Raw genomic sequence first — 72,089 nt, forward strand, 5'->3', positions numbered from 1 at the left:
ACTGTAACACGTTACACCACTAGAAATACCGCATAACACGAAAATCATCACCGGTTCATAGAAACCATCAAAAACAAGCACAACAATCAATGGAGATCACCGAAACAAATAATAAACAACTAGGAAACACCATCCAACATGTTAGAATCATCAATAATAGATGAACCAACACCACTTATCAAATCTTCATCAATCAACATCTAAAACTCAAGAATACAACTAATTAGTAGTTCTCACAAAGAAAGAAAACTTATGGAGCACCAAATCATGAACCATTTGAATCAAAGATACACAAGACCATCCCAAGCAATATCAGCACAAGATCTGATCATACCAGAATATATTGGAGGAAATACCAAACTCTGCAAAATGGTGATAAGCAAAACAACAATGCAAACCACATCATAAGATCTTCCCAATCAGAAATCACCAAACAAAATCATAGGAATATGTTGACATTAATGAAAATAATATATCCTAGTAGCAACAATAACAAATAATATCCAACATTCTCCCCCTTTGGCATTGATAGCAACATATGAATGTGAAAAATAGTCAATGCAATGAAATAAAGATATCCCTAGCACACTCCCCCTAAGATCAAGACATATAAAGAATTTTCTCACGTGATCTCTCTCCCCCTTTGACAATAATGCCAAATATCTCAAAATAGAGAACCAAAATCTCTCTCCCAAAATAGAAACATGAATCTTAGGAATCTCTCCCCCTAAAACATAGACTAGTCCACTAGAGGAGCAACACCAACTCACCAATCCGAATAAAAGGATATGGCTCTGTAGTCCACTGGATTGATGCAACCCAATGCATCTAGTTCTCATAAGGAGGGGTAGATACCCCTAACTTGTCTCTCAAATAAAGAAATGTAATTGTAGGCAAATGCTTAGTGAAAATATTAGCTATTTGTTTCTTTGTAGATACATACTTTAGCTTCACCTTCTCTTCACTGACTTTCTCTTTCAAGTAATGATATTTGATTGACACATGCTTAGTATTTTAATGTTGCACTAGATTCTTTGACATGTTAAAAGCACTAGAATTATCATAATATATAACAGTAGGCTCATCATAAATGACTTTGATATCCTTCAATATTTGCTTCATCCAAACTACCCGAGTGCAATTACTAGATAACAACAATGTACTCGACTTCAGCAGTAGATAAGGACACTGAATCTTGTTTCTCACTAGCCCATGAAACCAATTTCTTTCCGAAAAAGAATGCTCCATTGATAGTTCTCTTTCAGTCATCAACATCACTAGCCCAATCTGCATCGGTTTAAGCTCATTACATGAAATCATCATTCATCGGATACCATAGACCATAATCCACAGTTCCCTTTAGGTATCTGAATATCCTCTTAATAAAAATGACATGACTCTCTTTAGGATCAGCTTGATATCTAGCAGCCATGCACACAACAAGCATAATGTTCAATCTAGTTTAAGTAAGATATAGCAGTCCACCAAGCACAGATCTGTACAAACTCTAATTAGATTTTGGAGATTCATCATCCTTAGATAATTTACAACCACTGACCATAGGAGTTCCAAATGGTTTGGAGTCATCCAACCCAAACTTCTTCATCAACTCTTTCATATATTTAGTCTAAGATATAAATATACCTTTTCCAGTTTGTGAAATCTGCAGACCTAAGAAAATTTTCATTTCTCTTATCATAGTCATCTCAAATTGTTTCTAGATATCACCAAAAAAATTCATTCTCAAGTCACCATCACCTTCAAAGATAATATCATCCACAAAAACTTCAACAATCAAGATATTATCATTCGTTATCTTAAAGTATAGATTACTATCAGCAACACATTTGCTAAATCCCAATTTTAATGAATACTTATCTATTCTAGCATACCAAGATCTAGGGGCTTTCTTTAATCCATAAAGAGATTTCTTCAGCTTACATACCATTTCTCCATCATACGATAATGAAAATCCATTTGGTTGCTTAATGTAGACTTCTTCCTCAAGATTACCATTCAAAAAGGTAGATTTGACATCCATCTAATATACCTTGAAATATTTATAAGAAGAATATGCAAGCAACAGTCTAACAACTTCAAGTCTGGTCACCGAAGCAAAAGTCTCCTCATAATCAATTCCTTCTTTCTATGAATACCCTTTGCAAACCAGTCTAGCTTTATTTCTGTCAATTTCACCAACTTCATTCAATTTATTTCTGAATACCCATTTAATACCAATAACATTCTTATCCTTAGGTCTAGGAACAAGTTCCCATGTATTATTCTTTTCAATCTGATCTAATTCTTCTTCCATATCCCTCATCCAATTTTCATCTTTACAACTTCTTCAACAACTAACCTTATTCAAGTCATTACACCTTTGTTCTTATCACCAATAATCTGATTTTTCAGAATGATTCAATCTTACATACCTCAGAGTCTTATGATTATTCTAATTCTCAGGTTCCTACACATCTTCACTGGCAACAACAACATTCAGATTATTTGTCTTTACCAAATCATCCTTCTTAGGTTCTTCAGTCTGAATAGGGGCTAAAATAACATGTTGTCCATCATCGTATCCACATGCTCTGATCTCTTTCCCAAGGTTCTCATCCACCTTCACATTTGAACTTTCCACTATTTTTCTTGGTCTCTTATTGTAGCACCGGTAGGATTTTCTCTTTGTATAATATCCCAAGAAAATACCTTCATCACTTCTTGCATCAAACTTTCCTATATCCTCATCTCTCTTGATATAAAATTTGCTACCAAATGCTCTGAAATATCTCATAGTAGGAACATGACCAAACCATAATGTCGTGCCCAAACTTTTGGGCACAAAAACGGAACAACAAATTTTTTTTTGACCACAAGAACTCGCAATATATCCTACAATTATAATAACTTTATTAGAGTTTTGTCTTATCTAGGGTGAAAATAAAATTGTTTACTAAGGTTGGGTTAATTAACCAACTCGAATGAGCGACTTTATTTGGTGGGGATTAATCAGTGTCATGGATTAGTTAGCAAGCTCAATTACCTTAACTAAGTTGTCGTAAATTGAAATGAGGGATAAATGGGTTATCTCAATGTATTAAATCATTTCCGACCATAAAATGATAATGTTATAAAATAATTGATGCACGCGTGAATTCATTATTTAAATCCAACCGATAGGGGTTCAAATTCATAATTAATGCCATTTGCCCACTAAAACCGATAATAAGCTAAAGCCAATTCTAATTTTCCCTAAACCCTTAATTTTAATCCGGCCAAAACCGGTCTCAAGGGCTTAAGGTTCATGAAATTAATTTTACAATTTCTCCTTTTTAAATTTTTCCCCATTTACAATATAACCTACTGTCCACAATTAAATTGAGGATAATCTATTGACTAATTAAATAAATTAATTTGGTTTAGGGTATAGTTTGCCAAATGTATTAACTTTTCATTTTTAAACCCCTTTAAATTAACTATATTAAAATTTAAATTCTCTAAGGAAATAAAAAAAACATATAATAATTCAATTATTAAAATAACCCTATTTATTAATTAAAACCAAATTTTAAAGCTCCCATTTAAAACTCCCATATATATATATATATATATAATTCCTAAAATGCTAACCCTAACCCGAAATTGGGTTAGGGTTGCATTTCTATATATTCCCACTTTGTTTTATTTTCTTATTATTTTATGCCCTAACCCGAAATGGGTTAGGGTTTATTAAACCCCTTTTTTTTTATTGTTTTTGGAGTGTGTGAGATTGTAGGTACGGCGGATTAGGGCATGACGGAGGGATTTCGTAGAGGGAAGAGCTGAGAGTTAGGTGTGGGGTTCTCTCGGGCGCCGCTGTGCATACACACAGTGGCGGAAGTGCCGCCCACTATGTGCACACACAGTGGTGGATGGCATAACCCCCGCCCACTGTGTATACACACAGTGGTGGGCACCGCTCCACTGTGTTTACACACAGTGCGGTGCCCTTCGGCGCCACCCACTATGTGTAAACACAGTGGCTCAGCCATGTACCGTCCACTATGTTAACACACAGTGGCTCGGCTCGGTACCCCCCCGAATCCCTATAATTTTTTTTGTAAATTTTTTTTTTTAATATTTCGTTCTTTTTTTTTTATATAAAAGTATATATTTATATATATATATATATTTATATATATATATATAGTTATATATATATATAAATATATTTTCATATGTATATATTTATATATAAATATATTTTCATATGTCTATATTTATTTATATATATATATATATATATATATATATATATATATATATATATATATATATATATATATATATATATATATATATATATATTCACTGCTATGACCAGGATACATACATATACCCTTTTTTTTTTAAAAGGTATCCATTGAGTATGATTCAAATGCAGGGGTATATATATATATATATATGCCTGATAGGGTGAGGAAGTTTGTTTGAATTATTTTTAACACAGCAACATGCAATTTTTTTTTACATATTTTTTTTTGTAACAAGAATACACAAGGACAAAATATGTTTCTTTTTCTTTTTGTTGCAGGGATAAACACATATAGAAGTTTATATATATATAAGTATATATTTTTCAATATATATATATATATATACTTATATATTTACAGATATATTTAAATAAATGTTAAGACAATAGGGCTGGAAACCCTTATTTTGTTTTGAGATTCTAACATTTAAACATTCTGATCTTAGTCTTTTAACAGCATTATGAATAGATCTTATTTTTCTTCCCTTTCTCTTTTTTTTTTAATAGTCATACATCATGCTTTCTACAGCAATGTAAAAATACTAGATCCTTTTCAACCAGGTCTAAACATAGTTCACAGCAATATAATAGCAGTAATTAAACTATGCAAGTAAATAATGAAACCTAATGCATTCCTTTCTTTTTCTTTAATATTGCAGACAATGAACAAGTTAACAGACCCTTTTTTTTTTGAAAAAGAGATTTAGATGTAGTCTACAGCAACATAATAGGTATCAAAATTTAAGTAAAAATTACATTGCTTACAGAATGATAAGTTACAATAGCCCATATATAAAATGGGTGAATAATCTAACCAGTCTTCTCATTCTTAATCTTCATACATTCTTAATCTTTATACAGAGAATAAAAGGAAACAACCTAAAACTCCTTATTTACATATATTTATTTTGCTACAATTCATAAAATTACATTTTCTTTTTGCTTTTCTGCATTTAAATAGGAAATCTGTATCTGAATAAAAATCTGCAACTCCTAGATCCTTTTCCCAGCTACTTGCATATAAAATTTTAGGACTGTGACCATGGGATGCTCACCTCCCAGCCTAGGCTTACCAGAAGCCACCCCTGAGCTTGGAGAATCAAGACCTAGATGGGGTTACAACCAAGCAATACAACAAGCAAAGGGGAAGAAAATAACACAACAAAGACACCCCTTCCCAAGCTGAAAACTCCATCACAAAATGTGATGCCTTATTAGGGTGGAAGTGGACCGAGTACCCTAGGGGAGAAATCTGCTAATTCAAACTTACAGCCAACTCATGGCACCCATGAATGCATAACCAGAATTCATCCTTAATCCCTACACCCTTATGACCCCCAAAAAGGCAAACATGCCATATTTGCTCCCCCTTATGACCCCCAAGAGAAATAACACAAAAGGAAGCAGCAAGGGTCTCATGGACAGACCCTTGAGATCACTCTCAAAATGAGAGCCTCTCACCCTAAGGGCTATCAAGCTTCTTCCACCCCCAAGACCAATCTTTTCTCCCAAGGAAAGGATGGTCTTGAACACTCCCCAAACACAACATTACATAAAACAGAAATAAACAAGAAACACATAAATTTTATAAATACAACACAAATAAAGAGTTACAACAATTTCCATTCAAACATTCTATAACATTTTTACATTTACATAAGAGGGAAAAATAACACCAACCTTGACCTGCCAAGGGAAATCTAAGGGAAAGCTTGATGAAGAGCTGCCCAATCCTCTAATCTTTTTCTGCAATTTCCTTAGCCCCCAAATCTGCTATCCTAAAACTGATTTTTTTTCCTCCAAAATTTCTCCAAAAATCTCCAAGGATGGAGAGTGGGTGATTAGCTCACTAAGCTTTCATTCTTAGCCTAAGAAGGCCTCTCTCACTCCTCCCAACCTCTTGGATAGAGTGAGGGATCCCCCATTGGGTTGGTCTTCCCTAGGTTTTACACACTCCCTAACCTAGGTACCTAGAGAAGGAAAATGGAATGGGGAAGAGGGATTACTCCCTTCAAGAAGGTTATCCTACCAAGGAGGGCACTCCTATAGATGGAATTCGTCCATCTTGGGAAAACCACTTTTTTGGGTGGTTAAACAAGTCCTAAGGGGAAGACACATGGCCAATTTTGGCCTTTACCCATAGGTACCCCATGAGGCCTAATAGAAATGCTCTAAAATTGACTCTAGGAGTTGATTTGACCCTCAGAAAGTCCACCTGAAGTTAACCTACGGTTCAACTCTGAGTTGACCCTCCTTGTGGCTCACTAACCTAGATTTCTTGGTTCCTTCAAGGACAATTAGGAGATATAACAATTAACAAAAAATAAAACTCTCCAAAAAGGTGACATGACAAATTGCCAACACAACATACTACATAGGTGTCAAGTGACACTACAAAATAATTCCACATCACAATACACACATGGCAATTGTCCCTTAAACGATTTAAACAATTCAATAAATACAATTTACACTCATGCAACATTTTACATTTACGAATAAAATACAATACATATGGGGTGTTGTCTCTCCAAATAGACAACCCCTGGTTTTACTAACGCACATAGGCCTAGGCTTGATTCTCCATAATATTTCCATGGTCACATGGATAATTTCCTGCACATCTCAATTTAAACATTAGTACTTCCCGATAGCCTCATATAATATAAAACACATAATTAGAATACAATACATTCATTTGCAAAGACTTGTCATTATAAAATACGATTTGTCACAAATCAAAGCAATACATCATAATCCTCAAAATTTGATCCATTTACAAGATATGCAAACATATTTCTAGCATTATAACAAATCCTGATATTCAGATAATAACATACATCATCACAATATTACCCTAATCTGGAATCATATAATATTCTATAATCCACAAGGCATAGAAATGGAGCATCAAATATATATCAATATTACCAAAAATCGTGGGATCATAAAAAGTTCTATATCCATAGTGTGTCAAAAATAGCATCCAAAATAGTTCCAATATGAAAATAACTGAAGAGATAGGATAGGTCAGGGTAGGGCCTCACACATAACTCATAAGGGGTCTTACCAGTATCAACTTTGATGTGAACTCTATTGAATGTGTAAATAGAAGTACTAATGGCTTCTCTCCAATAGATCTTTGGAACATTTCCTTCAATCAACATAGTTATGTTCTTTCTTTCAATAACTCCATTCCACTGAGGGAATCTAGAAGTAGATAATTGTCTTATGATCCCATGCTTCTCACAAAATGAATTAAACTCACTAAAAAATAATTATCCACCTCTATTAGATCTCACACACTTTACCTTCAAACTAAACTTTGTCTCCACCTTTCCTTTGAATATCTTGAACTTGTCTAATGCTTCTGATTTCTCCTTCAAAAAGACAGCCCACATCATCCTGGAATAATTACCAATTAGAAACTTAAAGTATGTATCCCTCTACACACTTCTAACATTTTTAGGTCCATATAGGTCAGTACGCCCAAGATCTAGCAATCCACCTAATTTATACTATTTAATTTTGAAAGAAATCCTTGTCTTCTTACCCAACCGACATTCCTTACATACCATATTAGCATGCTTAACAATCTTAGTAAGATCTCTAAAAGCTTGTGTAGAGTTGATCTTAATCATTGAATCAAAATTAACATGACACATTCTCCTACGCAAAAACCATCTCTCATCAATCTGAGCAATCAAACAAATTTTCTCACTGACATTCAAATGAAAATTGTTACCTTCAGCCTTAGTTCCAGATGCAATCTCTATACTGGAATTATTTTTGATCTTTCATTTTCCATTCTTTAATTATAGATCATAACCTTTATCAACCATCTATCCAACACTCAAAATATTATGCTTCAAATCTTCAACATACAAGACATCATTAGTGTTATGATTACTATTAAAAGAAATAGAGCCTCTCCCACAGATCACATAGGCTTTTTCATCTCCAAATCTTACTATTCCACCATCATACCTTTCCATACTCACAAATTTTCTTTTATTATCAGTCATATGATGTGAAAAATCACTATCAACCCATTCATCTTTCTTTTTAACTTTAGCAGCTAGAGCTTTCTCCTCAATAGTGTAGCTTGTGGAATCAATAAGCATAGGTCTATCTTCCTTAATGTAAATAAACACAACTTCATTTCCTTCTAATTCTTCATTTGTAATACCTTCATCAACAACATAATAATAGTTATTTTAATTCCTATACTTCTGATTAGGCTTGTAGGGCTTATCATACTTCTCGTGCTTCTCATATCTATCATTCCTAGCTTGCTTGTCAAACTTATCATCCCTAACATACTTAGCCATTCTCTAAGGGCATCTAGAAACAAAATGTCCTATCTTATTGCAAGAGAAACATTTCAAAGACAATTTTCCATCATACTTACCAGCTCCTTTAGGCAATTTTCAGGCAATCAATGCTTCAAGCTAATCCAACTCCTTTTCTTTCTCTTCCAAATCTCTTCTCTCTCTCTTTTATATCTAGATATTATGCATTCATCAGGATCATACTTATGCCTACCAGATATAGATCTCGATGCTCTAAATATTGTCTCATACTTTCCATGTTAATCTCTAAATTCACTCAGCTCAAATGCAACAATCTTTCCAACCAACATATCTCTTATCACTGTAGTCACAATCTGGATCTCATCAATAGCAGAAACCTTATGTTTGTAAGAAAGAGGCAAAGATCTCAGCACCTTTGCAACAATTTCATCTTCATCAATGGTTCCACCGATGCATATGATACATAGGAAATGGCCATTCACCTTAGCCATGAAAGAGTGTATGTTTTGATCATCTCCCATCTTCAACATATCATACTTTTCTTTCAAACTCTGTAACTTAGCAACTTTCACTTGTTTATCACCTTCATTCAATATTTCGAGATTCTCCCAGATCTCATGTGTAGTCTGAAGTCCCATTACATTTGTCATTTTAGAATCATTCAAGGTACTAAGCAATTCTTCCTTCACTCTAATATTATGTTCAACTTCCTTGACCTCATCAAGAGTATTCGGTCCATTCGGAGGAGAAGAATAGACATTCTTTGTAATCTTCTCTAAGAAGTTTCAAGTGTACTTCCATTTGGTTTATCCATATAGCATAATTACTTCCATCAAACCTTAGTTTGTCCCTCGTAAAGATAACACCTTCAGATGCCATCCCGAATCTCTTCAAGAAATTAAGCTTCTTCCAGAGGAGCTATCTCTGATACAAATTGTTAGTAGCCAAGAGGAGGAAGATTGAGAGGGGGAGGGGGTGAATCAATCTTCACTGGATCTACCAACTTAATCACAAAAGTAGATCTGATAAACTACAACAATAATAAAGATAAGAAATTTAACAACACAACACACAACACCAAGATTTTGGCATCAAAAAAATGGTTAAGGGAAAAACCACAGTGGGAACCTACACACAATAAGATGATACTCTGCAGTAGTATGTGAAATATTACAATGGGGAATGCACATACATTCAAGCACACTGCCTAGAGATCACTGCTCAAATAATAATAGCCCATACGGCTACAACCCTCAAGGAAGTCTCACTGACTTACAACAAGATTTAGACTACAATCCAGAAAGAATGAACTGAAGAATTAGCATCTCCAAATTCCTGATTATAGTTCTGGTTAAGCACAAATGTCTTCTTAGAAACACCAACCTCCACACAATCACAATACCGAAGGATAAATCACTTTTTTGCACATACACCACTCTCTGGTAATGTACACACAACATAAACACCTAAATTACATGAATATATCACCTATATGTATAATTCATCAACCTTGACAACAAGGTCAGCTAAACCCTCAACCCAAACGTATAAATTTATATCACACGATACAAAGATTGACCACTAGACCAATAAAATTATTTACATGACATAACATGGACCTAATTAAAATTCTTAAATGTTCAACTCCATTGGAAATCATGCCAAGATCAATTGCAACACATTACACCACCAAAAATACCACATAACACGAAAAATCATCACCAGTTAAAAGAAACCATCAAAAACTCACACAACGATCAATGCAGATCACTAGAAAAAAAGGACATGACTAGGAAACACCAATAGACATGTTATAATCATCAATAATAGTTGCACCAACACCACTTATCAAATCTTCACCGATCAACATCTGAAACTCAGGAATACAACTAATCAGCAGCTGTCATAGAGAAAGATAACTTATGGAGCACCAAATCATGAACCATATTAAATGATGAAACATAAGAAAATCCCAAGAAATATTCCAAAATCTCAGCACAAGATATTATCACAGTGGAATATGTTAGGATTCCCACAGATACTGAGAGGGGGGGTGAATAAGTATCTACCCGGTTTGTTGATTTTCTTAACTTAAAACATGTAGGACATATTAATACTGTATACCGATGAACATAAAGTAATGCAATAAATAGAGATAACAACAACCACATGAAAAACACACCATAACAGAATAGTTTAACGAGGAAAACTAGTGTGGGAAAAACCTCAGTGGGATTTGTGACCCACAATATTCACTTACTAGCCAATAAGAGAATATTACTACTACAATAGGGGCTTGCACATGTAGGAAGGCCAAGTGCCTAGAGCTCACTGCTCAATTACAAAATGGGAAGTCTCACTGACTTACAAAATGTATTATATAAATCCAATGTCTTGTACTGCTTCAAAATAGCATCTATTATGCCAGATCGAGTACCAGTTTATAGCTCTACTTTATACATAAACCCTTAACCTATAATTCGCATAATAGGTCTACCTTATTTTGCCTATGTATTTTTTTCCATCTATTGCAAAATGTTTTACAATGATCTCTTATATATATGAGTCATTTTACAACTTTCCAAGTCATCTTACAATGATTTTACAATAATTGACAAAATAATTTACAAAAAAATATCCTGTCAGCCTCTGTGTCGGTATGCTTCCTTTTATTGTTGGTGTCGGTGGTCTATGTGTCGGTGTAGAGTCTGACCTTGCTAGTGTCGATAAATTGTCTTGCCAGTGTCATAGGATTGTAAGGTCTCCATTAATGACAAAACCTTCAATAACCTACAATGTCTCATTGGAGTGTGCATTTTCCAACAATCTCCCCCTTTGGCATTGATGACAACACTCATGAGAAAAATCCAAAAACTGTCATCCAAAAAAGAATCTGCTAGTATTGTATTACCAAAAAAAGTGTCTACCAAAAGAATGTGTACTCCCCCTAAGTTGATGAGTCATTTTACTGATTATTTTTCTCACATTTCACTACTACCCCTTTGGCATTAATGACAAAGGTTGTCATAGTGTCAATGAGTGTGGTTTCCTACTTCATCCTCGTAACCGGTTGGTTACAATCTGAAAATAATCTGCCAAAACCAGATTCAAGCTCTCAATGAACTTTTTGCTGTCTTTTATTGTGGCCTCTATTCTCTGAACTGTATCAGTGAGGTGTTGCATTTGCTTTGCCGGTGTTTTCTGTCCTTGAATCAAGGCATTGGATATTTCTTTCCTTAAGGAGGCAAGGTAGTCCAATTTTGGATTAAGTCTCCATTTTAGATCTTTAGCCTTTCCTTTTATTCTTTCTTTGTCTCTTTCCAACTTTAATTGTTCTTCCTCAAAACTTGTTATCTTCTGCTCAAAAACTGATAATGAATCAGATGAATTAATGAAATTGTTAGCTAGTTGATTTATTTCTTCCTGTATCTTGCTAATTTTCTTATCTATATGAACTGTCAAAAAGTTAGTTTTACATGTGTCCCTGTACAAAGTTTTGAATTCCTTCAATGTGCTACATAGTTCCAGTAGAAGTGTGTCAAATTTCCTTGTACACTTCTTTATTTCTTCCTCAAATAATTTGTGTTTTTCCTTCTCTATTCTCTCCTTGAATGCTTCCTCTTTTATTTGTTCAACTGTCACAGTGTTTTCAGTAATATACTTGGACAAAGTGTCAAGTTGACTCAAAGAATCTTTATTATCTACATTACATTTTGGTGCTATCATCTTCAAAATTGGAATGGTGTCATCTATTGCCTTGTAAGCTTGTGAGCTACAATTTGTTATCTTCTTTATGGGATCCAAAAGAACTTTTGTTACATTATTTGATGAGCCAATAATCTATATACCGCCGGTGGGAGCAATATCCTTGTGTGTGGTGACCTCTAGTAGGTCAATTTGTGTTTCCATTTCTTTAAGCAAAGGTTTGTCTTTCTCAGCTGTTGCTGATGGCACTCACTCAGTGTGAACTTGTTGCAGTGATGGAGTCTTTTTCTCTGTGTGAGCCTATTGCTCAGTGTTATCATCTGTTGGTTTACCTTCTATACCTTCAGTTATCGGTTGCTCATTAGCCATATCTATCTTCACAGTTGTATCCTTACCTACCACAATATTGACCTTTTGAGTATCAATGTCCATTGTGTATAATACCTCAAAGTTAGGATTGGTGTCCTCTTGTGGTATATCCATACTCTCACTATCTGGTTGATTGTCAATGTTAACTACCATTGGAGTATTCAGGGGTGGTGGGGATAAGTTATCTTTTATTTTTATACTAGGTGGTCCACCAACCTTGCCTTTTCCCTTATCCTTATCCTTCTAATATACTTTGATGTGTTTGGGTTTTCTATATTCTTCCTTATTTTCCTTCTCTACAAGGAATATGTCCCATGTATTGGTCGTTTCCTCTGCAACCTCATTTACTCTACCAACCATAAGTGCTACATGCTGGTGTACAGTTGAAAATACTGACTGGTTAGCCTTTGAGATCAGATCATCTATCTCTTTTGGTGAGTTGACTGGATAAACAACAAGTAGTTTTTCAATTTTTATTTTCTTATCAAGCTCTACAACAGCTTACCTTCTTGCTTGAAGTCTTTTAAACAGTTCTGCCGACAATTCATCTACAACTTGCATTAGAAATTTCTTGTAAATGTCCAAGTGTAGAGTTACACTATTTTCAACTTTCTCCTTGTCATCAACTGATAATGAGTCATATAATTTGTTGATGTTTTTCATCTGTCCATCCTCTGTTATTTCATCTAGTAGTTTGTCAATTGGAGCAATGTTTCATTGAGTCTTCTTCTTGGGTGTTAACTTTTTCTTCTTTGGAGTTATCTTCTTAGCTGGGGGCCTTACTACATGTTGTTTCTATCTATTTCTTCTAGGAGAAGGTGTAGATACCAATGAAGGTTCTCTTTTCCTCACAACTCTCTTAAATGCAGCTGGCATGTCACTTTTCGAAGAGGTTGCTACCAATGAAAGGTGAGTTTCTGGTTGTAGTGTTTCTAACTCATCTTTAGTGATATCAGTTTGTTTAAGTACATCTTCTTTGATAGTCTTTGCTTGCCTAGATCCTCTTCTTACTATTGCTTCTACCTTCTTTACCCTTTTCTTTGATTGAATTTGATTCTCAATAGTCTCAACACTACCAAATACCTCCTCTTTTGGTTCCTTAGGTGCTTCCAGAAAGGCTTTTGTATATGTTTCAATTAAGTGGTGTTTCATAGCCCATTTTAGTAACCCAAATGGTTCTTGGGACAACTGCCTCCATCCAAATCTCATCTTTCTTAATAACAAAGCATATTTCATCCTTATACTTATTTACAATTGCTTGTGAAATTCTGACTCTAGTATTCATCTGGGCCTTCAATGCCTGAAAGTACTCATTTATATTCTTTTCTCTATTTTCACCCATGTTGTTTAGTAAATCAAACAATTGTTTGCCTACCAGTATGTCAAAACCAAGATTCTTGTTACCAATACCGGGTACCTATTTTGTTATGTGCAGCATTAAATAGACAAGTAGGTTTCCAAATCTAAATGTCCCCTTCTTGGCTTTCTTAATTTTTCCAAGATTATCAATAAGCTCATCTTTCAACCATTCACACACATATATTTTTGCATTATCCTTGATCATATCATGGGCACTCTTTATGCATAAGCTAGAGACTGAGTTTAACCTATTTGCATGTGTGGTTTTGTAGTCTAAAATCATGCTAATGAATCTGACATTGATGTCGGTTACATCATTCACACTTAAAGATCTCTTGTCAGATGTTGCACCTGTTAGGTTGATCACTAGGTCATTTGAGACCTTCTTTGTCTTATTGGGCCTATTATCGGTGGAAGGTAACCCTGTCACAACCTTTACTACCTATTTAGTTATTTTGTGAACTGAGTCTAACCTGAAAAATTAACCATGAACCCTATTTAGAACTATCCTTATTACATCCTTAGGGAATTCCGGAATGCTGAGGATTTTAGTGAATCCTAGGGTTTCAACTATTTTGTGTTCAAGTTTCACATTACCAGAATCATCACAAATTATAGTCTTATACATGCTCTTGATCTCCTCATCACCTAATTCTTCTATGTGACAATGAATGTACATTTTAGGGTCTTCTGCAAAAACTACTCCTTTGGGGATTTGAGAAAATGCACTAACATTATCATCATTCTTTGCAATTTCAGGAACAACTGAAATACGGGTCTAGGGCATTTAATCACTTCGACTATAGTAGGGTTCACTATGAATTGAGGAATAGATGAAGAAGCCATGGATATAAATACCTTTATCTGCCTTTGGAAAAGGTTGCTTGTTGAATTGCTTTGCTTCTTTGCTCGAAATGTCTTTGCTCTGGAATTTTTGTGCTCTTTGAATGTTTGAATGCTCAGTGAAATGAAATTGAGGCCAAAACACTGATTTATAATGTTATTTTTTCCAACCACCACATTTAATGCTTGTCGGTTAAGTAATGACTTAACTTATCTGCTGGTATAGAAGTAATTTCAACTTCTTACCATCAACCGAGGGAATAATAGCATGTTTCTCATTTGATTGCTAAACCCTCAAGGAAATTTTCTTTAGTTAGATGAAGACTCTCCTACCCATGGAATGTCACTCTGTTCTGCTGGTGAAGGTGTATTCCTATCAGCATTTAGTTTTATTTTCCTGATCCATTGTTTTGAGAATTCCTGCTTAACTTCTTCAACTTTTTCTTTACCTTTCAAACTAGGACCTTTGTTATTTACCGGTGAGGACTTGCTTCTACAAAATTTTGCAATATGTCCAATCTTGTTACAAGCATAACAAGTCACATTATTTTTCTGAATAGCTTTTCCATATCCTATGCCGGTTTGTGTTCTGCATTGATTAGATAAGTGTCCAAATCTTCCACAAACATAACATCTCATATTCATTCTACAATTTTCAGAATTATGACCAACTTTGTTGCATTTTGAACATTGACCAGTGGGTGTATTGGTATTCTGATAATTTCTAGATCTACATTGATTTTCTCTATGAGCATACTTGTTATAGTTAAAGCATTTGCCATTGAATTTATAAGCAGTAGGTTGTCTTACCAGTTTGCCATGATCCTGTGTGTTTGCAGTACCAGAGCTTTCACCAGCTTCAAAGGCAAGACCATTAGTATCACCATTAGGTTTCTGATTCTTCAACAAGTCACAAAGTTCTTCTGAGCTTTTCTTGAATTTTTCTTTATGTTGATTTGTAGTAGCCAGTTCTTCTTCCAAGATACCTTTTTGTCTCATGAGTTCATTTGAGTCATTCTATGCATGCATCAGATCTGTTTTCAACATATCATCTTCATAACTAAGTCTTGTGTTTTCATTTGTAGCATCATTCAGTCTTCTAGTCAAGTCTTCTTCATTCTTCTTCATATCTTCAATTTATTTACAAAATCTTAGAGTCATATCCTGCATTTCAATCTTTGTTGTCATGTTTTCTTGTTTCAGCTTATTCATCAGATCACAAAGAGTTTCCTTTTCATCATTCTCATTTTGCATCTTTTCACAAAGTTCTCTTCTCTTGTTTCTTGAAATGATAAGATTTTCTTGAAGTGCTTGAATAATATCCTGTGCAGCTTTTAGATCATCTTCAAGTTTAATATTTTGTAGTTTTTATGCATCATAGTCTGAGAGAGCTCCTTCTAATTGCTTCATCAAGTTTTCCATCTCTACCGGTGTCAAGATCTTCCTCAAGTTCTTAGTCTTCTAAAAATAGAGGACCAGGCTCTGATACCAATTGTTAGGATTCCCACAAATACTGAGATGGGGGGTGAATCAGTATCTAACCAATTTGTTGATTTTCTTAACTTAAAACATGTAGAACATATTAATACTATATACCTGTAAATAGAAAGTAATGCAATAAATAGAGATAACAACAACCACATGAAAAACACACCATAACACAGTATTTTAACAAGGAAACCCAGTGTGGGAAAAACCTTGGTGGGATTTGTGACCCACAATATTCACTTACTGGCCAATAAGAGAATATCACTGCTACAATAGGGGCCTGCACATGCAGGAAGGCCAAGTGCCTAGATCTCACTGCTCAATTACAAAATGGGAAGTCTTACTAACTTACAAAATGGATTATATAAATCCAATGTCTTGTACTGCTTCAAAATAGCATCTATTATGCCAGATCGAGTACCGGCTTATAGCTCTGCTTCATACATAAACCCTTAACCTATAATTTGCATAATAGGTCTGCCTTATTTTGCCTATGTATTTTTTTCCATCTATTGCAAAATGTTTTACAATGATCTCTTATATATATGAGTCATTTTAAAACTTGCAAAGTCGGCTTACAATAATTTTACAATAATTGACAAAATAATTTAGAAACAAAATTCTTGTTGGCCTCTGTGCCGGTATGCTTCCTTTTACTGTTGGTGTCAGTGGTCTATGTGCCAGTGTAGAGTCTGACCTTGCTAGTGCTAGTAAATTATCTTGCCAGTGTCATAGGATTGTAAGGTTGCCATCAATGACAAAACCTTCAATCACCTACAATGTCTCATTGGAGTGTGCATTTGCCAATAGAATATACTGGAGAAAATACTAAACTCTGCAAAATAGTGATCAACAAAACAACACTACAACCAGATCATAAGATCTTTGCAATCAGCAATTACCAGAGCAAATCACAAGAATATATTGACATCAATGACAACAACATATCCTAGCATCAACAATGGTCAACAATATCCAACAAAACCTTTCCAACTACCTACATGTTGGTTCCCCAATCAATAGATTGTAAAACCCTAAGAGTGTGCTAAGTTCTATAATCAGGTTTAACAATTGACTTGACCAACAAAAAAGATTCCCCTTAGGGGAGATATCTTCTACTCTTCAAGATCTACAAAACCTTGATGGGTATACTTGGAATATGGAAGATTTATAACCTTACTTTGTGTCATTGTTTTAAATTCACTTAGTACAACAAATATACCTAAAGTGAATGCTTAATTCCTCATTACTCCTAATAATATCTTATATTCTTAAACAATTAAAGAAAAAATAAAATACAATGAAATTATCTTTATATGATGATCATCAGTGCCTCCTCTAGGGCTATAGAGTTATAAACATCCAATTCCCGATTATTATTCAAGTACTTGGCATTAACGAAGAACACAAATGGACACTAAGGGGGGGTGAATTAGTGTATTTTAAACCTTTCAACTATGTGTGCAAGGACTAAAACTATAAATTTATTAAGATCATACACACACAAATCAAATCACAACACAAAATATACGACAAAAACACAATGTGGGAAAAACCTCAGTGAGAATAGTTGTTGGAGTCTACTGCTCCAATCCAACCTCATAGTAAATAACAGTTTACAATTTTTAGGGCACCAACCCAAGGAGCACCAACCCTTTAAACTTTAGGGCACAAACATAAGAGGAAGAGACCCCTAATTTTATGAGCACCTACTCAAAGGAGAACCTACCCCTGCTCTAAGCACCCACTCATAAATTTTTAGTGATTGATCAAGTTTACAATGCAATGACAAAGCCTTATTACAAATGAGTTTTGTAACACTTACAAATTTCTCAAATCATGAGAATGAATTTCTCTTCCTGTGGAGGTTCTTCCTCTATTTATCTTCCCTACTCTATATAGTTATCTTCTTCTCTTTGTTGTAGCCTCACTCTTGAGTATACTATGTTCTTTCTTTTTAACCTATGCAGATGTCTCTTATTTCCTTTGCAGCAATACAACTCTCTATGACACTCTTCAAAAAAAGTTGACTTGTGGATATACCTTTGTTTCCACCTCTATCACTAAATCAACAATTATACCTACCAATGTCAAATATCATCACCCCTTCTACTAAATTCAAGTGTCTTTGTATACCACTCACATTTTTCCAATGCAAGATTTTTAATTATTTTATTCAAGTCGACTATCTTGGAGATCTCTACTATAGGTGATTTTATTCTCTGTCTTCAATCTGTTCTCAGATTGGCTACCTGAATTAAAAGTATCATATCTATCTGCATATCATTTTTTGTACTTGGATTAATAAATTTACTAATCTTCCTCTACTCAAAATGATCTGGAAACCTTCCTTGAGCCACACAACTTGCCTGCAACTCGATCACCATTAATGTGTTTTCCATCCTTTGTCGACCTATCCTGAAAAAGATCAACAACTACCGTACTTGAATCCATTATCACTAAATTTTTCATATTTGATTTGTTCTTTGTACACCAAGAAATTGCATGTCTTCATATTCTTCATCTAGATCACTCGGTCAAGGTCGTTCGGCCCTTCGTGTAAAAACCTTATGCCAATCGACATGCATAGGTGTTGTCAATGTTGACATTCTACACTCTTATGAGAAAAGTTGATGTTGTCATTGATGGCAACCAACTGGCAATCTTCTGGCAACCAACCGACAATTACCGACATCGGCAATAGACTTCTACATACACTAATAGGCACTTCACCGGTAGCAGCAACAATGCATATCAACACTCAAGCCAACATACAATACATTTTTGTTTATTGTTTTATAATGTAATTATCTCTTGTAAAAGCCGACATGGCATATTGTAAAAGACTCATATATGTATGAGATCTTATAGGTCTTTTTTGTAAGAATGATAGATGTTAAGTATAAGGCAATTTTGTATAAGGTGATATAGTTGAAAGCAAAGGTTTTGGTTATAGACTGAGATTAAACCGGTACTGAACCTGGCATAGTAGATGCTGATTGGAGAAGTACATTGTATTGGATTTAATCATCCATTTTGTAAGTCAGTGAGACTTCTATTTTGTAGTTGAGTAGTGAGCTCTAGGCTATTGGCCTCCCTACATGTGTAGGCCCCTCATTGTAAGTAATATTTATTCATTGGCTAGTGAGTGAATATTGTGGGACACAAATCCCACTGAGATTTTTCCCACACCGATTTTCCTCATTAAATATCTTGTGTTATGGTGTGTTCTCTATGTTGTCTCTATTATTCTTATTTGCTGCATTAATTCTTATTTACCGGTACACTATTTTCGGATGTAAATCTTTTAATAAGAATAAATATTCAGTAAACTGGTTAGACACTGATTCACCCCCCCTCTTAGTGTCTTTGGGACTGTCATTGATTCTAACAATTGGTATCAGAGCCTGGTCCTCTATTTTCAAAATCCTAACAACTTGAGGAAGATTATAACACCAGTACAGATGGAGAACTTAAGAAAACAGTTGGAAGGAGCTCTTGTAGATTATGATGCAGAGAAATTGAAGAACATCAAACTTGAAGATGATCTAAGGACTGCATAGGAATTCATTAAAGGACTTCAAGAGAACTTTGCTATAGCACAAAATAAAAGAAAAGAACTTCATGAAAAGATGCAGAAAGATGATAATGAAAAAGAAACTCTTAGAGAACTTGCAAACAAATTAAGACAAAAAAACAATAATATGAAGAATGAAATGCAAGATATGACCATGAGGTTATGAAAAGATATTGAAGATAGGAAGAAGAATGAATAAGACTTGACTAGGAGACTTAATGATGCAAGAAATGAAAATCTAAGACTTAGTCATGAAATTGATATGTTGAAGACATATCTGATTCACATGCAACATGATAAAACTGAGCTTATAAGACAAAAGGGAATTCTGGAAAATGAGTTGGCTACTGCAAATAAAGACAAAGACAAATTCAAGAAAAGTTCAGAGGAGCTTGATGACATGCTGAAAAGTTAGAAACCTAATGGAGATGCTAATGGACTTGGATTTGAAGTTGGAGAAAGTTCTGGTACTGCAAACAATCTAGATCAAAACAAACTGGTAAGACAACCTAGTGCTTATAAATTTAATGGCAAATGTTTCAATTGCAACAAATATGGTCATAGAGAAAATCAGTGTAGATTTAGAAATAATCAGAATACAAACTCACACATGATCAATGTTCCAAATGCAACAAAGTTGGTCATAATTTAGAAAATTGCAGAATGAATGTGAAATGTTATGTTTGTGGAAGATTTGGGCACTTATCTAATCAATGCAGAACATAAACCAGCATAGGATATGGAAAGGCTATTCAGAGGAATAATGTGACTTGTTATGCTTGTAACAAGATTGGACATATTGCTAAATTTTGTAGAAGTAAGAATGCACTAACAAACAATATAAGATCTAGCTTGAAGGGAAAGAAAAGGTAGATGAAGTAAAGCAAGAATTTTCAAAATAGTGGATTTAGAAAAGAGATCAGAGAACTGATGAAACTATATCTTCACTGGTAGAACAGCATAATCCTCCATCAGTAGGAGATTCTTTGTCTATCTGAGGTTCCCTTGGGGGTATGGCAGTGAATTGAAAAACATGCATTCTACCCTCGGTTGATGGTGAGAAGATACATTTCTTCTTTATCGCCAGGTGTGTTAAGTTTTCACTTAACCAACGAGCATATAATGATGTTTTGAAGAACGTTTTTGGCTATAAAGCACCAGGAAATCCTCATTTCAAACTCACCAAGCATTCAAACTTTCTATGAGCGTGAAATCGAGCAAAGGCATTCAAGGAAAATCTGAGAAGTATTTTTCAAGCATTAAGCAAGCATCTGGATAAGAGGTATTTTTCATAATGGCTGCTTCATCTTCTGTTCCTGAATTTATTCTGAACCCTACCATTGTGGAAAATTTGAAATGCCCTAGGCCCATTTTCAAGATAATTCCTGAAATTGGGAAGCAAGATGGCTCTATAGGAGCATTTTCAAAAATACCTGAGTAGCATTTGCAAAAGACAATAGGATTTATATACATTGCCATATAGAAGATCTAGGATTTGAGGAATTAATGAAAATGTTTAACAAGGTCATTTGTGATGAACATGGTATTGTTAAACCCGAACACAAGATTGTGGAAACATTAGGTTTTGTGGAGATACTAAATATCCCTCAATTTCCAGAGGAAGTAAGGATTGTATTGAGTAGAGCACATGGAGAATTCTTATGGTTGGATTCTATTTGCAAGATAACCCGACAAGCAATTAGGGCAGTTACTAGTTTAACCTCAATCGGTAGTAAACCTGATAAGACAAAGAAGATTCCCAACAACAAGGAGATAAGCCTAACTAGAGCAACATCTAACAATAGATCACTTAGAGTAAATGATATTAAGGACATTAATGTGAAATATGTAAGTATGGTTCTTGGATACAAAGCTACACATGCTAATAGACTCAATTCTATTTCCAGTATTTGTATTTATAGTTCACATGAATTGATAAAAAACAATGCTAAGATAGATGTGTGTGAATGGTTAAAAAATGAGCTTATTGACAACTTGAAAAAGATTAAGAGAGACAAGAAGGGTACTTTCCACTTTGGAAACCTTCTGGTATGTTTAATGCTATATTTCACCAAAGAGATCCTCGGTATAGGACCTAAAGACTTTGGTTATGACATCCTGATAGGTAAGCAAATTATGGAAGATTTCATCGATATGGGATCAGACTGTGAGAGTAACATTTCTGAGTATTTAAAGACTTTCAAAGCTAAGATGCGAGCTAGAGAAAGGTTACCATAGAGTGTAGTAGATAAACATGACAAAGAAATTTGTTTTGTTATCAAAAGAGATGAGACATGGATGGAGGCAGTACTCCCTAGGACTATTTGGGTCACCGAGATGGGATATGAAGTAGATCTTACTATTGTGGAGACATCTGCTAAAGCTTTACTAGATGCACCAAGAGAACCATCAAAAAAAGTCTTTGGTAGTGCTGAGACCATTAAGAGTAATGTAAATTTGTTGAAGAAAAGAAAGAAAAGAGAAAAATACATAAAAGATTCTTCTAAGAAAGTAAAGGAAATCAAAGAAAATGTCATGAACCTTAGTGGCATAACGGCTAGTGAGCTTGAAGGACTTCAACCGAAGGCACATATTTCATTGGTTGACACATATTCTAGAACTAACAGTGATAAGGCAACATAATTTAAAAGAGTTGAAAGGAGGAAGAGAAAACCTTCACCGGTACCCTCTCCTTCACCTAAGAGAACAAGGACTTTGAGAAAGAACCAACAAGCAGTAAGGGGACTGCCCAAGAAACTAACACCAAAGAAGAAACAACAACCGGTTACCCCTTCTTTGAATGATTTGTTGAATGAAATAACTGATGACGATAATTTGGCTAATGTGCACAAACTGTATAGTATATTTAATGATTCTAACAAGGAGAGTATTGAGAATAAGCATTATTTTACACTTAGACATGTATAAGAAGGTTTTGATTGAAGTTGTGGATGATTTACCGAATGAACTTTATAGAAGATTGGAAGCAAAAAGGATAGCAGTAATGGAGTTGGATAAGAAACTAAAAAATTGAAAAAATTCTAGTTGTACATCCTATTAATTCAAGAGAAGAAATTGATGAATTGATATCTGAAGCAAACTGGTTTGTTTTTGCTAATGGGCACCGGTAAGTGAGCTTGATGGCAGGAAGAGTGAAAGAGATTGCAGATGAGACTGTAGATAATTGGGATATTTTTTTGTGGAGAAATAAAAACAAGAGGAAATGAGCAGACCTAAAAAGAAATTCAAAGTGTATTAGAAAGACAAGGACAAGGGCAAAGGAAAAATTGGTGGAGTTCCAAACATTAAGATTACTGATAATCTACTGCCACCACCTTTGGATACTACACAGGTACACTCAGAAGATCCACCATTTATTGACACTGAAGGTATTACACATGATGATACTAATCCTGAATCAGAGATACTTTTTACCATGAATGTGGATACTCAAGAAGTAAATATTATTGTGGATAAGGATAATTCAAAGGTTAAGGCAGACAATGTTGACAGTGGAAACATGGTAGAGAAACTAGTAGAAACTATTGAAACTAAGACATCAACACAAACAAAGCAACTGACAAAACCTACTAAAGATAAAGATACTGGCACAGGACCACCGGAGACAAAAAAATAGGCGGAAAAACAAACCGAGATAGAGGTACACACAGAAACAATGAAACCGGCAATCACAGGGACATTAAAACAATCTGAGTATCCTTTTCAGGTTGAGATGCAAACCTAGACTAATCCATTGAAGGAAAATGCAAGAAAAATGCATACACCTGATGGAAGCAAAGAGGTAATAAAGATAATTGATCAGACATCTGACACATCTATAGGTGAATTCAGACCTACCAATGTTACAGAGGTACTTTTGGATTCAATCAAGAAGATAATGGATTGTAATGCATTGGCCTACAAGGCAATTGATAACACTTTACCAGTTCTTAAATTGATTTCACCAAATTGTAACATAGATCATATTAAGGATTCTTTAGGTAAATTGGACACATTGTCCAAATTTATTGCTGATAATGTAATAACTATTGACAAGGTGAATGAGGACACAATTAAGAAGAGAGTTGAAAAAGAGAAAAACAAATTCTTTGAAGGCACTATAAAGAAGTGTACAGAACACTTGAATACATTATTACTGGTACTTAACTCTACAATTTTGGAGTACAAAGAGCTATATAGGGAAACATGCAAACCTCACCTTTTGACAGAGGACATAGATAAGGAGATTAGTAAAACACAGAAAGAAATTGATGACATAGATGATAATATAATTGGTTCATCCAAACATATATTAGTTATTGAGAAGGAAATGGCAGGTTTTGAGGAGAAACTAGAGAAAATTGAGAAAGAGAAGGCAAGGATAAGGTCAAATGCCCAGAAACTTAAAGATAAACTTGGTCCTAAGGTGGACAATCTTATCTCTTAGAGAATTGAATTCTCTAAGGCATTACATCAAGGAGAGCGATCACTAGAAGAACACATGCACTATCTCACCAGCATGATCCAACAAACTGAGGCAACCTTTGAATGATAGCAAAAGGTTTATGCAGAGTCTAAATCTAGTTTTGGCAGATATTTTCAGATTGTAACCAATTGGTTATAGACTTTGAGGTGAAATTTTTGCACTCGTTAGATTATTTTTGACAACCTTTGTCATTTATGTCAAAGGGGGAGTAGTGGAGAGAAAAATACTTATACAGAGGAGATCACTTGCTCAGGGGGAGCACATTTTTTTGGAAACTTTTTGGACTTCAATTTTTGGGAACAATTTTTGGATTTTTCTCATGAGAGTTGCCATCAATGCCAAAGAGGGATATTGTTGACATTCTACACTCTTATGAGAATAGTTGATGTTGTCATTGATGGCAACCAACTGGAAATCATCAAGCAACCAACCGACAGTTACCAGCACCGGGAATAGACTTCTACATACACTGTCAAACACTTCACTAACAACGGCAACTATATACACATAAAAATTGGCTATTAGCAATTAAATAAATATTTTATATTTATTTAATAATTATTCTTCTAATAAATAGTTAATTTGAAAATATTAATGTATTTAATTCATTTTCATGTCTTTCTATTAATTAATATTTTATTAATTAATTCATCTATCCTATTCTTCTAATTAATTAAATATCTAATATTTAATTATTCTTTTAACTAAGTTAATTAAATATCCTGTATTTAATGGTTATTCTCCTATCCTATAGTCTCAAATATTAAATAATTCTCAAAATTATTTAATCCCTTTTCCAACTCATCTTCCCCTTTGCCAACTCATCAAACATGTGGCTAAGGAAATTAATATTTCTTAAATATTAATTCATCATTTATCTTCAACTTCCAAAACTTAATGAAAATTGTGTATGTACACATATTTCATAACCATTTCCTATATTCTCTCCAACACCCTCTATATCTTAGGAAGGACTTGAGTCCACTTGTCCTATCATGCCTAAATTTCCTCCAACCATCCCTAGATTCCCTCAGTCAGCAACCCAGTCAAGGTGAGATGAGTGGCACTTGTCTTCTCCTTCCCCCTTTCTCTCAACCTTCACCTTTGCTCACAACCATTCAAATTTGTAGACCTGATCATGATCGTTGATCTAAGCCACATCATCTAATCCTCTCAAGGTCTATAAAATCAAGAGCTTCAGTTAAGAGAGAGTTGGACTTCAAGAGACTTCAAGTGCATTTTCAAGAAAATCATTTGTGAAACTTATGCATCTGTGAGTTTTAATCTTGAAGAAAATAGCAATTATCATATAGCATAATCATGTAGTATTTCATATCATAGCATTTGTTAACTACTAGTTATCAGTCCATTCTTCATATGCCATCTTGGAAGCCATTAGTGCATTGTCTGAGAGCACACCATCTACAACCAGGAACATTGGAGTTAGGACATAATGGGACATAAACCACGAAGGTAATATTACTATTTTATTTCATACGTACTTCATGTAGTTTCACTGGTTGAGTTTGGATTTCCTATAGCATTTCCATTTGCATTTTGTGAAACTAACTTGTTGTAAGTAGCATTCTGAGGATGAAATTCAAGTTGACACATTTTGGCACCCACTGTGGGGCACATGGACCTCGCATATACCTTTAAAAATCTTGCAAAAAGTTAAATTAACGCATTTGTAATATAGATTCATGCATGTGTGAATTCTAACGGTGCTTTTGTTCTACAGGTTAGCGCATTTGCCTTCTAGGTTAGCGCATTTGCACTATAGGTTAGTGCATGAGCATTTTAGGTTATCGCTTTTGTTTTAAAGTTTGCATATTTGCATTACAAGTTCACACATTTGTGTCCTAGGTTAGTGCATTTGTTAAAGAAATCATGCTTTTGTATCCATAGAGCAATGCTTTTGCAGTCTAGGTTAGCGATTTTGACCTACAGGTTAGCTCTTTTGAGCAAACAAATAGCGCATGTGTTAGATTAATGCTTCTATTTACTAACTGACAAAAAACTTCTTGCAGGTCTGAATGTCCAAGAAATCAGATTTTTTAGACTACTAACATGCACGTGTAGGATGGTGTTTAAGGAAAATTTTATCCATTTCCTCATCTAGTTAATTAAAATTCTTTATTTGGGAAGTAATATATCATATCTTGTTCATCTAGTTTAACTAAGAGGATGAATTGACAGCATGCAACTTGCATTTTTAGTATTTTCACTAAAATAGTTGCACATAGACTTTTAAAAGGGCTAAAATGAACACCATGCTTGTTGGAGCAACATCTCCAAATAGGACTTAGCCAACAATTGCTTTGAAAAGGTTAAAAATAACACTTGTATTCTATGTCTCAAAAGTGGTAGGTATATGCTCTCCCCTTAATTGGGTGACCAAAAAGCCAAACCCACTCCTTTAAGCTTTCTTTACTTTCAAGCAATTAAATCCTTTAGAGGGCCTGCCTTCCCGAGCTACCTTGAGGGGGCCAGTGAGAGGGGAATGACCTAAAGTGGAAACGGGCTAATACCGAGTCCTTCCAATCCACTATAAATAAATTGTTTTTGTGAGGAAAGTCCCAAACAACATGTGCTGATAAGTTCATACCGACACTATGTTTCCCCATAAACCCTATGGAGCGTAACCTCTATAGGCTGGGAACCTTCTGTATTTACAGAGCTGAAAGTGTTGCACGTATGGCCACATGACCAGAAGCTTTTACTAAAAACCACTTGTACTAGTTGCCAAAATCCTTCTAGTTGTTGGCGCAGGAGGTTGGACCTCTGAAGTGGCTCACATACATACGGTTCCTAGTAGAGATATAAAGTTTGCCATGGGGAGTTTTCATGGAATCTAGTACTTGTCTGCCCTAAAGAAGTGAGTATCAAGGGTGGAGCCAGTGGGATCAAGCATCTAAATATCCACTTTGAATAGCATAGCCTCGGGGGAAACCCCATGTGAGATTCAACAACTATTGTCTCAGCCCACCATAGGAATTGTACTTGCTTGTGTATTTGGTTTATTAGACATTGTGTCTTCCATATCTATAACATGTTCCAAATGGTCAAAAATTGAAGAAGATTATCATCTACGAGTGAGCAAAAATCCAACAAATTGCTGAAAAAAAATTTGATCAAAAGGGCAATACAAAGGCTTTCCAACATTTGAAACACCAATCAAACCAAGTGATCAAGAATATATCATCCAACTATCTCAACGAAAACAATACCTAGATAGGTATTCAAGTTAGTTAAGTCAAGTTTTCATATCAAGAGACTTTATTCATATCATTTGACGTGCTTTGTCATAGGGGCCTATTGAACAAACCCTCTATTCGACTTAGTGAGCTTGAGTATCTAAAATGAAGTATCCATGAATTCAACAACATCAACCTATCTAAACTAAAACTTTGATTGCTCATGTGATCATCCCTTGTCACTTGAGAAAGAAGAAGCTTATTCAAAGGAAATGAGTCCTAGCCTAAATCAAGATCAAGATATCATGGCTCTCCAATCTAATCCCATTTTTTATCAAGATCCTCCCTATCAAGAATCTTATGATGATGCCCTAAAATTTTGGTATTCCATCCATGATGATACCCTTTTATCTCAAGAGTAGAGTCCCATTCAACATCCACCTCCTAAGAAAGAGCATGATATCCCTTCCATCTCCTTCACTAATATAATTCAAAATCAAGTGAAAAACACAAACTCAAATGATCCTACTCCAAGTGAAGATCAAGATCAAGAAAACTCTTCATCCTCCAAATCCATTTTAGGTCCTTTCATTCCAAAGTCAAACTGTTCATCCTCCAAATCCATTTTAGGTCCTTTCATTCCAAAGTCAATCTCTTCATCCTCCAAATCCATTCTAGGTCCTTTCATTCCAAATTCAAACTCTCCATCCTCCAGATCCATTTTAGGTCCTTTCATTCCAAAGTCAAACTCTCCATCCCTTCCATCCATCTTGGGTCCTTACTTCCCTCCATCCACCATTCCATCACCTCAAATGATCCATAAGAAAGATCAACAAAGGCACACATCTTTGAACTTCTTTCAAACATCTTTTCAAAATTGTTCTTCCAAAATTTAATTTTCCTCCATCTCTTTATCACTTCTTAAGTTGTGTACCAACACTCATGTTGAATACATTTCCATCTATCCTCGCACAAATCTTCAAACATTCTATCTATTATCCAACACCTCTTTTCTATTCTTCCATCCCTTTCATTCAATCCTTTGCATAAATTCATCATCTATGAAAGAGGCATTTGTGTCATTTTGTCACATGCTTACCCATGCTCGAATCTCTTGTTCAGTCCTTTTCCTAGATATCTATTCATGATACACTTTAGAATCCAAGGTTATTCCTCTTTAACATTATCTTTTGGTTGGGATACACACTCAGTCTAGAAAAGAACCACTTATCGTATCTTGGTACCGACATCTTTTGATTACTACATCTCATACACTTAACCAATTTCTCTAAATCATTGTGATCTCTTAGTCGAAGACATGGCTGGTGAAAAATCTAAAATCTTGCTTCAACGCCACTGTAATTATCAGACCTGTGTAAGTTTCATTACTTACAAACCAATGCAATCAAAATAAAAAAAGAAAAAGACAATATCAAAAGATCCAAAGCATGATCAGGAAAAGAAATATCTAAAAGAAAAAAAAATGAAATATCAAAAGCTTGGCTATGGGAAAATGTGAATAACTCCATTGGGGCTATGGATGCCTGGCTGGAAATGAAGCAATATTTGTGATATAACAATGATAACCTCATTGGAGCTATGGATTCTTTCTAGTAGTGAGGCTCTATCCAGGATGCTTTTGAAGTCAGGGTAACTCATGTAGCTAGCCACGTTGGATTCTGAAGATTATAATGATCATATGAGCCAGAATGAACCCAATTGCACACACATGGGTAATCAAAGACTAAGTACCTTGATCTAGTTTGGGATTCTTCTTCCCTTTTGAGTCTACTTCCTAGTTTCTAGATATGTTTGGTTGAATTTTCCAAAGGTTCTAAGTGTGGGTTGGGTCTCTATCTTTGAAAAGTTCAAGAACACTTATTCAGGTGGTGCTAAATATTGTGACAATCTTACATATCACCTCTTTACAAATGGAGACTTCTATAATTGGGGTCAAAGTTTCATCCACTCTATTCTTCATACCACATCTCCCATTATCCTTCCTCTAGTATCCATTACCCTATCTAAATTCATCCAGTGCTATCTATGATCTTGCTTCATGCTAATCTATACCATATATCCTAACTATTCATTTCTTCCATCATCTATCACTATATATGATATTGTTTCTCCTATCCATATCCCCTTTTCCATCCTTGATCTTGATCAAAACTAAGGACAAAAATATGATTTTAAGAAGCTCTTGATATGTCTCCTCATATGCTACTTTCGTCTTTCTCCTATCCATTTCTACCTCAATGGTTCAATCATCTATTCATCCATTCCTTGTCTTGCTATACATTGGGGAAACCAAATACATCTTTCTTCTAATCCAAAAATCTCAAAAAATAAAAAAATATCCAAAAACTAAAAAAAAGAACAAAATTGAAAATCAAAGCATGAGCGCATGGCCAATCCATCAAATCAACAGTAGGAAAACTATCAAATATTGCAATCAAATTGATCACATGTCTTGTTAATCAATTCATCACTCAAAATCTATGAACATCAACATGTCTTATACAGGGATAGGTACACTCGAAACTAGACATATCGGTCTTACATGGGATACTCACTCTTTGAAACCAAACATTCTTATCAATCATCAAACAAATCAAAACAATGACATAGATTAGTATGACTACTGGATTCTATTCTGGGTAGTCATATCTTTATCAATTGATGGCAGGACATGTTTCATATCTCAAAAATTAGGAAAAAAAAAATCAGAAAAAAAAATCAAAATGTGCAATAAAAATAAGTGGTTAAAACTTGGTAAATAGATTCTATCTAAGAAGTAGGTTCCTCCATCTATGAGATCTCTTTGTGCACCTAGCCACTCCATCCTATCACATCTATCGCTTCCATATATTTAATCTTATTCATTTCATCTTTCGCATCCATTGCTCTGAACCATTTAGTAAGAAATATGCAACTTACCAACAGTTATCAATCTTTGACATACTTGTCATAGTCACTACCTTGGACCTTATCAAAATCAATCAATCTGCATTTGTATCCCTCCATGGTTTGGATCTTGATCAATTCATCATCCATAATAAATTTATGTTTCCACTGGGGGCAAAATCCTAATTCCTTTTGCTAAGGTAATCTTTTAAATCTTTGAAAAATCCAAAACATTCAGAAAACTTAGAAAAACCAAAAAAATCTAGGGTTTTGAAATAGATAACGAGCAACAAAGCAATGATAATCAAGGCATTTCATCAATAACCGAATCATGAAACTAAAGAAAATGAAGAATCGATTAGCAAGTAATACTGGATTATTAAAGATCTTTCATCAAGATGATTATATCAATTAATGACCATAAGAACATGTGAATGACATGCAAGATTCAGTGTTTATATCTTTATTTTATTACTAATCATGTACTCTATGTAGCTCAAGGATGTCCATGACTAGAGAAGCTATGATGGGGCATGATTATTTTCTTTGATTAGTGTATGTGGTTTATCTCTTACTACGGTATGAACTTGTCTTAGGATATGATTGACAAAAGATCAAGGAGGACGTTCCAAGTCATGCATGAAAGGAGATACTCCTTGTCTGTTCTACAAGCAATACTCAGGTGAACTTGATCCATTATATCAAGTTGCTTGTATTAACTTTCTATATCAAAATCCATGTAAGGAATACTCGGATCATCTTGAATTATTTTGTCAAGTTGCTTGTATTTTCTTACAACAAATCAAAGCTCAATGATGAAATCAAAGCACTATTACAAGATAATATATGAAGAATGGCAGTACAATTTTTAGTTAGATCATTTTAGATTAGCTCATTATTCGTCTGCATTATAAGCATTCATTTGTCAATTACATTATAAGCATATCATTTCATTAACAGATCAACGGTCATAAATAAATATTGAGTATACTTGGACAAACAAAAATAATTTGCATTTAATCATTATAGGTGCATTCATTTTAGAATCATTTTAAATCATTATCCATTTCATTTAGTTGCATTTCAAAAATTGCATTAGTTTGCATTCAATTTAGTGCATTTTATTCATCATATAGTGTATCATCATTATAGTTTGCATTATCATTTCATTTAAGATCATTTAGTTACATCTTTGCACTTAGATTCATAATCATCATAAACATTACATATAAAAATACAAAAACATTTTCATATAGATCATTTGTATTTACATAATCATAAACATTAAAGCAATCATTCATTTGCATTCCATATAGATTATTGCATTTGCATCATTTAAGATAAAATTCATTTTCATTTGCATCCAAAATCATCAAAATTGAAAATCAAAACAAAAACATTTTATCATCGCATCATATAGATTATAATCACTACATCCATAAAATCAAAGCATATAAAGCATCATCATCAAATAGAGTAACATGAATATAAATCATCATCATCATATAGAGTCCATGTCTGCATATAGATCATAATAAAACAATAAAATTCCAAGTATACAGTGATATCAGATAAACAATACAAATGCCTCATCAAATACAAATCAAGTCATGGCTATCCTGTAGCACTACCACCTGACTTTGTCTGTCTCTGTGGATGTGGGTGAGAAGATCCTCTAGATGCCTATCTCCCATGATCACCACTCCTCTAAGGAGGTCCCATGACACCACCACTGCTAGTATACATCAACACAGTGGTATGATAACTACCTGTTCTCTGGTTCTCTGTCACTACCTCCTCATATCATTGTCGCCAGTGGGAAGTCTCCTTCCCAGCTTGAACTAATTCTCTAACAGTGTCAACCAAGAGAGTACCTGATCCAACCTGCTGAATGTGATCAAGAAGGCCTTGAGTATCCTGTTGTCTCCTAACAACTCTATCCCTCTCAGTCATAAGAGTTTGCACTTGTACTCAAAGCTGATCAATCTATTCTCTCAAGCTGTCAATGGTATCCTGCCCTGGCACATCATGCTCTGGTGCATCCTGCTCTGGCATATCATGCACTAGTGCATCTTGCTCTAGTAAATCCTATTGTGGTGCATGAACCCCACTCCCCTTACCACCAACCTATCCAACTGTTGGAATCTTGGTCCAAGTAACTCTCTGAACCCGTTGTCTAATCAAGGGAACATGATCTTCAGGATCCTCATCATCTCCACCATGCGCTGCAATAACCCTAGGATTTGGCTGAATCTGACCAAAATCAATGCCTCTCCTGCAACCCCCATCTAGTACACTCACCCTGCCTCCTGTCAATGGCAACCCTCTCAGTGATCTCATACCTACCCTACCATGCTCCCTCCCAATCTGTCCAACATCTCTCCCACCCATAGGATGTGCTCTCTCAATCTTGCCAGCTAGTCCAAACGGTCCTCCATGGACTCTCAGTTGACCTCCCCTCCATCCAGGTCTCCTCCCACCACCACCTCCATCCCCACCCTCATCTCCACCTCCCCCAACCTCATGAGCATCTCTGAGCTCTTACCTTCATCTCCGTCTCCTAAAAACTGGATCATCTGAATCATCATCCTCATCTCCTGAGCTGGGAGGAGGATCTGTTGGATCAGGAATGTGAGGAAATGGATGAGTTAATATGTACTGAGCATAATCTACAGTAACCCCAGGATCAAGAATGTGCAATCTCATATCATAGGCTACTCTCAGAGTAGTAACAAACTCTGCATGAGCAATCTCAAATGACAAAGAAGGTCCCCAATCTTGCTTATCACTATACCGTCGAGCATATATCATCACACCAGTAGGCATGGGCTAGATGATACCAAAGTATCTCAAAATGTGACCAATCAGCTATCACTCAACAATGTAAGGTGTCCGACCAATGAGATATCTACTCTGCATGATAAATGGTAATGTCTATGCATCATCCATCCATGGCTCATAATCAACATATGGTCTCCAAGTAATGCTATCCAATGAATCAAGCACCCAGCACCAATACTACATCTTACCCAGCTTATGATGAGTAAGAATACCTGCATAGAAATACACATATGGCTACCTCTCTCCATGAACTCTGTGATGGATAGGCTGCATAATAGAAATGTGCTCCTAGCACTATATCTGCAATAAAGTGCATCCTGTAGACAAACTTGCACTCTTATCATACACTACCTAATGAAGATCATGATATAAATGTGCCAGCATGCAAACACCCCAAGCATATTGAGTACGATGCTGCATCATACTCAGGAGAATCTCACCCCATCCAACAGAAAAACCTCGTGATCTCCTATCAGGACATATAAATCCTCCAATCAGACCAGCACGAATAATGGTAAGAGCCTCATAATACATCACCATATCTACCCATTGGATCTCTCCTCTACCAATGCTTTCATCAGCAAACATGACTCTGCAAGCCTCTGTCCCAACCTAATCCTAAAAATCATACTGCACTAGCTCGCTAGTCACTGGGATGTGTAGAATCTTGTAGACATCCTCAAGAGTCACACTAATCTCACCCGTAGACAGGTGGAAAGTGTTAATCTCATTGTACCATCTCTCGGCTAACACCGTCAATAATCCTCTATTATGTGTAATATCAGGCACATACAACAAATGTCGTAAACCATAGACATCTATGTGTTTAATCTCTGCCTTGGTCAACTCTAGAACTAAATGACGCACTGCCGGTAATTTCTCCCGACACTAGAGAACATCAAGTTTCTCCTATTTATTGAAGCAATCAAATTATAAATCAATCTATCAAATCGATCAACAATCATCATCTATCTATCAAATCAAACTAAAGCAATCTACGCTATCTATCTATCAAATAAATCAAGCGATCAATCAACTATCTATCTTTCTATCAAATCAAATTGAAGCAACTTAAGCTATCAAATCATTTTAAAACCTATCAATCATATTTTTCTATCAATCACTGAGTTCAATCAAAACTTTACTAAGTTCTTGCAGCAAAAACTAAATCAGTTTCTTAGAGCTACTCTATCAATCTATCAATCAAATCAATCAAATCTATCAATCAAATTTATCAATCAATCAATCCAGCAATCAAGCTATCAATCAATCAATCAATCCATCAATCAATCTATCAATCAATCTATCAAGCACGTAATTGATCAATCAAGTCCCTATTTCATCATCAATGCGTATTAAACACATTAAATCTAATCATCAATTTGATTTTTAGCTTTTGCACTTATCAAAAACATCAAATTTGAGGAAAAGTGCTATCCTATTGAGCATTTGCGCTAAAATATAGCAAATGCACTAAATCTAAAGGCATTTGTGCTATCCTTTTGAACAAAGGCGCTAAATATACAAGCATATGCGCAAACCCATGCAAATGTGTTGCCTTAATGAGCATAAGCGCTAACAAACGAAACATATGCGCAAAACTATGCATAAGCGCTAACATTCTTAACATATGTGCTAATAGAAAGAGCATATGTGCTAATCTATGCATTTGTGCTAAACCAAATTGCAAAAGCACTAACCTAATGCCGAAAAAAATCACAAAAAAATTTAAAAATTCAAAAATGCGCTAAAAATATGAAATTTGCATGAAACCTTGAAAATAAAGCTCAGGATAAGATACCTACTGGATACCCATGCTCGAGAGGTTGCTAATAACATCGAACATGCTCAAATTGATGGTTCTCCATGGGAATCACCATTTTGCCACCTCAGCAAGAATATTTTCTCCACAAGCCGACAAGGATAACAATGAAATTAAAATTAGCCTTGGTTAATTTTATATTTACTATTTGAAGAGTAATTAATTTCAATGGGGCAATTTAATTTGTTTTTTCCTAATGAATTTAATTGATTAAATTTTTATCAATTATCATGAGATCAATCATTCAAACAAGGATTTTCGACAATTTCACGATTAATCTCCCGAGGGGGCACACAATTAGGACTTTTATCTCTATCAGGCGCATTATCAAGAGACTTGATTTAATCTTTGAAACAATGTTGTCTTGACATTATTTCAAAGAGGGGCAAAATGTATACACATAAAAATTGGCTATGAGCAATTAAATAAATATTTTATATTTATTTAATAATTATTCTTCTATTAAATAGTTTATTTGAAAAGATTAATGTATTTAATTCATTTTCATGTCTTTCTATTAATTAATATTTAATTAATTAATTCATCTATCCTATTCTTCTAATTAATTAAATATCTAATAGTTAATTATTCTTTTAACCAAGTTAATTAAATATCCTATATTTAATGGTTATTCTCCTATCCTATAGTCTCAAATATTAAATAATTCTCAAAATTATTTAATCCCTTTTCCAACTCATCTTCCATCTCCACTTCATCTTCCCCTTTTCCAACTCATCAAACATGTGGCTAAGGAAATTAATATTTCTTAAATATTAATTTATCATTTATCTTCAACTTCCAAAACTTAATGAAAATTGTGTACGTACACATATTTCATAACTATTTCCTATATTCTCCAACACCCTCTATATCTTAGGAAGGAATTGAGTCCACTTGTCCTATCATGTCTAAATTTCCTCCAACCATCACTAGATTCCCTCAGTCAACAACCCAGTCAAGGTGAGATGAGTGACACTTGTCTTCTCCTTCCCCCTTTCTCTCAACCTTCAGCTTTGATCATAGCCATTCAAATTTGCAGATCTGATCATGACCGTTGATCTAAGCCACATCATCTAATCCTCTCAAGGTCTATAAAATCAAGAGCTTCAGTTAAGAGAGAGTTAGACTTCAAGAGACTTCAAGTGCATTTTCAAGAAAACCATTTGTGAAACTTATGTATCCATGAGTTTTAATCTTGAAGCAAATAGCAATTATCATATAGCATAATCATGTAGTATTTCATATCATAGCATTTGTTAACTACCAGTTATCAGTCCATTATTCATATGCCATCTTGGAAGCCATTGGTGCATTGTCTGAGAGCACACCATCTGCAACCAGGAACAATAGAGTTAGGACACAATGGGACATAAACCATGAAGGTAATATTTGTATTTTATTTCATATGTACTTCATGTAGTTTCAATGGTTGAGTTTGGATTTCCTGTAGCATTTCCATTTGTATTTTGTGAAACTAACTTGTTGCAGGTAGCTTTCTGAGGATGAAATTCAAGTCGACACAACAAAAATGCATACCGACACTCAAGCCGACATAGAATAGACTTTTGTTTATTGTTTTATAATGTATTTATCTCTTGTAAAAGACTCATATATGTATGAGATCTTATAGGTCTTTTTTGTAAGGATGATAGATGATAAGTACAAGGCAATTTCGTATAAGGTGATATAGTTGAAAGCGAAGGTTTTGGTTATAGACTGAGCTTAAACCGGTACTGAAACTGGCATAGTTGATGCTGATTTGAGTGGTACATTATATTGGATTTAGTCATCCATTTTGTAAGTCATTGAGACTTCTATTTTGTAGTTGAGCAGTGAGCTCTAGGCTGTTGGCCTCCCTACATGTGCAAGCCCCTCATTGTAAGTAATATTTATTCATTGGCTAGTGAGTGAATATTGTGGGTCACAAATCCCACCAAGGTTTTTCCCACACTAGGTTTCCTCATTAAATTTCTTGTGTTATGGTGTGTTCTCTATGTTGTCTCTATTATTCTTATTTGCTGCATTAATTCTTATTTACCACTACACTGTTTTGGGATGCAAAGCTTTTAATAAGTATAAATATTCAGTAAACTGGTTAGACACTGATTCAGCCCCCCTATCTATGTCTTTGGGACTATCATTGATTCTAACAGTCAAAAGTCTTCATATTCTACATCCAAGTCACTTGGTCAACCATAGTCAATTGCCACATGGACTATCATCCTTACTGGGCTGCTAATGTGTCGACTAAAACACTTCTAATGGTCATGATGACCTTAACCTATGTCACTACAGGATGGCAGGATGCATCATCTTTCTACCTTAACTTATCCCATGAGTTCCTTTATACATCCATTTGTAGGCATGGGATAGCAGGATCCCTCTACCACTATCATCATGTTATCCTGTGTGACCATCATCCTTTTCTTTTGATGATGCGGAATAGCGAGAAGAAACTCTTTCTTTTCTTTCTATTACCCTGCAAGGCCTCCAGTCACAATACAAACAAGTTGTGGGATAGTAGGAGGGTCATTGTCCCTTTCTTGAAGTTATCCCACATGGACACCATGCACACACTCCGTGTGATGGGAGATAAAGGGGGTCACATTTCCCTTTTCTCTTCGCTTTTCCTTATCTCGCGGTTTTCTTCACTTCCTTGCTTGGTCATGTAGGATAACAGGATTCCTATGCTTTTGTTTCCCTTGTGTGATATTTTGTGTGCCTCTTAACCTATGTGGGATAAGTGGATAAAAAATATTCCCTTTATTTTATCATCCCGCTCAACTTATGTTGGTCACTTTTGACACTGCGGGGTAAGAGGAACCGCGATAAAGAGAACACCATTTCTTTTCTTCAGTGTTATCTCACATGATCTCTTCCCTGCATTTGAACACACCATGGAGCCCACGAATACACATGAACCAAACAACAACTACCACATGGAAATCATGGCTCTGAACCCCAACTCGAGACTCATTCATTACTTCTCACATGTAGAGATGATGAATCTAGTTGAAAACCATGTAGCATAACATGACATGTCATGCACAACTGCTATCTACTTCTCTGCAACCTCTTGACACCCCTTGACATCATGACTGCTACTTGCTATTTTGCAACCATTTGACATCCCTTGACATCAATGACAATAATGTCAATAATCACCCCCTTTGGCATTGATGTCAACACACTTGCAGACCATGCTTTGACCATTTTCTTGAAAACCACACTCAGACCATTTTATCCCCTTTGACAATAATGGAATGGGGTAAAACGTCCAACTCCTCTGACACCAACCATCAATTATGCAAGTTCTCCACTTGTGATTTTCTATAGAAAGAATGGAACTTCTAATTTTGATCATGACACATCTACAATACATTAGAAATTTCCTTTACAACTTCTTGATCTCTATTTCCTATAGCTATATGAAACATTATTACAATATAAATAGCAGTGCCACTACTACTTATTAAATTTCAAAACCCCCCCTGAGACAACACATGAGCTTCAAGGTGGAAAGTGTGGAAACAAAATGCTCCCCTGAACCATGGATCTCAAATCAATGCTTTAAGTGTTGAAGGAGGGTGATATGACACCCAACTTTTGTCTCAAGTACTCAAAACTGTCCTTGGGCAGTGGCTTAGTAAAGATGTTAAATACTTTCTCACCAATACAAACATATTCAAATTTTACTTCTTTCTCTGCAACCTTTTCCCTGAGAAAATGGTATTTGATTTCAATGTGTTTTGTCCTAGAGTACAAAACATGATTCTTTGATATGTTGATTACACTTGAGTTGTCACATATGATGGGAATAGGATCCAAAAATTCTACCCGAATCTCCTTGAGAGTTTTTTTCATTCACAAAACTTGTGAGAAACATGTAGCACCAACAATATACTCTACTTCAATAGTTGATAGTGAAATGGAGTCTTGCTTCTTTTTATGCCATAAAAATAATCTTTCTCCAAAGAAGAAATCTCCACCACTAGTGCTCTTCCTATTATCTACACATCTTTCCCAATATACATTAGTATAGGCTTGCAAACTGAAATATCCTTTCTTTGGATACCATATGCCATAAGTAAGTGTGCCTTGCAGATACTTGAATATTCTTCTCACTGCATTGACATGAGATTTCTTAGGCGCTAATACAAATATTGCAACCATGCATACAACTTGAACTATATCTGGCCTTGAATTTGTAAGATACAATAGGCTTCCAATCATGGATCTGTACAAGATCTAATCAACACTAGGTGACACATCATCTTTGCTTAGCTTGCATCCTATTACCATGGGGGTACTAACTCGCTTGTTGTCTTCCATCTAAAATTTCTTCAACATGACTTTAGAATACTTGGTTTGAGAGATGAATATGACTTTGTTCTGCTGTGATATTTGCAAACCAAGAAAATATGACAACTCTCCAAGCATGGACATTTCAAATTCTGACTACATCTGATCAGCAAATTCTTTACATAAAACATCTTTGTTACCTCCAAAGATGATATCATCTACATATACCACTACTATGATCATGTGATCTCCATCTACTTTGATATATAAATTGTTCTCAGCATTTCCTTTTCTGAAACCTTGCTGATGGAGGTACTTATCCAACCTAGAATACCATGCTCTAGTGGTGCAAGAGAAACCCTTCAAGTTGATCAATCAGGCTTAGAGGAGGAAGGATAAGGCATCAAACATGTCTTAGGATGTTTTACATGTGTTTAAATCATGCATTGTGTTTCTATAATAAAAGACCCCATCTTGTGAGCCAAACTCCCATTTTGGCATATTGATAAGCCAATTAGGACTTTTGGACAAAACAGGATCAAGTGTGTGCAGGACATAGTTATCCTAGTGTTTTTAGTTCTTCTAGGGTTTTTTGGGAGGGTTTAGTCTTAACCCAAGGCATTAGGAGGTGAGGAATGACATTTTGACAACTTTATCAAAAGTTGTCAAAAGTTGTCATAAGCAACTTTTATGCAATTTTGAATTTTCGTTTGTTTGAACTCCTCCAATGGCTGCAACCTCTTGTTTTCAATTGAGAGAAGTTGTGGAGAGGTACATACACCTTGAGGATCCAATTCCCAAGGTTATATTTTACGGAGGAAGGTTTTGATGACTGCAAACTAATGAAATTCTGAGTTTTTCTTGCAATTCTGGAGTTTTGGCATGGGGTACGACATTGTACGAATTGGGATCAATCCCCAATGATGTGATTTTGTTAGAGTAGTGAATCACCTTTTATTTGGTTTTGGTTTGAGGTTCAGATTGTGTGTTTTTCTCTTGTTATTCAAATTTTGTTGTAGGTACCTAGAAAACCAGGGTTTACCTAGGGTTTTGCTTCTCCATGCCTATTACTTGCAATTTATCGATCTAAAACTCATGGGATTGGGTGAAATGCAAGTATGGCCTATGTATTCTAAGATTCCAAAACAATTTTGCAAGAGGAGAAAGTGAGGTGTGTGTTTGATTAGGCCCTAGGTAGACATCTCTATGTGGCTACCTAATCCTTAAACAACAAAGCTACCCTAGAAGGCAAATGGTGACGATTTTGTTGGGACTCATAAAAATCATGCTAAATTTGGTGACCCAATGAAGCCTTTCTTTATGGATTTCTCTTCACGGCTCTATTTTATGGTAAGGCAAGCACATTATTGTAATTCTCTTTGAACTTGAACCCTTGAACCTTTTTGGTTCAATGATCAAGGTTCATCCGCTTCACTTGTGTGTGTCATGGATTTGTAATGTTCTTTAAATAAGCAAGTGGGAATGTGTTATGTCTATTTTGAACCATTTGCAAATTGGTTCAAGGCTCAAGGTACATTGTGTCCCTTTCTTTTTATTCAAAGTCTTTTCTCATCATTTTTCCACTCAAGCGGAAGGGTCTGTGTGTCATCAAGAGGGGGCCCCTTTTAAGTCTAGGCCTGGGCGGGCTGATATTTTTAAATTTTGGCTAAGTCTTAAGTCTTTTCCTATGTCTTTGTTAGGCATCCTAAAGATCAAGCAGGTTCCTATTCATCTCGTGGATGTTGCTATACCGCAACCCAAAAGTGCTCGATGGTTATTCACCACGACATGATAACTAATTAGTGGGACCCAATGACATAGTGCAAGCCGTTAAGTTTTTAAATAGCCAGAGACCGAGTGGTGGGGCCTATTTCTAAGTGGATTACTCAGGGAAGCTAAAAGGTGTGTTAATTTCCCATGATCGGATGGCTATCACTATACTGCAATGGAAGTACATCCAAACTTTAAAGGCCATGACTTGGTGACTAAAGGAAAAGTACTCAGAGAGAAGGCCTCTTGATCTATTGGCACCAAAGAATTTTAAATATTCAAAAGAAATATCAGCAAAGCTATGCAAGTTGCATATGACATTACTTAAAGATGAAAAAGGGTTGGTGAGAGGTCCCCAGGAGATCTACAGGGAGATATGTGAAGAACATAATGGTGCGTTATTCTGTGATAAGAACTCATCAATGCTCTGGCACAAGATGAGCCACCGACATTATGAAGCTGCCGATTGTTGCAACCATTTTTGGGTAATAGGAGCCTACCCTTTCGGCCATTTTCTAAGTGAATGCCCAGTGAATTAATGATGCACGCATCCCAGAAGGAATGTTAGATTTCTTCCTCAACTGCAATGGCATAGAAATATAACTTTTGCAGTAAATGACTGTTAGGGTAAGATTTTTCTTCTAGGTGTTCTGAAGCTTGTTGGATCCTGATTTATATAAAAGGATACCAAGGCTACCTAGAAAAGGGACACAAATTTTTGTAGCTAAACTCTTGCAAAATTAATGCAGGCCTTTATCTTAGCAATTTCTGAGTCAAATATGAAGTACTTGTAACCTTTTGATAGGGGAATGAAATATACAATCTAGAGAATTTAAATTTAGATTTGTATTGTCTCTATGTCATTGTACTGGTGTTCATTTTGTTTAAGTAGTCAAGGATTTCTTATTTGAATGATTAGCTAGGCATCTAATGAATTTGTTTTAAGTCTTTTTCTTAAGGAGAAAAATATAAATATGCTTGGAACAAAGTCATTGATATCAGTATTTCTGGTGTGGATTTGATAATGAAATCTGATGCAGATTAGGACTTTGTGTATGTTAGGCATATTTAGAGTTGATAGATGAGGAACTTGTGATTTGTGTACTAGTTTCTCTTGTCAGGTTGCAGTCTATTTTAGATGACTCTATTGCCCGGATAAGGCACTGGTTTATCTGTTGGTTTTTTGTTGCATTTTGTGACCCTCTTTTCAAAAGTAAAATCAATATCCATTTACTTTTATGTTGTAGGTTTAGTTTGTTCCATCTATCTCATGCTCCAATCTTGTTGAGATGTTAATGTAGATCTAGCCCATATGCAGTAACCTCCTTGTTGTTGAGCCCTATGAGATTTATCTGCTTTTATTGATGCCATATGTTTACAACTGGTTGTATTTTGTGCGTCAAAGGGTGTCCCCCATAGGTCTTGTAGAACCTAAAGTGTAGGAGGATCATTAGGATCTTATGTTATGTTGTCCAAGCCCTGAAGCATTTCATTGATTGAGATTGGCTATTTGATAGATAGTTTGTAGGTGAACTTGGGTGTCTCTTTTTGAGACCAACAAAATGACGACTTTGCTAGGGACAATGATGTAAAAAAATTTTTGTCAAGTCAAACCCATGAGTCTGGCAAGTATTCATTTGAGGAAGAGTCTTAGAAGTTTACAAGTCTGAAAGTTGTTTTTAGATTTGAAGGTATACATCCTGGATGATTTTGTTGCTGAGAAATTTTTAAAAAAATAATATTATGTGACTCTACTATGTGAGACCCAAAAATCTGAAAGTGTTTCAGAGTGAAGATTAGTGGTTGAAATTTTATTCCTCTTTAGGGAGGTGGCGACACTGTATGGATGAATCTAAGGTTTGGAGGTTGTCTTCAAATTTTCAGTCAGAAGTGAAGTGAACAACAATAACAACTATACCCAGGTATTTCCCATTCATGAGATAACTTTTGTTCCTTATAAGGTGAAGCAAGTCACTAGGAAAAGGAGTATTGTTTCTAAGGTTACATACTTCTTGTTCTTAAAATTTTTAGTCAGTAATGTGGTTGTAAAAATTAAGACTGCATGTGTTTTAAAAAGAGAGTAAAACAGTAAGATGCATTGTCATGGTAATGGTTCAATAAATGTTTCAAATTTGATGGATCTAGATGTGGTTCCTAGATCTGAAATTTCTTTGTCAAATTTGAAAGACATTGATAGGGAGATTGAAGTTTGTCTTCAAAAGATCCAAGATAGATGCATCTTGTTTTTAAGAAGGAAAGTAGGAAAGAGAAAGGTTGAATCATCGTATGTTTTTTATGAAATATTTATTGCTGCATTGAATGAGCTTCTAGTTGATGATAGACCCCATGAGTCAGTTTGGATTGAATTATTTTTAGAGCTTGATGAGCCTGACTCAGTTTGTTGGTCTCCAACCTTGAGGGAAGAAAGTGTTGCCCATATTAAAGAATGAATTGATGAGATTGAAATGAATAAATCTGAAAATACACATAGTTTTGAGTACAGTGATGGAGATGAATCTATGAGTGGATGTACCTCTTATGATGTTGAGGATGACTCTTATTCTCAGCATGACAGTGCAGATGTGTGTTCAGAGCAAAAAGATAATTCTGAAAGTACAAGTTATTGTTCAAATAGTCATGAGTCTGTTGAGGTTTCAGATTTGAATAATATAGATCATCTTGTTGTTAAGTTCAATCCACAAAGTGTTTGCAACCAGGGTTATGAAACCATATTGTAACATATAGCAACATTTTATGATCAACCTGATAAAGGTCATGATGCAAATCCAAGTTATTGTAATGACAAAATAAATGTGCATGAAGTCATGAGCACTGCAGATTTAATGCATGCATCAGATTGGTACAATGTTTATAGCACAAAAGATGAAGCCAAGGAAAATGAAAATGAAGGAGAAGGTTCACTAAGTAGTGAACAAATCTCAGAACTCTTAGCTACTGATCTTAGGAGGTATACATCCAGAAATGTCCCCAATCTCTCATAACCAATCAGTATATGTTTTGATACTGATGATGTTCTTGGCGGTGTGAGGTATGATACATATGATATTTCTTTCCCTACATTTGATTTGAATAATGGACAAGATGAGAATGCATATAAGGTTGATAAATGTAATAATGTGGATTCATATGTTGATATGAAATTAGAATTTGATATGCATTGTGTGGATCTTGGTGTCAAAAGGAAAGACAAATCTTAGGTAATTTTTCAAGATTTGCAATTAGTAAATGAACCATTGACAAATGATCATGCATTTTCATGTGTGCAAAAGGCTGATATAAGGTGTAATGAGCATGCTAAGTTGCGGTCATTTTATGAGGAAATGTTCCTCTCTAGTTTGCAAGCCTGTATTATGGATGAGTGTTTTCGATTTTTGCAAACTAGCACTCGGCATGTGCCTAATGTTCCCAGTGATCAGATGGAGCAGGGTTACTTTTCTTTTCATCTGGGAAATAATTGTAAACAATATGAAAATTATAAGTCACTTGATAATCAACATTCAGAGGTGGGATCTATTTTTCAAAGATAGAATGATTACCAGCATGTTGATTATCTTTTATGTGATGAGCTGATGAGAAGTTATAGATTTTGTGATCATGCAAATGTAAATGAAACTTTCAACTTACCCTTGATTCATGGAAATGAGAATCATGTGTTTGATAGGGGTAAGCATTAATTCCAATTTTGATGGCTTGGGGCCATATGTAAATAAGTTCTATTGTACAGTCACTTTGCTTTTAGTTGTGCGGTTTTCAATAAGAAGCCCTGCTGTTGGGTCAAAATAATGAACCCTTGTTTTGGAGAGTGAAGCTCATTGAAGATTTTAAAAGAAGAAGTGTCTTGTTCTTGGGTGGTTTTCTCTACCAAAGATTTTTAATTCTTGTGTTGATCTTGCAATCAACCATCCCCAATGCTATCACTATTTTCAACCTTGGATGATTTTGTTGCATAATCGGCTAAAATTTGCAAAATTATGCTTAGCACTTCATATTGCCTCTGATTTTTCTGGTCAAAAAGGTTTAGGGTTTTTGAAATTTACCCTTTCTATGTCTTGGAGTCCCTATGTTCTTTTTTGATGTTACTTTTTCCACATAAGTGGAAGGGTTAGTCCATCATGAAGGGGTTCCCCTTTTATGTTTTGCCTAGGGTTGGTCTCTGTTAATTTTTATTTTTGTGCCCTTTTCCTAAGTTTTAAATTCTTTGTCAGACCCCATAAAGAACACGCAAGTTCGAAGTTGATTCGATGGTGCGTGTGGATTCACAGCCAAAAGTAGCCCAAAGTTTACCTTTCACAAAGTAGCGAAAAGGTGGTAGGCTTGGGTAAAGTGGTCACAAAAGGGATAACAGACAATCATCTCTTAGAGGATCTAACGGTTTGCGTTGATTCGCAAAGAAAAGCTGTCAGGGTTTTATGCTTCATGAAATGGCGAAAAGTTGGCAAGCCCCAAAAGAAAGTAGATCCTATGGTTAAAGACCAATCAATTCAAAGTTGATTGGGCGGTCTACATTAGTTTGTGAAGGAAAGATGTGCAAAGTTTACCTTTCACGAAGTGGCAAAAAAGTAATGGGCCCGACCTAAGGGTGACAAGGAAAGTATAAAAGGTGCATCTCAAAAAAGATCTGACGATCCATGTTGTTTCGCTGAGTGAAGTAGCATGAGGTTTACTCTTCGTGAAGCAACGAAGTGAGCTAGTGGTTACATGACTAGTGATGTGGCAATACAGTTGGACATTTGGCCAAGGCAATAGGGTGACTCATCAGTAGAACACGTGGCTCCTAAGGATAGTGTAGGGCCCTCTTCGATTAAGCGGTGATGGTGTTGAAATTTATGGTAAAGTAGAACACATGGCAGTCCACATGTGGGGCTCAATGGAGTTATTGAACAAATAAATGACTGACATGTAAGATTTATCTATCAGTGTTGAATAAGGTAGGTGGATTTTGTGTGTAGGGCCCACTCCAAGGGATTAAGAGTGTTAAAGATTGCACATCTCAAGAGGGATCCAATGATGGGCATTGTTTCGTAGCCCAAAGATGCAAGGTCTTTAAACTTCACAAAGCAGCGAAGACTATTAGCTGTAATAACTCTATGCGGTTAGTGAAAACACAAGCAGTCACCGTGTGGATTAAAGGTTGAGTGGACGGTAAAAGATCTGATGGATTGCACTATTTCTCATAAAAGAAATGTGGGAGATTTAGCCTTTGCAAAGCAACAAAAAGAAAGTGGGGCTCGGTTTTAAGCAGCTTGACCCAGGTAAGGTAAAAGGTGTTCAGGTTTCTCAAGATCTAAAGGATGTCATTGTTTCACGATGAAAAAGTGCGAGGATTTTAACCTCTGTGAAATAGCGAAAGGTGAAACACTTAGAAAATTTTATGATCTGTTGGAGCCATTTTTTGAATTCAATTGCAAACTCAATTCTAGGTTGATTGCCGAAGCATGTGGTTTTAATGTTTCAATTCAATGCTCAATTGCCGTATTAAGCTTCACATCAACTGAACATTGGCATCATTTTGAAGAGTTTTGTAGAGGAGCTAGTGCACAAAGAGAATTTCTTCAGGCAAGTAGTGAGTCTCTGCATATTGCTTGTTAGTTATAGACAAAATTAGTATCATTGCATGCTTGTTTTTCTCTTAAGTTTGTCCAAATTTTAATTGATATAACTGCAATTTCGGGATGGCACCAAGAATCACAGGGAAAGTGAACTACCTAGTCAGAGCAATATGCAATGATTTTTTGGAACAATTAACGATGTCTACCAATGTTGTAGCCAAAATTAAAGAATTAGTGCTCAAGGCCCCCCGTTTGAGAATTGGAGATGGTTTGTTTGACAAAGGGAATTGGTTGACGGATCCATAGATAGGGATATCTGGGCTGGGACTTTTCAAGGTGGGTTTTGGTTAAAGACATGCCTCTACTCTGATGAACAGTATATGGGAATTAGACATGGGAAAGCTCATAGTCCCTGGGGTTTTTATGGATGTAGATCTATTGACCCAAATTGCAAGTAATTATGACCCTGTTGCTAAATGTGTGAGAAATGTGAATGGGGGAGCCTTAATTGAGATCAATGATGATGAGTTTAGGAAAGTGTTTAAGCTTAGTGAGGTGTCTAGTTCTTTAGAGCCCATAAATTTTGATACACTAGCCCAGGTTTACAATGTGCAGAGAGATCATCTCAGGAGTGGCCCTTTGAAAGAATTTTTTGTCAAGATAGGAGGGTTAACTGTTGTGGGTCCTAGCACCATGGAACCCTTCTCTCTGAATTTGTTTACTCTGAGGGATAAAGGGATGTATTGGTCACTTTGTCAGATTTTTGGGGAAGATGCTGAAACCACCATGTCAACTCACTATATGCTAATGATAGCACAAATTTTAAACCCCTCTTTGGCAGTAACATTTGACTATGCACCTTATCTCACTGATGCAATCCATGTAAGACTAATAGGGATTCAAAACAACAAGGTAGATAGACCTTTTGGGTGGTATTCTCTTCTCATGCATATGTTTTTGTTTAAAGGTGCTAATTATGTTGCCAATGAAATGGATTTAGTTAAGGAAAAGGATGGTGAGGAGATGCTTGTCCAATTGTGGAGCACCATTTTGTCCTGGGATAGAGAGGATGCTAGCTACTTGAAGTTTGATAGATGCTTTGCATCTAGACTTAGGATTCTGTTATGCCAACAAAACCCTAGGATCCCAAAGGCTCTCTTAGAATTCCTCAGGCCTAAGGAATTTGCTGAAGGTATCAAGATTGTGCACAACTGGGGTGACATATACTTATACCCTATCTCTATAGTTTTTCAAAGTTTATGGTTTCAGAGGCACTCCATATTTTTGCCCTATCAAGTCCCATTGAAGATAGGAATTGCAGAGATCCTGAGGCAAATTGGAGGTGTTCAAGAGGCAGAGTTATCAAATAGGGGAAAAAGGAGAATTTTCCCAACTGTCACTGTGGCTCATCAAGTTGTAATCACCAAGGGTGGTTGGAAACACTTTGATGACTTCTTTCAACCATATAGGTTGTCTACTACAGTATCCAGGTTTGCTGACCCTAAAGATTTTTTCAACGACATGTTCAGGAAGAGAGTAGTATGTAAAGGTAGGCCACACCAATTTCATTTCCCTAAGGATCTGATTATAAATGAATTCAATTTGGATGAGCAGGAATTGAGGAAAGAAAAGTGGGTGGCATATAATAGGGCTCTTGACTTTATTCATCAATTTGATAGTAGTTATGATACTTTGTCTAGCTTTAATCCCTTTGAGGAAAAGATTAAATTCTTAATTCTTTATTTTGAAGACCTAATCCAAACTTTGAAGGAAAAGAGGGAAGCTATAATAAGAGATAATCCTGACAAGGCTAAGTTGGTTCTAGCTAAACCTGCCTTTGCTAACGCCATCCCTTCGGGTAATTATGTAATGCATAAGAAGCCAAAATATAGTGTGTTGGTGCCAGTAACAGGTGAACCCTCTACATCAAGAGGGAAGAGAGCAATAGAAGATGTCATTGACATCCAAGATTCCCCTAAGAGGCAAAGGGTGGGGAAAGAAGTGCAAATGAGTGAACCTTTGTACTCTCCATCCCAATCCCCTATCCATGTGGGAGATGAACGGGCAGCGGTAGAGAAATTGTTGTAGTTAGGAAGTCTTGGGGAGATTGCCTACACATGTGAGGAAACACAAGAGGGGATGCCAGAAGAGCCACCTAGTGCCAAGATGAACTTAACTATAGATGAGTTCAAAGGTAAAGAGTTAGACCTTGCTGTCAAGCAAGCCAGTGATGAGTTCCTGGCTAATAGTAATTTTGTCACAATAGGGGCCTTCATACAGTTTTTCTGGAAGCAAAATATTGAGAAATTCAAGGCAAGGTGTGAAAAGAGAAAGAGTGAGCAACCTCACAAAGATGCAACTATAGTAGAGGAGGAGGTGAAGCAAGAAATCATTGTAGAATTCAAAGCCATTACTCCTGAAAAGGGGAAAGAAATGGTATCAAAGGCTGGTGTTCTAATCCTCCCTGAATGGGATATAGAAGATGCCTTGGTACTTGAAGCAGTCAGAAAAGAAACCAAGCCTATGGAAGGAGTGACTTTTAACAAGGATAATGTTGCTTTGATCATGTGGTCCTTAAGGAGGGATGAGAGTAGAAGAAGGAAGGATACCTCAAAATCCAGTTACCTAGGAGGAATGATTGTTAAAAGAGTGCAGGACATAGGAGTGGTGGAAGCTGCTAGCACAGTTCTAGAAACTGCAAAATTCAGTGTGGTTGTGGTTGAGAAAGAAGCTAAGGAGAGAGTTGATCTCCAAGTGAAACTAGAAACAATTCTAAAGGCTTATAATGAAGCCAAGGGGAGATAGCCAATAGGGATAACATCATTGCTAGATTGCAGAGTCAACTGGCAGGACAATACCAGAAAGGTGAGTCCTCTACTCTAATGATTTCATCTTCTCCAGCAAGACCTCCACCCACTAGTCCCATTATTGAATTTCCCCCTTCTCCTATGTCTTCTGGTTTTCAACCAGCTGAGACCATTCAACATGAATTGGAAAAGTTAAAACAGGCTCAAGCCCTGTTTGCAAATAAATATGAAGAAAAGGTAAATGCCACAGTTTTGAGTTTTGCTGATACAGTTGGAGCTCCCATTGTGCACACTAACATGAAAATAATTTTGGATATTTTGAGTGAGTTGAATGAAGACAAGGCTACTGTGGAGCCAATTTTGAATAAGTGGATGCCTAGAGAAGTGGATCTAGAACTTATCTGTGCATCCTATGATGAGGAAGGATCTGATGCCTTTATTAAATCCACATGTGAGTTAGAAAAAGGCATGACCAGGCTAGCAGGAGGAAGGGCTGGTGTGGAGAGAAAAGCTAACTTGTATAGGAAGGAATATACTGAGCATAAGTTTGAACTATTTCCTGGGGGTTTTTCTAGTCCAAATCAGTTGAAGGACAAACAAGTATGGCTTGATGAGCTGGGAGCTAACTTGTCTCTAAGGGTAAATGAAATTATTAGTATAGATGACACATCCTTGTTTGTTAAGACAATTGAAGAAATAGAGAAGATAAAGTCACACTACAGTTTTTTGGAATCAGAGGTTAAGAAAGTGAGAAACTCTTGGAAAAGGTTAGTTAAGATGAAAGAAAAAATTGTTAGTTTCTCATGGCCTGCTGATGACATGTTCTAAGAGTGGACCAAAAACTATGCGGTGTAAGAAGAGGAAGTCCCAAAACAATTAGAAGATGCTACAGTGGAGCAACAAACTGAAGAGGTCTCTGGGATTGAAAGTGATGTGTAGCTTCTTTTTGAAAGAAATTTCTGTTACAACAAACCATTCTTAGGAATGTCTGAAGCTTGTATGCATCCATATTGTTATAAATGGATACCAGGACTTAAAAATGGGGGATCACAAGAATTTGTAAAGGAACTCTATTGAAATATATCTAGGGTTTTTCTAGTTCTCTTAGAGATTACTTGGAATTATGTAACATTTTCAAGAATGAATATGAATATACAGATCGAAGTTTCAGGCCTAAATCTTCTTTGTCTTCTAGTGTGCATTCATTAGTTTGTTGGTTTTATTTGGATAATTTAGGGTTGTTCAAATGAGTATGGATTGCAAGGAAATCTTATAGACATATTTTTGGATTTTCTCTTCAGGAGAGGGATTAAATGTGCATGAAATATTTCTGTCGGTAGAGTAATTATATGCTACTTTGAATCTGATGAATTGTTTTAGTTGAATGGGAAGAACCTATGTATATGTTAAGCATGTATGGGGTTCGTGAAAGCCGAGATGATGAAATGTATGAGAATGTCTAGTTTTTTTAAAACTCTTGCTTGATTTAGGTGACTTTGTAGCCTGGATAAGGCACTGATATCAGTTATGGAATTCTTTCTATTTTTCTTGAGGATCAATACTAAAAATGAACATAAGCTTTTCTTTTAATATTTCAGTCCCATTAAGGTGATGAAATCCATAGGTTTTTAGCATTGGTTTACTGTGGATCTCAATTTAAAAGTGTGAAAGTATTCACAAAAGGTTTACCCACCTGAGCTTTCGATAAGTTCGAAGTGTAGAAGGTTTTGTTGAAAACCTTGTTATATGTTATTATGGAATTCTATTTTCTTGGTGCCCTCTTCATATGCAAACAAAGTTATCAAATATTTTATAGGGAAGAAAGGAGAGAATTAGAATTTGAGAACAACACCCAGTCAGAGCCATTGTTGGGACTCATAAAAATCATGCTAAATTTGGTGGCCCAATGAAGCCTTGCTTTATGGATTTCTCTTCGTGACTCTATTTTATCGTAAGGAAAGTGCATTATTGTAATTTACTTTGAACTTGAACCCTTGAAACTTTTTGGTTCAAGGTTCAAGGTTCAGCCACTTCTCTTGCATGTGTCATGGCTTTGTAATGTTCTTTAAATAAGCAAGTGGGAATGCATTATGTCTATTTTGAACCATTTGCAAATCGGTTCAAGGTTCAAGGTTCAATGTGTCCCTTTCTTTTTATCCAAAGTCTTTTCTTGTCATTTTTCCACTCAAGTGGAAGGGTCTATGTGTCATCAAGAGGGGGGCCCTTTTAAGTCTAGGCCTGGGCGGGTTCTGATATTTTTTAATTTTGCCTAAGTCTTAAGTTTTTTCCTATGTCTTTGTCGTGCTTCCTCAAGATTGAGCAGGTTCCTATTGATCTCGTGGCTATCTCTATACCACAACCCAAAAGTGCTTGATGGTTATTCATCATGACATGAAAACTAATTGGTGGGACCCGATGACATAGTGCAAACGGTTAAGTTTTTAAACAACCAGAGACTAGGTGGTGGGGTATGTTTCTAAGCGGATTACTTAGGGAAGCTAAAAGGCATGTTAGTTTCCCATGATTGGATGGTTGTCTCTATACCGCAATGGAAGTACATCCAAACTTTAAAGGCTGTGACTAGGCGACTAAAGGAAAAGTTCTAAGAGAGAAGGCCTCCTGATCTATTGGCGCCAAAGAATTTTAAATATTCAAAAGAAATATCGGCAGAGCTATGCAAGTTGCATATGACATTGCTTCAAGATGAAAATGGGTTGGTGAGAGGTACCCACAAGATCTACAGGGAGATATGTGAAGAATGTAATGGTGCGTCATTCTGTGATAAGAACTCATCAATACTCTGGCACAAGATGATCCACTGGCATTATGAAGATGTCAGTTGTTGCAACCATTTTTGGGTAATAGGAGCCTGCCCTTTTGGCCATTTTCCAGGTGAATGCCCAGTGAATTAATGATGCATGTATCCCAGAAGGAATGTTAGATTTCTCCCTCAACTACAATAGCACATAAATATAACTTTTGAAATAAATGACTGTTAGGGTAAGATTTTTCTTCTAGGTGGTCTGAAGCTTGTTGCATCCTGATTTCTATAAAAGGATACCAAGGCTACCTAGAAAAGGGACACAAATTTTTGTAGCTAAACTCTGCAAAAAATTAATATAGGCCTTTGTCCTAGCAATTTCTGAGTCAAATATGAAGTACGTGTAACCTTTTGATAGGGGAATGAAATATACAGTCCAAAGAATTTAAATTCAGATTTGTATTGTCTCTATGTCATTGTACAGGTGTTCATTTCATTTAAGTAATCAAGGATTGCTTATTTGAATGATTTGCTAGGCATCTAATGAAGTTGTTTTAAGTCTTTTTCTTAAGGAGAAAAATATAAATATGCTTGGAACAAAGTCATTGATATAAGTATTTTTGGTGTGGATTTGATGATGAAATGTGATGCAGATTAGGACTCTATGTATGTCAGGCATATTCAGAGTTGATAGATGAGGAACTTGTGATTTGTGTACTAGTTTCTCTTGTTAGGTTGCAATTTGTTGTAGATGACTTTGTTTCTCGGATAAGACACTGGTTTGTTAGGATTAATGATAGTCCCAAAGATACTGAGAGGGGGGGTGAATTAGTATCGAATCAGTTTACAAAATATTTGACCTTATTAAGTATTTTACATTCCAAAACAGTGTACCGCTAAACAAGAATTAATGCAGTAAATAAGAACAGTAAAGACAACATAGAAAGCACACCATAACACAAGATGTTTAACGAGGAAACATGGTGTGGTAAAAACCTCGGTGGGATTTGTGACCCATAATATTCACTCACTCACCAATGAATGGATATTACTTACAAGAGGTGCCTGCACATGCCAGAAGGCCAACTACCTAGAGCTCACTGCTCAATTAAAAAATGAAGTCTCACTGACTTACAAAATGGATTATGAAAATCCAATATAATGTACTACTACAAAACAACATCTTCTATGCCAAGTTCAGTACTGGTTTAAGCTCATAAAATAACCATAAACCCTTCAACAAAATCTGCCTTAATATTCGATCTACATATCCATCATATCATCCTCTATTATGTATGTCTCTCAAATGATCTACAAGATCTCATACTTGTATATGAGTCTTATTACAACATGTCATGTCCTCTTACAAAAAGATATTACAATTAAATACAAAATACAATAATCAAAATCCTGTCGGCTAGGATGTCAGCAAACATTATTGTCACTGCTAGTGGACTATCTGCCGGTGTAGAGTGTCGGTGCCAATGCCATAAGATTGAAAGGTTGCCATCAATGACAACACCTTCAATCAGCTTTAAATACCATTAGAGTGTGCAATTCCAACAAAATCCCTCTTTGGCATTGATGGCAACACTCATGAGAAAAATTCAAAATTGTATCCAAAAATTGAAGTCCAAAAATTTTACCAAAACTATGTGCTCCCCCTGAGCAGATGATCTCTTTTGCAAGTCATTTTTCCCAGTTCTACTACTCCCCCTTTGACATCAATGACAAAGGATGTCAAAATGTCAGTGAGTGCAGTTCTTAGCTGGTACCTTGTAACTAGTTGATTACAATCTGGAATAGGTCTGCTAATACCAAATTCAGACTCTGAGTGAACTTGTTGTTGTCCTTTAATGTTGCCTCTGTTCTCTAAATAGTACAAGTGAGGTGATTCATTTTCTCTTCCGATGTCTTCTATCCTTGAATTAGTGCCTCTGAGATCTCTTTCCTTGGAGAGATGAGGTTATCCAATTTAGGATTGAGTCTACATTTAAGTTCTTTTGCCTTGCCTTTTATTCTTTCCTTCTCTTTCTCCAATTTTTCAAGTTTCTGCTCAAATCCAGCTATCTCCTATTCTATAACTGATATTGGTTCAGATGAACCAATTATATTGTCAGCTATATCATCAATTTCTTTTTACACTTTGTTGTTTTCCTTATCGATATCCACTGTCAAAAGATTAGTCTTGCAGGTATCTCTATACAGTTCTTTGAACTCCGTAATTATGCTATTCAGTGCCGATAAGAGGGTATCAATATGTTCCATGTACTTCTTTATTGTTTCTCCAAATATTTTCTCTTTTTCCTTATCCATTTTCTCCTTAAATGTCTCTTCATTTATTTGGTCCACAGTCAGTATATTGTTGGTGATGTATTTAGACAATGTGTCTAACTAACTCAAAGAATCTTTATTATCTACATTACACTTGGGTGCAATCAATTTAAGAATAGGAATGGTATCATCTATAGCCTTATATGCCAATACATTATAATCTGTAATTTTCTTAATAGAATCCAAAAGCACTTCAGTCACATTTGTGGGTCTGAATTAAGTCATGAAAGTACTAGATGACTGTCCAACTACCTTAACAATCTCCATGCTACCTATGGTAGTAACAACTTTGCTTGTCTCGACCTCTGGTAGGTCAGTTTGTGTTTGCATTTCAAATAGAAAAAGTTAGGCTTCTCAGGATTTTCCGGTGGCATTGTCTTTGTATGAACCTGTTTCTCAACCTGTTTCTCAGCTTGTGCCTCAATTTGTTTCGTCATGCTCTCTTCTGCTGGTTTCTTTGATTGTTCTTTAGTGTTATCAGCCAGTTTTTCCAATGGTTTTTCAGTTGTATCCAATGCCAGTTTCTCTGTCTCTGTCAGTTTTTCAATGTTTGCATCAACAATACTGTCAGTAACCATTTTACTAACCCCGATCTCAATGTTATCAGCTAGTGTTTCAACTTCAACATTTTTTGCTTGTGTTCCAACATTGACAGTCGGTTGCTTAGTAGCAACATCTTTCTTCTTTTCTCCACTACTTTCTTTATCAACTACAATATTGACCTCTTGAGTGTCTATTTTCATAGTATACAAGATTTTAGACTCAGGATTTGTATCCTCATGTGGAGTGTCCACATTCTTAGTAGCCGGTGAATTTTCAGTTAGTACCGGTGGAGTAACTAAAGGTGGTAGAAGGTTATCTCTCACTTTTATATTAGGTAGTCCACCTACCTTGCCTTTTCCTTTGTCCTTATCCTTTTGGTATACCTTGAATGTTTTAGGTCTATTCAGTTCTTCTTGTTTCTCTTTCTCAACAAAGAAAATGACCCATTTATCTGTTGTCTCTTCTGAGATCTCATTTACCCTGTTGACCATTAGACTTACATGTCGGTGTCCACTAGAAAAGATTGTTCTTTTAGCTTCATTGATCAACTCATCAATTTCCTCAACTAATTTCATAGGGTGAATAGCTAGAAATTTCTCAATCTTGATTTTCTTGTCTAGCTCCATAATGGCTAACCTTTTAGCATCTAGTCACCTATACAAATCACTAGGCAAATCATCTACAACCTCTATCAAAAATTTCCTATAAATATCAAGGTGTAAGATGATACTGTTTTCTATGCTTTCTTTCTCCTCATTTGTAAAAGTATCATACAGTTTACTTACATTTGATAAGTTACCATCATCTGTTGTCTCATTTAACAAGTTGTCAAGTGGAGGAATAACCTGTTTTTCATTTCTCTTTCTAGGTGTCATCTTCTTAGCTAGTGGCCTTACTACTTGTTGCTTCTGCCTTGTTGTCCTAGTTTTCTTGGGAGGAGGAAAGGGTACTGGTGAGGGTTTTCTCTTCCTATCAACTCTTATAAACTCAACAATAATTTCACTGTCAGAGGATGTCCCAACTGGTGAGAGATGAGCCTCCAGTTGTAATCCTTCCAGATCACTTTCCTTGATACCAGTGATATTCATTATGTTTTCCTCTATTTCTTTAACCTGCTTAGATGCACTCCTTATGTATTTTTCTCTTCTCTTCCTTTGTTTAAGTGTCTGCACACCACTCTCTATTGTTTATGCACTATCAAAAACCTTTTCTTCTGGTTCTCTAGGGGCTTCAAGTAGAGCTTTGGCATATATTTCAATTATGTTTACATCAACCTCATATCCCATTTATGTCACCCAAACAGTTCTAGGAAGAACTGCCTCCATCCAAATTACATCCTTCTTAATTACAAAACAAATTTCTTTTTGATACTTGTCCACAATACTTTGAGGTAACCTTTCCCTAGTCTTCATTTTTGCTTTAAATGCTTGGAAATACTCTATTATTTTGTTTTCCTTATCTGTTCCCATGCCGGTGAAGATATCTAATAATTTCTTCCCTACCGATATATCATAACCAAAGTCTTTCTTGCCTATACCGGGAACTTCTTTTGTAAGATATAGCATTAATCATAAAAGAAGATTGCCAAATCAGAAAGTACCTTTCTTATCTCCTTTTATTTTCTTCAAATTGTCAATCAATTCATCTTTCAACCACTCACATACATCTATCTTAGCATCATTGTTAACCATATCATATGCACTTTTAATACATAGAATGGAAACTGAGTTCAGTCGGTTAGCATGTGTGGTTTTGTATCCTAATATCATGCTAATGAATCTAACATTCTCATCCTTTACATCATTAACTCTTAGGGATCTGTTGTCATAGGTTACACCAGTTAAACTCATCACTGTGTCATTAGGAACCTTCTTAGTTTTATCTGGCCTACTACTAGTGGAGGGTAAGCCAGTCACAACCTTAACTACTTCTCTAGTGATTTTATGAATAGAGTCAAACCAAAATACCATGAACTCTACTATGCACAATCCTTACAACTTCCTTAGGAAATTCTGGAATGTCAAGGATTTCCATAAAACCTAGGGTCTTTATAACCTTATGCTCGGGTTTTACAGTTCCATTCTCATCATAGATAACATTCTTATACATTTTCATGATTTCTTCAGAACCTAATTCCTCAATGTGGCAATGTATGTAAATTCTAGGGTCTTCTGCATATGCAAATCCTTTAGGGATTTTTGAGAATGCACCTAGGGTATCATCCTGCTTCGCTACTTCGGGGATAATCTTGAAAACGGGCCTAGGGCATTTAATTACTTCTATAACAATAGGGTTTGTAATGAATTCTAGAGTAGAGGAGGAAGCCCTTGATAAATACCTTAATCTTCCTGATAGGTTTGGATGCTTGAAAGAACTTGCTTCACTTCTCACTTTGAATGCCTGCACTCTTTGAAAGTTTGAATGCTCGGTGAATGAGAAAGAGGGAAAAATACTGATTTATAATGTCTTTTCCTTTAACAACCACAATAAATGCCTGTCGGTTAAGTGAAACTTAACACATCTGCTAGTAAAGAATAAGTTCATCTTCTCACCATCAGCCAAGGGTAAACTTGCATGATTTTCAATTTGTTGCAATACCCCCAAGGGTTACTTCTCAGTTGGATGAAGAATCTCCTACCAGTGGAGTGATACTTTGTTCTACCAGTGAAGGAATAGTCTCATCAATATTCTGATCTCTCTTTCTAATCCATTGTTTTAAAAATTCTTGATTTACCTCATCTACCTTCTATTTGCCTTTCAAACTGGGTCCTTTGTTATTTGCCAGTGAAGTCTTGCTTCTACAAAATTTTGCAATATGTCTAATCTTGTTACAAGCATAACAAGTCACATTGTTTTTCTGAATAGCCTTTCCATATCCTATGCCAGTTTGTGTTTTGCATTGATTAGATAAGTGACCAAATCTTCCACAAACATAACATCTTACATTCATTCTGCAATTTTTTGAATTGTGACCAATTTTGTTGCATTTGGAACATTGACTGGTGGGTACAATAGTATTCTGATAGTTTCTAGATCTATACTGATTTTCTCTATGACCATACTTGTTACAGTTAAAGCATTTCCCATTAAATTTATAGGCATTAGGTTGTCTTACCGGTTTTTTATGATCATGATTGTTTACAGTACCAGAGCTTTCACCAACTTCAAAGCCAAGTCCATTAGTGTCTCCATTAGGCTTCTGACTTTTTCAGCATATCATCAAGTTCTTCTTAACTTTTCTTGAATTTCTCTTTATGTTGATTTGCAGTAGGCAACTCATTTTCCAAAAATTCCTTCTATCTCATAAGTTCAGTTTTATCATGTTCCATGTGAATCAGATCTGTCTTTAACATATCATTTTCATGACTAAGTCTTAGATTTTCATTTCTAGCATCATTGAGTCTCCTAGTCAAGTCATCTTCATTCTTCTTTCTATCTTCAATGTCTTTACAAAATCTCATAGTCATATCTTGCATCTCATTCCTCAAGGTCATGTTATCTTGCCTCATCTTGCTTACAAGATCATTAAGAGTTTTCTTCTCATCATCATCATTCTGTATCTTCTCATGAAGTTCTCTTCTTTTGTTTCTAACAATAGTGAGATTCTCCTCAGGTTTTTGAATGAATTCCCGTGCAGTCTTCAGATCATCTTCAAGTTTAATATTCTTCAACTTTTTAGCATCAAAGTCTACAAGAGTTGTTTCCAATTGCTTTCTCAAGTTTTCCATCTGTATCAGTGTCAGAATCTTCCTCAAGCTATTAGGCTTTTAAAAATAGAGGACTAGGCTCTGATACCAATTGTTAGGACTAATGATAGTCCCAAAGATACTGAGATGGGGGGTGAATCAGTATCTAATTGGTTTACAAAATATTTGACCTTATTAAGTATTTTGCATTCCAAAACAGTGTACTGGTAAACAAGAATTAATGTAGTAAATAAGAATAGTAAAGACAACATAGAAAGCACACCATAACACAAGATGTTTAACGAGGAAATCCGGTGTGGGAAAAACCTTGGTGGGATTTGTGACCCAAAATATTCACTCACTAGCCAATGAATGAATATTACTTACAAGAGGTGCCTGCACATGCAGGAAGGCCAACTGCCTAGAGCTCACTGCTCAATTAAAAAAGGAAGTCTCACTGACTTACAAAATGGATTATGAAAATCCAATATAATGTACTCCTACAAAACAATATCTTCTATGCCAGGTTCAGTATCGGTTTAAGCTCATACAATAACCATAAACCCTTCTACAAAATCTGCCTTAATATTCACTCTACATATCCATCATATCATCCTCTATTATGTATGTCTCTCAAATGATCTACAAGATATCATACTTTTATATGAGTCTTATTACAACATGCCATGTCAGCTTACAAAAAGATATTACAATTAAATACAAAATACAATAATCAAAATACTATCAGCTAGGATGTCGATAAACATTATTGTTGTTGCCGGTGGACTATCTACCAATGTAGATTCTACCAGTGCCAGTGCCATAAGATTGCAAGGTTGCCATCAATGACAACACCTTCAATCACCTTTAACTGCCATTAGAATGTGCAATGCCAACATGGTTTATCTATTGGTTTTTTGTTGCATTTTGTGATCCTCTTTTCAAAATTCAAATCAATATCCATTTTCTTTTATGTTGTAGGCTTAGTTTGTTCCATCTATCTCATGCTCCAATTTTGTTGAGGTGTCAATGCAGACCTAGCCCATCTGTATTAACCTCCTTGCTGTTGAGCCCTATGAGAATTATCTACTTTTATTGATGCCATATGTTTGTAACTGGTTGTATTTTGTGCATCAAAGGGTGTCCCCCTAGGTCTTGCAGAACTTGAAGTGTAGGAGGATCATTAGGATCCTATGTTATGTTGTCCAAGCCCTAAAGCATTTCATTGATTGAGATTGTCTATTTCATAGATAGTTTGCAGGTGAACTTGGGTGTCTCTTTTTGAGACCAACAAATTCTAGGTGTGTAACCTTGGAATCCATGAGGGTTTATAGTTCCCCACATGCTCAAGGAGTTGTGCTTGTATGGTTTGTTTATTTGGATATTGTTGCTTCACAATTGGAGGCCTAATTAGCCCTTTAGGATAGTTGACCTTCACCATGTTCAAACCTTTTTTTTTTAGACCTTGACCTTTCCTTTTGGAGAATTGTGTAAGACCTAAAAGGGTATTTGAATCTGTGATTTGTTTGCTAGGGTGTTTGGGAGAGTTTTGACTTAAGACCCCTTTACCCATTTCAAAGGGCTACTAGTAAATAGGCTTAATTGTGAAGGTCCTATAGGATATGGTGTTGAATCCTTAAAAACAGTATTTGATCTGGTCCATGTGAGTCATGTCTAACCCAAAATAGGTGTGGTAGTGATCAGGAACCCTTGGAGGCTTCATGGTGCATGATGGAGCAAATTACCCAATTTGAGTAAGTATGAGTCTTGGAGATTATGAGATGTTGAAATAATGTTGTAGAGCCTTACCTTGATAGGATCCTATTGCTGTGTTGAGGGATCAGTGTCATACATCTTGGAGTAATTGGCATAATACAAGGAGGGCTCTGCATCAAGTGGTATCAGAGCTAGTAACAAAATTGGTAAAGAGATAGAGATTTGAGAAATGACAGAGGGAGAAGAAGAACTCCCTAAAGGACCAATCACCAACATGGAATTGGAAAATATTGTGAGAGAGTAGGCCATTGCTTGCAAGGCAATGCAAAGGGAGTTAGAGAGGTTGAGGGGTAGAGTATATGGGAAGGAAGATGGAGGCACTAGTAGTGGTGAAGAAGGGGATGAAGATGAGATCCCTATGCCAGAGGGAGAGGCGATTCCTCCTAACCAGAGGCACTTCCTTAATGCCCTCAAATCCATGGAGAGGAGAACCATGGAGCAGAAGATTGATTTGCCAACTTTTACTGGGAAGATGGAACCAGATATAGTGGTAGATTGGATAGACTCCCTATCTAGTTTTTTTGAATGTGAAGACGTTCCAGGACACCATAAGGTGAAGATTGATAAGTCCAAGTTTAATGGAGCTGCCCTAACTTGGTGGAACCTTGTACAAGAGGAAAGAGAGAAGGAAAAAAAACCCAAGATTGTTTCTTGGAAGAAGATGGTTGCCTTAGTAAAGGAGGCCTATGTACCCAAGATTATGAAATTCAACTTCATAAGTGAAGAAAAAATATCAAGCAGAAGGAGATGGATGTGAACTCTTACACTGAGGAGTTCCAAAGGCTATGTATCAAGTCTAAGACAAAGGAGGAAGAGAGTGAAAAATTTGCCCAGTACCTAAATGGATTAAGCTACAACATTCAAGAAGAACTAAACCTCCTTAGCTCAGATACCATTGGTAAATAACATCAACTTACCATCAAGGTGGAAGAGAAGATGAAAGGGAGACAAGAGAAGAACAATAAAGGAAGAGGAAGGGGGGAGAAGTTTTTTCAGAGGTAAGGGAAATGGTTTTGGAAACCAAGGTGAAACCAATCAAGAAGGAACTAAAGGAGAGAGTAGTTCCAATAACAATGAAGGATACAATTAGAGAGGTAAATCTAAAGGAAGAAGACCACCATTTAGGGGAAGGTCTCAAGGTAGAGGTCCAATCAGATGTTATAACTACAATCAAGAAGGGAACATGGCCAACAGATGTCTTGACAAGCCTACTAGTTCCATGGGGGAAAGGAGAAGTAACTTGGCTCTAGAAGCTGATTGCCAAAGTGTGGCAAGTGCAAATACATACCAAAGTGTCAATACCCTTGATAGTTATGGCTACCTTGAAAGAGGTGAAGCTTTGATGATCAGAAGAGCAGTAACTACTGTGAAGTTGGCTGACAAAGAGCCCCCATAGAGAAAGTCTCTATTCAAGACCACTTGTAAAGCGGGTTGGAAGGTATGCAAGGTTCTAATAGATTCTGATTCAACTGAAAACTTTGTGTCTCTAGAAATGGTGGAGAAGCTAAAGTTGAGGAAACTACCTCACCCTTGCCCCTACAAGGTCTCATGGCTCACCCAAGGTCAGCAAGCTATTGTGGAAGAGTAGGATTGGGTATAATTCCAGATTGGAACCTATAAGGATATATTGTTGTTTGACATTTCAAAGATGGATGCTTGCCATCTCCTATTTGGGAGACCATAGAAATTTGATTTGAAGGCACAACATGATGGTGCTGGGAACACATATTCCATCACCAAAGATGGTAAAGTGATTGAGTTGTTACCTTTGATGGGGAGTGAGGAGGAAACCAAACCAAAGGAAGCCAAGGTGTTGGTGTTAGGAGGAAAGCAATTAATAAATAAAATAGAAGATGAAGGCACTATTTGTTATGCCCTTATTCCTAGTCCAACAGTGACAAAGGTGGAGAAGATTGAAGACAAGAAAGAAGACAGATTGAGGTTGGTTGACCCTGCAGTGCAGCAACTACTAAACAAATATAAGGGTGTCATCTTTGATGGCATGCCAAGGTCACTACCTCCCATGAGGGATATAAACAATTGCATAGATCTTATACATGGATCCACCTTGCCTAATAAAGAAACATACAAGCTCACACCTAATCAGAATGTTGAGATGGCAAAATAAATTGAATAATTGTTGGAGTCTGGACTGATTGGAAAAAGTTTGAGCCCATGTGTAGTCCCTATAGTCTTGGCACCCAAAAAGGAAGGCATTTGGAGGATTTGAACCAAATGAAGGGGTATCAACAAAATTACTATCAGGTATAAATTTCCAATGCCTAGGATTGAGGATTTGTTAGATTGCTTGGGGGGTGCTAGATATTTTACAGAAATTGATTTGAAAAGTGGCTATCATTAGATTAGGATTAGGCTGGGAGATGAGTGGAAGACTACATTTAACACAAATGAGGGGTTGTATGAGTGGAAAGTCATGCCCTTTGGCTTTTATAATGCACCAAGTACCTTTATGAGGTTAATGAATGAAGTTTTGAGGGATTTCATAGGAAAGTTTATCATAGTCTACCTAGATGACATTCTAATTGTTAGTCAAAACAAAGAAGAGCACCTAAAACATGTAAACCTGGTCCTAAGGAGATTGCATGAAGAGCAATTAATGATAAATTTGGAAAAGTGTTTGTTTATGCAGGAAGAGATAATCTACTTGGGATTTGTAATCTCATATGGTGAGTTGAAAATGGATCAAGAAAAGGTGAGTGCCATATTGTCTTGGCCTATGCCTAGAACAATGAATGATGTTAGAAGCTTTCATGGCTTAGCCACATTCTATAGGAAGTTTATAAGAGGCTTTAGCCATATTTGTGCTCCTATTCTTGATACCATAAAGGGAGGACAAAAGTGCAGGTTCAGTTGGACAGAGGAGGCAGATAACTCCTTTGAAACATTAAAGAGAAAAGTTGCAGAGTAGCCGGTCCTTGCCCTATCTAATTTAAAAAAAAGATCTTCCAAGTGGAGTATGAAACCAGTCACATGGCTATTGGGGTAGTGCTTAGTTAGGAAGGAAGGCCTATTGCCTTCTTCAGTGAGAAGTTGAATGAGGCAAAGAGGAGGTATTCATCCTATGACCTAGAGATGTATGCTTTAGTACAATCATTGAAAAAGTGGAGACACTACTTGCTGCCAAAAGAGTTCATAGTCTTCATAGATAATCAAGCCCTTAGTTTTATAAATAGCCAAGAAAATTTGAATCATAGGCATATGAAGTGGGTGTAGACCCTACAAGCCTTCATTTTCACTCTTAAGCATAAGAAAGGGGCCAAGAATAAGGTGGCAGATGCTTTGAGTAGAAGAGTCCTAACTACAAACAAGATCCAGTTGGAGAGTGTTGGAATAGATTCCTTGAAAGCCATATATGAGGATGATGAAGAATTTGGAGAGATCTATAAGGTATGTGCTTCATTTGATGAGTGGTTTCATGTTGATTTATTTGACTTTTTTATTCAAAATGGATTGTTGTTTAAGGGTGCACAGTTATGCATACCCAAACGCTCTATGAGACTAAATATAATCAAGGAGAAACATTGTGGAGCAATGGCAGGCCACTTTGGCCTTGACAAGACACTAGATTTGGTGAAGAGGCACTACTTTTGGCCCAAACTATAGACAGATGTCAGGAGATTTGTGGAGACATGTGTGATATGCCAAAAGGTGAAAGGGAAATCCACAAATGCAGGCCTATACTAGCCTTTACCCATTCCTTCAAGACCATGGGAAAGCATAAGTATGGATTTTGTTTTAGGATTTTCTAGGACAAGGAAAGGATATGATAGTGTTTTTGTAGTGGTGGATAGGTTTGGGAAAATGACACATTTCTTTCCATGTAAAACCACTTGTGATGCTTCCTATGTTGCAGATTTGTTCTTCAAAGAGATTGTTTGGATACATGGTTTGCCCTTGACCATAGTCTCTGATAGGGATGTGAAATTTATTGGATAATTATGGAGGACCCTTTGGAAGAAGCTTGGTACAAATCTAGCCTTCTCCTTAGCCTACCATCCCCAAACTGATGGCCAAACTAGAGTTGTAAATAGGTCATTAGGAAATCTGCTAAGGTGTTTGTCTAGACATGGAGAGAGATATGATAGCATATTGCCTCAGGTAGAATTCTCCTATAATGATATAGTGAATAGAAGTAATGGTAAGTCACCCTTCCAGGTTGTATATGGCATCCACCCAAGGGGTGTGTTGGAGTTAAGAGAACTACCTCAAGGAGAAGTCATTAGTGCTGATGGGGAAACCTTTGCTACCACCATAAAGGAGATCCATGACCAAGTTAAATCTCACCTTCAACAATCTACATAAATATATAAAGCTCATGCTGACAAGAAGAAGAGGGATGTCTAGTTTGATGTGGGAGACTTGGTGTGGGTTCACTTGAAGAAGGAAAGACTTCCAAAAGGTAGATATATAAGGCTTATGCAAGGAAAGATTGGACCCTATCAAATCTTGAAAAAATGTGCCCAAAATTCTTATGAACTTCAACTCCCACCTGATCTTGGTTTGTCACCTATCTTTAATGTATGTGACTTAACTCTTTACAAATGTAGTGTTGATCTAGGAGAAGAAGAAATTCAAATTATGGTAGATAATGACATTCCCAAACATGAACCACCAAAGTTGCATAAGGTTTTAGACACTAAGGTTGCAAAGAGAACAAGGAACAAAGTTTATATGGAGTATTTGGTGGCTTGGAAAGGACAACCTGATTCTAAAGTAGTCTAGATGATAGTAGAGTAGATCAAAGACCATGGTGCATACCTACAGGCTCTCATCTCAAGTGGACTTGAGATTTCTTCTTCCAGGGAGTATGGTGCAGGAGCAACCCTTCAAGCTGATCAATCCAGCTCAAAGGAGGAAGGATAAGTCATAAAACATGTCTTAGGATGTTTTACATGTGTTTCAATCATGCATTGTGTGTTTGTAATAAAAGACCCCATCTTGTGAACCAAACTCCTATTTTGGCATCTTGATAAGCCAATTATGACTTTTGGACAAAAGGGGATCAAGTGTGTGTAGGACATAGTTATCCTAGTGGTTTTAGTTCTTCTAGGGTGTTTTAGGATGGTTAGTCTTAACCCAAGGCATTAGGAGGCGAGGAATGACATTTTGACAACTTTGTCAAAAGTTGTCAAAAGTTGTCATAAGCAACTTTTATGCAATTTTTGAATTTTTGTTTTTTTGAACTCCTCCAATGCCTCTAACCTCTTTTTTTAGGTTCAGAGAAGTTGTGGAGAGGTTAGACTATATGGAGGAAGGTTTTGATGACTACAAACTAATGAAATTCTAAGTTCTTCCTGCAATTCTGGAGTTTTGGCACATGGTATGACATTGTACGGATTGGGATCAATCCCCAATGATGAGATTTTGTCAAAGTAGTGAATAATATTTGATTTGGTTTTGGTTTGAGGTTCAGACTATGTGTTTTGTTCCTATTATTCCAATTTTGATATAGGTACTCAAAAAACAAGGGCTTACATAGGGTTTTGCTTCTCCATGGTGATAACTTGCAATTTATACATCTGAAACTCATGGTATTGGGTGAAATGCAATTATGGCCTATGTATTATAATATTACAAAAGCATTTGCAGGAGGAGCAAGGGAGTTATGTATTTGATCAGGCCCTAGGTAGACATCTCTATGTGGCTACCTAGTCCTCAAACAAAAAAGCTACCCTAGAAGGCAAATGGCGATGATACCAAGCCTGTAACCCTAGAATCCATGAGGGTTTATTATTCCCCACATTATAATGGGGTTTTTCTTGTATGATTTGTTCATTTGGATATAGTTGCTTCACAAATGGAATCCTAATTAGCCCTTTAGGATAGTTGACCTTCACTGGTTTCAAACTATTTTTGTCACACCTTGAGCTTTCCTTTTGGGGAATTGTGTAAGACCTAAAAGGGTATTTGAATCTATGATTTTTTTTCTAGGGTGTTTGGGAAGGTTTGGACTTAAGGTCCCTTTACCCATTTCAAAGGGCTACTAGGAAATAAGCTTAATTGTGAAGGTGCTATAGGAATTGAATCCTTAAAACCAGTGTTTGATCTAGTCCATGTGAGTCATGTCTGACCCAAAACAGGTGTGGTAATGGTCAGGAACCCTTGGAGGCTTCATGGTGCATGATGGAGCAAATTACCCAATTTGAGTAAGTATGAGTTTTGGAGATTGTGAGATGTTGAACTAATTTTGTAGAGCCTTTCCTTGATAGGATCCTATTGTTTTGTTGAGGAGTCAGTGTCATACATCTTGGAGTGTTTGGCAGGATATAGGGAGAGCTCTGCATCATCTAGGTTCCTATTTTAGATAATATAATGCTTTCTTCAATCTGCAAATAAAGTTCTCATCTTCATGCAATTGAAGGCCTTTTAGGTTTCTCTATGTACACCTTTTCTTCAACCTTTCCATTTAAGAAACCCAATTTGACATCCATTTGATACACTTTGTATCCCTTGTAGGCCTAAAAGTCTAAGAACATTCTGATTGCTTCAATCTTTGCAACAAGTGCAAATGTTTCTTCAAAATCTATGCCCTCTACCTGAGCATATCCCTTGCATACTAACCTTGCCTTGTTCCTTATTACCTTTCCTTCTTCATTCATCTTATTCCTATAGACCCATTTAGTCCCAATTACATTTTTGTTAGTAGGTCTAGGAACCGATTCCCATGTTTTGTTATTTTCAATCTACTACAATTTTTTTCCATAGCCTTTATCCACTTCTCACTCTTGTTGGCTTCATCATATGTTCTAGGTTCCATCTCATTCATAAGGTAGAAATTTACTTGCTCAATGTTCCTTTCTCTCCCTCTTTCTTGTAAACCATCATTCTGCTGGCTATTTGGTGGAATTGATTATGTGTTGCATTGATGTTTTATCATTGATGCCAATACTAGATGTTTCAATGCTTTACTGACACCCTTCTAGTCCCGATAGGTTGAGTGGTTTCTGGTTGATTTGGATCTAGCATGATCCGATAGGCTCCAGTATGATTTGGTTTTGGAATTGGCCTATTCATGATACTTATTCTCATATTCAGTAAGCTAGTTTTGGTCTAGTGATCAGATGTTATCCTATTTGCTTGGAAGCTTGGCTTTTGGTTCTGGCGAGGGTTTCAGCAATAGATCTTTTGATGAAGATCTTTGATGAATTGCTTAAGTGGTGTTGATGCAATTTTGGGTGGAGTTTTAGGATGCAGATGGTGATCATGCTTGAGACTTGGTGGATGGAGATCATTGTTGTAGTGTGTGGACCTATACAGGGTCCCAGTTGATCTAGGTTATGGACTGGCTTTAATGTAACTTGTGTATTAGACCTCTCAATGTATTTTTGGGATGTCTTACATGTTGGATATTATTTGTTTGGTCTAAGGCCAACATGGTTTATAATTATGTAATTGGTTTATTCTTTGGTGGCCGACATGATTGTTTATGGTCGAGGGTTTGTATATATAGATATAAGATCTCATTGTACATCATCATGGTTATGGAAAAGGAATGTAATGTGTGAATAATGTAATATCATTCAGGTAGAGGATTTGGTCGATCATTGGAGATTGAACTAGGTTTATGTAAGAGGATTTAGTCCTCTGGTATTGAGCTTAACCAAAAATGTACTCAAGAATAGGAGATGTTATATTTTGTAGTTCAACACTTCTCCGGATTGTAGTCTAGATTTATATGTAGCCAGTGAGACTCCTTTTGTGATGAGTATTGTACTCTAGGATGTTGGCCTTCTTGCAAGTGTAGGCCCCTTAGTTGTAATTCACATACTTACCTAGAGAAGTATTATCTGACTGTGGGCAGGCTTCCCACCTTGGTTTTTCCCTTCACTAGGTTTTCCATGTATAAATCTTGGTGTCATGTGGCTCGTATTTATTCTCTGATTATTCCTTATGCTTAATTGGTTTTTATTCTCTATTATTTGCATATTAATGTTTTGGGTTCTGGTATCAAATTTTTAATTACTAATAGTTCTGGTAATCTATGATAGCTGATTCACCCCCCCCCCTCTTAGTTGTCTTCTGGTCATTTAAACTACCTAATAATTGGTATCAAATATTTGGTCCTCTCTGTAGAAAGCTTAACCACTTGAGGAAGATCCTATGGCGACTAAAAGTTCAAGTTCATCCAGTTCATCTAGAGCTCTTTTGGAGAGATATTGTGAGGCTTAATGGAACAAATTACATAGTATGGAAGATTCAGATGGAGACTCATCTCAGATATCTTGGCAAGGAGATTTGGGAGATCACATAGAATGGTAGCACACCTTATAATCTGGCATCTAGAAATCCTCTTCTGACAAACCTGGATAAGGAGCTTGAGAATGATTGTAGAGAAAGAGAAGCCCTCTTGTGTGCACTTTCTGATAAAAAAATAATGGGATTAACCAACAAATCATCTAGAAAGGATATATGGGATAAGTTGAAGACTCTTAATGAAGGTGACCCTATAGTGAAGATTGCTAAACTTGATGGTTACCATGTGAGATATGAAAACCTGAAGGTGGAAGAAGATGAAAGGATTACTGCATTCATGGAAAGGGTAAATAATATTATTATGGGAATTGAATGTTATGGTGGAACTCTGAGCGAAGATGAATTTTTTTCTAAAGTTCTAAGAGCCCTACCACCAGCTTATAAGATGAAGGCTAATACTATTAATGAGTTGAGAATGATGGCTAATACATCTATCAACAAAGATACCCTGGTTGGGAAACTATCTACTTTTGAGCTTGAATAATTTGGACCTTTTGGAGCTATGAAGACTAAACCTGCTTTTCATGTATCTACATCTGCAACTGGTAAGCATGATTGGAAATCCTTATATGCAAAGGAATTGGAAGATATGAAGAGAGAAGATGATGAGTTTGAGAAACTTGAAGCACTACTTGCTAGAAGAGTACCTAAAGGACTGGTAGGAAGTAAGTATGAAGGAAAATAACCTTTTAAATGTTTTGCATGTAATAAGATTGGTCATTTTGTATCTAGATGTCCTGAAAGGAATTCAAGATTTAAAGAAAGAGTTAAAATATCTTTTAAGCCTAACCCTGGATATCAGAACAAGTATAAGTTCATAAAAAATAGAGATAAATAATGCTACATAGCAGATGAGGAAGGCATTACTGGTTATCATGATAAACTGATAGAAGAATCTGCTAGTAGTTCCAACAATGAGAAGGAATAGGTGTTCTTGGCTATCAAGAAAGATGTTCCGGCACTAGAAGAAAATGTACCTAAAGGGAAGGCACTTGTTGCTAAAATTGAAGACAAGGATGAATGGGTAATTGACAGTGGTTGTTCACATCATATAACTGGAGATAAAGGGAATTTTATATCTTTGCAAGAATCTGCTAGCGGTCTAGTTAGATTTGGAGATGGCAAAGCATGTATGATCAAGGGAAAAGGAACTATATCATTGCATGGTAAGAAAAATAATGACAATGTTTATTATGTTGAAGGTTTAAGGCATAATCATTTGAGTGTAGGACACTTGGTGGATAAGGGATTTCAATTACAGTTCAAAGATGGAAAATGTAAAATCATTAACGGACCTGGTTTGTAGATTGCAACTGGTACACAGACAAAAGGTAATATATTTCATTTAAACTCTAGTGACAAGACATGTTTGATTACATAGATTGATGAGAGTTGGCTATGGCATAAAAGGTTGTGTCATGTGAATTTTAATTCCATTTTAAAGATCAGTTCAACTAAGGTAGCTAGGGATATACCTAAGATTATGAAACCCTATAATCCGGTATGTAAAGAATGTCAATTGGGTAAACAGGTTAAAACCTATTTTAGGATTATACAAGATAAATCACATGATGTTTTTGATTGTATTAATACTGATTTGTGTTGCCCTGGTAGAGTTAAAAAATTTCAAGGTGATAGATATGTCATGATAATCATTGGTGATTATTCTAGAATGATGTGGGTTACTTTTCTAAAAGAAAAATCTGAGGCATTTGAAAAGTTTAAAATCTTAAAGGTAAAGTGGAAACTAAGATAGGATTGAAGATTAAATGTTTGAGGTCAGATCATGGTGGAGAATTCACATCCGGTGAGTTTAATAAATTTTGTGAGAACCATGGTATAAGAAGACAATTTTCTGCTCCCCAGACACCTTAGCAGAATGGAGTTGTGGAAAGGAAGAACATAACTATCTTGGATGCTGCTAGAACAATGATGATGGAATCTAGTCCACCTCATATCTACTAGAGAGAAGTAGTGAGAACATCGGTTTATACATTCAACAGAGTACATATCAAAGGAGAAACTGGTAAGATGCCTTATGAATTATGGTTTGGCAATACACCTACAGTTAAGTATTTTAGAATCTTTGGTAGTAAATGTTATATCAGGAGAGATGATATTATTAGGAAATTTGATCCTAGATGTGATGAAGGCATATTTCATGGTTACTCTAATGAAAGTAAAGCATATAGATGTTATAACAAGAGATTGCAGAGAATTGTGGAGAATGCTAATATCAAAGTAGACGAGCTAAACAAAAGTCAAATTAGAGTTTATGAAAAGGAACCGGCAGTGGGAATGATTATAACTGAATCTATAGCACCTTTACTAGAATATAGTGTTGAACTAGTTACATCAGTAGTATCAGAAAATTTAATAGTAACTAAAGATCAGGGAAGAGGAACAGAGAGTCAAAGGACTCCTAGGTATGTGAGATTGAATCATTTAGAAAAGAAGATCATTGGAGATAATAAAAATGGTGTAATGACAAGAAGAAGACTGGAAACTAATGAGGTATGTTTAATTTCACAAGTTAAACCGGTATCAGTAATTGAGGCATGTAAAGATGAATATTGGTTGAAAGCTATGGAAGAATAATTAGATTAGATTGAGAAAAATAACACATGGACTTTGGTTCCCCGACCTAAAAAATAAGAATGTTATTGGAACTAAATGGGTTTTCGGGAAGAAATTGAATGAGGATGGTAAATTTATAACGAATAAGGCTATATTGGTTTGTAAAGGATATGCTCAGAAGGAAGGAATTGATTATGGAGAGAATTTTGCACCTGTAGCTAGGATTGAAGCTATAAGATTATTTCTTGCCTATGCTTCTTATAAAAACTATAAGGTTTATCAAATGGATGTTAAATGTACATTTTTGAATGGGGATATTGATCAGGAAGTTTATATTGAGTAACCTGATGGTTTTTCACTATCAGATGATACAAACATGGTTTGCAGGTTAAGGAAAGATTTATATGGATTGAAACAAGCACCTATAGCTTGGTATGCAAGGTTGGATAAATATTTTCTTAAGCTTGGTTTTACAAATGATAGTGCTG

The sequence above is a fragment of the Cryptomeria japonica genome, chromosome 11 (assembly GCF_030272615.1).
Source record: "Cryptomeria japonica chromosome 11, Sugi_1.0, whole genome shotgun sequence".
In the NCBI taxonomy this organism is placed as follows: Eukaryota; Viridiplantae; Streptophyta; class Pinopsida; order Cupressales; family Cupressaceae; genus Cryptomeria; species Cryptomeria japonica.